The following is a 60948-nucleotide window of genomic DNA, read 5'->3' as shown; positions in this document are numbered from 1 at the left end:
CACACAAGAGGGTTTCAGACCTTGAGAAGCCACACGAGGGGGAGGAAGGCCAGGCCTGTCCCAGGCAGCCTCTTGCATCCGTCACACCACCGCAGGCGGAAAGCTAAGGCCTGTGGCTGCATGTCACCATGCTCTGTGTCCCCAGCGCAGCCCTCGTCCAACCGCAGTCACCTCCCTGTGCACTCAGTGAGTCACAAACAGGCCAGCACCTCCAGCCACAACCCAGACCTGCAGAGCCTGCTGGCCTGCGAAGCCTCAGCTGGTTGGTCTCCCAGCAGCGCCCAGGGACCCTCACTGTCTGTGAGCTGCAGGCCAGTGGACCTGTCCTACACTCTGGGGCAGTGAACCGTCCTCCTAGAGTCTCATGATCCAGCTTTCACAGGGTCTCTTCATCTTAGTCTCATCCATCCCATCAGTCACACCAAGTACATTACCATCTAAGCCTGGAGAAGCCCCTCCACCCCCATGGAGAAACTGCACTCACCCCGTGCTTGTGTCCAGCTCCCATGCACCACTCCCATCTAACCTCACCCCAAGCACAAACCTAGGCCCCTTCTTCTGGGCTTCCTTTATTACAAGATTTTCCTCCTGATTCTTGGCTGAACATGTTCTCAGCATCTCTCTTCCATCCAGCGAGGGGAAGACAGACCACAACAGCCAACACAACCTTCCTCCCACCCCAGGGGTTCATGTCACACCAAACATCCCACAGGGAGGTAGGTGGGCTCTGCAGATCCCCAATTCGCAGTCCCCGAAACTGTGCCCACAGACCTTTGAGACCCTCCCATTGGGAGCACAGAGAGGAGGAAGAGGCCCAGCATGAGCTGGTAACGGGAAAACCTCCCCATTTTCAAGGTCACACCACATTTCTTATGGTCCTAAGAAAGAACCCCCATCATCAGCCTCCAGCCTGCAGACCTGCTCCCCCTCCCTGGAGTAAGATCCTTCCCTCCCACCCCTGCCAAACTCCCATCAACCCTTCCAGATGCAGCTCAGATGGCCCCTTGGAACCCTGCCCCATCCTGCCCCAGATGAATTAGGCACTCTCTGCACTTCAGCAAGCTGTTGGTCATTTGTGATATAACCAAGCATCAGTGGATCTTGTCCACCCACCCTCTTCTTATGCCCAGGCCTGTGAACAGGAGGGGCAAGCAGGCCCCACTCTCAGTATAATCATTTTCTAGGACTGCCCTAACAATGCACTCAGATTGGGAGGCTTCCCTAGCAGCAGGTATCTTCTCACACAGTTGTGGATTCTGGGAGTCTGAGATGAGGTGTCCGCAGGGTTCATGTCTTCTGAGGACTCTTTCCTTGTCTGGTTGTTGGACTTCTTCTCCATGTGTCTTTCCACAGTCTTCCCACTGTAAATGTCTGTGTCCAATATCTTTTCCCTGTAAGGACATCAGTCATATTGTATTAGGGCCCATTCTTATGACCTCAGTTCACTTCAGTTCAGTTGCTCAGTCATGTCCAACTCTTTGCAACCCCATAGATTGCAACATGCCAGGCTTCCCTGTCCATCAGCAACTCCCAGAGCTTACTCAAACTCATGTCCATTGAGTCGGTGATGCCATCCAACCATCTCATCCTATAGGTTGTCCCCTTCTCCCACCTTCAATCTTTCCCATCATCAGGGTCTTTTCCAATAAGTCAATTCTTCGCATCAGGTGGCCAAAGTATTGGAGTTTCAGCTTCAGCATCAGTCCTTCCAATGAATATTCAGGACTGATCTCCTTTAGTATGGACTGGTTGGACCTCCTCACAGTGCAAGGGACTCTCAAGAGTCTTTTCCAACACCATAGTTCAAAAGCATCAATTCGTCGGCACTCAGCTTTCTTTATAGTCCAGCTCTCACATCCATACCTCATTTTATCTTTTTTTTTTAATTTTAAAATCTTTAATTCTCTGCTGAAGACCCTGTCTCCAAATGCAGTCACATTCTGAGGAACTGGGGCCAGGCGGGGAGTGGAGGGGAGGACTTCAAGTGAACTACAGGAGCAAAGAAGTCAGCCAACTCTCAGGCTGGTGTGAGTCAAAGCTAGCACTGAGAGCAGGTGTCCTGTTGACTCACCCTTGTCCCATCCCTCCTATGAAGATGCTGGGGTGTCACACATGCTCTTAAATAAGACAAGCAGCTTTCAGCTAAGCAGCACATGGCAGCCGTGATGGGTTTCCACTCAGCAAATGTTTGCAGTCCATGTCCACCATCTTGCTTCCAGTGGAGACACAGCTTTTGCATGTTTCATACTCAGTTATTTTCCCTTAGTAACAGTAAAACAAAGACAGGAGAATAGCAACTTCAGTTGTGCAATTCCACTCTAGGAGAATCTACTCTCTTCACAAACTGAAGGCTTAGCGTGAGCTTGAGATGGAAGCTGTAAATCCACGGGTTCCTATGGGTCCAGTGGGTCCTGTGGGTCCATCTCTTGGCTCCCACCTATCTTCCCTGGCAGCAGGGCTGTGCCAGGAACTGTTTAACAGCTGGCTCTTCAGGAAGAGAAGGCCCTGGTCTCTAGCATTTGCCAATCCCGGTGGTGTGGCTACCCATCTCTGTGGCTCATTTCAAACCACCAGCATGTTGATGCTGAGCACAGACTCAGGAAGAGACGCATAAAACCAGCTCTCACAAGCCAGCTCCAGGTGTTTCTAGCACATCACTGTCTGGGGGAATCTAACATTTCAGTTTACAGACACATTTTCAGGCAGCATTGCCTGAAAACACAAACAACTGTTTACCAGGAGGAAAAGGCAGCCTCCCCCAAGACAGGAGACTTCCCAAGGGTGGTCCATGGGTCTGCACTGCAGCAGCATCCTAGGGGTCCACAGAAGAGGTGTCTCGTTTTTTTTAACTTTTAATTTTTTAACACCAAAAACATTTTGTATTGGGGTGTAGCTGCTTAACAATGTTGTGGTAGTTTCAGCAAAGTTTTGTGAGAACAGCCATACACATATATGTATCCATTCTTCCCCAAACCCCCCTTCCATCCAGGCTGGCACATAATATTGAGCAGAGTTCCCTGTGCTATACAATAGGTCTTTGCTAATTATCCATTTATAATATTGCAGTGTGTACTTGACCTTCCCAGAGTCCCTGACTATCCCTTCCCCTTGGCTTACCTATTGCAAACAGTGCTGCAATGAACATTTGGTGCATGTGTCTTTTACAGGAGTGATTTTAACTCTATTTCACTTAACTTTCCCTTCAGTAACCAAAGTGACCTCATGCACCCTTCTTCTTCACTAGACACCCGGGCCCAGGCTCAAGTGGGCTACCCCTCCTCATCACCCTGCCCACCGGGCTGTGTATCCTGAGAGCACAGAACGACTTTATCTTTGGGAGCCCACCCTGCTGGGAGGCAGGACTTTACAGACAGACACACACTGATTCCATTCCTGCTGATACCACAAGCTGGATAATTGTGGGCAGATCCTCAACATCCTTCTCTAGAAAATAAGATAATATCTATTTTCCAGAGTTGGTGGGAGAACTAATTAAATATGGTGAAAAGCACCCAGCACAGGGCAATCCCAACAGACTTCACCACTCCCATCCTCCCAGGGTAGGCAGTCTGAGCCACAGTCAAATAGTATCCCCACCTGATGGCTGATTTCAGAATTGCCCAAAAGGCACACACCTGTTCCTGAATTCGAGGGAAACTGTTTAGAGAAGAGAAGTGGTGGGGGTCTGGTGAGAATCAAGACCATGGTTTCTGAGAGGCCGCAGATACCATGGAAGGACGTGGGACATTGGGGTCAGGTTCAGGTGACAGTTCTGCATGGTATTAGCTGTCATTTGCCTTAGTTTACTCATCTGTAAAATGGACGTGAGTTCTGTGTTATTAAATAAACAAACACACTCAATAAGTGTTGCCCTTCTGCTTGCTCTTGGCCCCTCTTCCCAGCCCCATTTCCCAGAACCTAATATCCAAAAGCAGAGACTTTACTTTGCCGACTAAGGTCTAGTCAAGGCTATGGTTTTTCCTGTGGTCATGTATGGATGTGAGAGTTGGACTGTGAAGAAGGCTGAGTGCCGAAGAATTGATGCTTTTGAACTGTGGTGTTGGAGAAGACTCTTGAGAGTCCCTTGGACTGCAAGGAGATCCAACCAGTCCATTCTGAAGGAGATCAGCCCTGGGATTTCTTTGGAAGGAATGATGCTAAAGCTGAAACTCCAGTATTTTGGCCACTTCATGCAAAGAGTTGACTCATTGAAAAAGACTCTGATGCTGGGAGTGATTGTGGGCAGGAGGAGAAGGGGACGACAGAGGATGAGATGGCTGGATGGCATCACTGACTCGATGGATGTGAGTCTGAGTGAACTCCAGGAGTTGGTGATGGACAGGGAGTCCTGGCATGCTGTGATTCATGAGCTCTCAAAGAGTCGGACATGACTGAGTGACTGAACTGAACTGAATATCATTTCCTGCCTCCCCCATGCCATGCTGCTCTTAGTCACTCAGTCGTGTCTGACTCTTTGGGACCCCACAGAGGGTAGCCCACCAATCTCTTCTGTCCATGGGTTTCTCCATGGCAAGAGTACAGCAGTGGGGTGCCATTTCCTTCTCTAGAGGATCTTCCCAACCCAGGGATCAAACCAGGGTCTCCTGCATTGCAGGTGACTTCTTTGCCATCTGAGCTCCCAGGGAAGCCATCCTGCCTCCACAGGTCCCCTTAGTGGTTCTTTCTTGGCCTCATCTTCTCAATCCTGTTCAGGGTTCTCTTCACTCTGAGAGGAAGGATCTCAAAGTCCACAGTCATCCACAGAACTTCAAGGTCCCAAAGCTCTAAATCTTGACAGTAGTTCAATAATAGGCAGACTCTTGGTAATACATGCTTGCTGACAAAAATATATCAAGGGGGACAAGTAAAGTAAAACCTAAGTAATTTATTTGTTTAAAAAGAAGGAGGAAGAGAAGAAGAAGAGGAAAAAGAAAGAAAAGAAAAAGATTCCCCAGAAAATATTTGAAAAAATGTGACTGACAATAGGTTAATTTTCCAACTATACAAAACCTCATATATCTAAATATTTTTTAAAAATTAAAAATTAAAAAAATGGTCAGAAGACCTAAACTGACATTACTCCAGATAAGACATACAGATGGCCAACAGGTACATGAAAAGATATTCAACACTGCTAATGTTTAGAGAAATGTAAGTCAAAACTTCAATGAGGTATCACATCTCACCAGTCAGAATGACCATCATCAAAATGGCTACAAATAACAAATGCTGCAGAGGAGGTAGAGAAAAGGGAATCATCTTGCACTGTTGGTGGAGATGTAAACTGGTAAAGTCACTACAGAGAATAGTATGGAGGTTTCCCTAAAAACTAAAAATAGAGTTACCATATCATCCAGCAATTCCACTCCTGGGCAGAAAATATTAAAACTCTAATTTGAAAAGAAACATGTGCCCCAGTGTTCACAGCAGCACCATTTACAATATCCAAGATGTGGAAACAGCCCAAATGCCCAGCAAGAGATGATTTAAGAAGATGTTGTAGATATACATGATGAAATATTGCTGCTGCTACTAAGTCACTTCAGTCATGTCCAGCTCTGTGCGACCCCATAGACGGCAGCCCACCAGGCTCCCCAATCCCTGGGATTCTCCAGGCAAGAGCACTGGAGTGGGTTTCCATTTCCTTCTCCAATGCATGAAAGTGAAAAGTGAAAGGGAAGTCACTCAGTCGTGTCCAACTCTTCGCGACCCCATGGACTGCAGCCTTCCAGGCTCCTCCATTACCGGGAGCCAGCGTGAGGAATCCCGCCCAAGGCAAAGATCATGAGGAAGGAAGCCAGACATACGCAAAGGCATGATCTAGCTTCAGGGGTTCCCCCTGGGTTTTCCTGAACATCTACCCCCAAAAACCAGAGTCTGCCTGCCTTATTGTACTGTGCTTTCCACTCTTCTGACATAACAGGGGCCCATCCATGACCACTTTTCTCTGGAAAGAATTAACTCAGAGCTCCAGTTAACAGTCTCCTCCATATAAAAAGAATGTCTTGATTAAACCCCTTTGATGGCTTTCTAACTTACCTGACTGGTCTGCCTGGACTTTTACAACTTGTAATTGTTTACAGCCCCCCAACGGCGAGAGGCACGAAGCTTAAAACATCTTAAAGATACAGAGCCTTTTTTAAAGAGCTAAAAATTATAATGGTGATGGGTTTCACTGTTGAGTCAATGACTGCTGCCAGGCCCCCATATTCTTTATCTTTTAGACACCTGAAGGATATTAATCAATGTAATTGGGATATAGAAAAAGGAACATAGTAGTTTTAATGTTAGCAACACTAGACTTTTGAGTTAATTACTTTTCTCTTTGTTATAAATCACTATACTCCTTTTACTTGTTATAGATTGTTGTGCCCTTGCTATGTAAGAATGTAACTTTATTTAGTGCTTTCTGAGAGTGGCACCAGACTTTGGGAAGAACAACACAAATAAGTTCTCTGGTTGACAGACCCTTATCAGAAAAGGGCCGTAAAATGTTAATTGGCCCTCTGGCCAAAAGACGATGTAAATCACCTAAGACTTGTGTATACATCTAGGTATGCAGAGAGAAAGCCTGGTCTCGATAAGAGTCAGGGCTGCTGACACTGCATAATTTTGTATTATCCATTGATCACTATGAACAAAAAAAAGTATAAAAGGCCTTTCCGGACAATAGAGGAGGGGCCAGTCACTGGAAAGACTGGTTTCCTCCGTGTCTTCTTTACTCTATTTTCTGGCTGAATTCCCATCTGGGGCATGGAGGCTCGCCATGTCTACTTACTTGCCCTGGCTTTTAAGATCCACGTGAGAGGGAGCCCAAGGCGGGGCACCCTCTGCTATTCAAGAGGGCGCCAGTGGCCTAACGTAGATGGTGCAAGTTCCTTGTCTAGGAACTTTATTGGTTTTCCACATAAACCAAGTTATTCAGCCTCTTTTTCTCCACTAAATTTTCCAACTATACTATTTCTTCCTAATCTCTCTTATATTTCTAATTAAATAATTCTTTCTAAGATGCCACACCATCTCCCCTTCGAATTACCCTGGATCCACCAGGGCTGGACCCCGGCACTCCGTCCATGGGATTTTCCAGCCAAGAGTACTGGAGTGGGGTGCCATTGCCTTTTCCGTAATTATCAATAATTGCCATTAATCATCAGTTGGTAATTCGCTGTATACCTGAAACTAACACAACATTGTAAGTCAACTACACTTCAATTGAAAAGATTCCTCAGTCTGGGGAGAGGTATCAAACTAGGAACCCCACACACCCCCTTCCCATTATCAAGCACTCTCCCCAAGGGGGCTTTTGGGGCATAGACTCCACGATGGGCAGTGTGGGGACCATTTCTCCCACACTAGGGAACTTCCTGGAACTTTCTGATCTAAGTGGTAACACCTGGCTGGTGACTCTGATTTCAAGGACACACAGTGACCAGCATTGTTTCAGTGCTGACCGGTGTCCTTGAGGTTATAAATCCTCCCTGATAGGCCAGTGCCACATCTTACTTACTCATTAGGTCTGAATCTCATCTTGTTTACCTGAGTGACTCTGGACAAACATCTGAACTTATCTGAGCCTGCGAGCTGTCAGAGCAGTGGGGATGTGTTCCCACTTCAGGAGTCTCTGGGGTTAGTAAGTGGGGGCTGTGCATGTGTCCAGTGACGCCACAAATGCTCCACAAACACACCTGTTCTCCAGAACCCATTCTCCAGGAGATGCTTCTTTTATGAATGGTTGGCTCTACCATTAGAGCAGGTTTCCAGTAGCGCCCCCTTGTGGCACCATGTTTTCCTAATTTCCTTTTAAAAAGTAAGCAGGTCCTTAGGGATATAAAACAGTTGGGGATAGATACTCACTAATTCATTTACCAATTTATTTCTGGATTTTAAGCTTGAGCCACTTTAGACAGAGGAGTCTGGCAGGCTACAATCCATAGGGTCACACAGAGTCGGACACAACGGAAGCAACTTAGCACGCACAGAAGCTTGTTTACAGTGAAACAAAAATGTGAACATTCATCAATAGTGCATTTGCCTGAAAAAATGCTGGATTCTTCATTCACCAGAAAGAAATGCCATTAAACGTAAGCAAATGCATAAATGAAGTACATTTTATTATGTGGCTAAAGTACAGGAACAACCAGATCACAAAACAAAAAAAGAAATTATTTCACACATGCAACAGGAAAAAACATGAGGTTTATTACTCAGCTCAGACTGCCATTAAAAAATAACCACAGACAGGGCAGTTAAAACAACAACAATCTATTTTCTCTCACTGAGGAGGCCAGAATTTCAAAATAAAGGTACCGTCAGGGTTGGTTTCTGGTAAGTCCTCTCTTCCCAGTTTCTAGATGGACACCTTCTTAATGCGTCCTCACATAACTTCTTCCTCATTCATGCACAGAGCGAGAGGGAGACAGGGACAGAGAGACAGACGGACAGAAACAGTGAGCTCTACTTTTTTTCCCTAGGGGACTCTGTTTCTACTTGAAAATTCAGTAGTTTCTTTCATAGTAAATTTATTTGACTTTTTATGGAGATTCACATGCTCAGTCACTCAGTCATATCCAATTCTCTGCGACCCCTTGGACTGTAGCCTGCCAGGCTCTTTTGTCCATGGGATTCCAAAGGCAAGAATACTGAAGTGGGTTGCCATTTCTTACGTCAGGGGATCTTCCCGACCCAGGGATCGAACTCGTGTCTCCTGTCTCCAGCATTTGTAGACAGATTATTTACCACTGCATCACCTGGGAAGCCCTTTATGGAGGTATAGTTGATGTGTAATATTATATAAGTTTCAGATATACAAAATACTCACAATTCTTAAAAGGTATATTCTATCTATAGTTCTTGTAAAATACTGGCTGGCACTGGTAACCACTAGCTTGTCCTCAATATCTATGAATCTGTTTCATTTGGCTCTTTTGACTTCAGATAACCTGCATTATCTCCCCAAAGGTCCTTGCTCTACATGCAGTTACCCTGAGGATCAAGGCTTCAATATATGAATTTGGGGAAGACTGTTGAACCCATAACATGAGGCAATCAAGAAATGTTTGCCCCTGGGGTTGCTGTCCCTGGGGTAGAATTTTGAGTGTATGCTATCCTCACTAGTGACCTCGCCAACCCAAACAGCAATCAGAGATAAGACCAGTGTAATAATGAGATGGAGGCCACTATATCCTATTGGGAGATTCATTGAGAAAGAGCAGCTCTGTTCTTACCATGACCTTTATTTGAGATACCATCTCCGTCAAGATGCCCACAGGCATCACAGTCCTTGGGACCCCACGAGTGATTCTGATATCTGTTGCCAAACTCTTTATAACTTCCCAGCAAGGGTGGTAGAATAAGCTCTTCCTCCCAGAGATGGCTTTCTCAGGGGCTAAACCTATCCATCTATTTAGATCTGCTTCTGATCCAAATCAAGATCTGAAGTGAGAGCTGGCCTCTGGCCTTTAGAATAATGTAACTATTCCACTGCTTTGTTCACCTTTTCTTTCCCCTGGGGCATCTGCCTGGGGAATTTGTGGAGGAGAGGAGGCAAGTCCACTCCCCATTCTCTGTAGGGTTGGCAGATCAAGGAAAACTAATCAGGATCTGAGCAATACAGCAGTGCCTCCACCCCTACATGGAAAAAATATCTACCACTAACAGCTCTGCCTGGGTGTTGCTATACTTTAGGCCTTGAAATAGTTTTGACCCATTCCTAAAGCTGGCCACACCAAAGGTCAAAATCTGCTGTTATAGTAAAATTTATTTTCAGGTGTCTGAATAGGTCTTTTATACCCTGACATCTGTTCTATGTGTTTTCCCCTAATCCAGGTGCTCCCTGGCATATTTCAGGAAGTTTTGCATTTATTGAGTGCTTGCTATACAGACACTGAGACTAAGCACTTGATACACAATATCTCATTAATCCTCAAACTCCATGAAACAGATATGATCATTATATTCCTTTTGCAGGTGAGAAAAATGAGGCTTAGAGGAGTAGACCCAAGATTGAAGGCTGATCTATAACAAAAGATTCAAATCCACATCAGTCCAACCCCAAAGCATCATTCATAGCCTATATTTCCAGTAAAAACTTGATTTCTTTGATCATCAGACCTTTACAATAACATCTGTGCTGCGATACCTGTTAATGAGCCATCTAGTAACAAAACAACAGACCCTTTATGTTTTCCTTGCCTGATCCTTCAGCTGTTTCATATTTGAGGGGTGGCCAAGTGATACTCCTTTAGTGACCATTATTTTAGCCAATCTCATTCCCTTCCAAAGATGTCAGTGATTCATTTCTGTCACATCTATGTCCTCAAAGTCTACTCGCCTAACAAAACAGGGAAATAATAAGATCTTACAGACATAGGTAAGAGAAGAAATGCCCCTCTGAATCCCCAAAGCTTGAAAAAGTTCTATCACCTCCCATCACAAGAGTCATTCCCCAAGGGAACTAGAGATCCTTGGAGAAAATGTTGGTTCTAGGACTGAAGCAATAAATATACAAGATAAGTCTGAAGTTCTTATAGTGCTACAAAGTAAGGAATTTCTTGGAAAAAAAATAATAGAGGTATGTCAGATGATCACAGGAGCCAACATAAGAGCATTCAATGGTGAAAATAAAGAATAATCTGAGCAACAAAATTATAAAAGTAAATTTGGATTATAACCCAAAGTATAAAGTAAATGTCAGTGATTGTTTGCCGATACAAGTTAACTTGCTATGTAAATAAATCAATGGAGATGAGACAGTCTCCCCTGCAGAAGAATTCTAACAATGTATGTAAATGCTCCACCATAAAGGAATGAAGTATAATCCCCCACTTAAGTGTAAACTGCCCATAATGACCTCCTTCCAGTGAGGATGGTATGGAAAGCAGAGGGAAGAGTAACTTCACAGTGGGTGAGCCTGATAAACAATGCCTTTGTCCAGGTGATGAAACTCAAGCTCAACAGTGGTAAGTCATGTTGACAGTATATACCTTTGATATGTGACTAAAATGGCACTTTATCTCTGTGGTCTTCTTCCCCAAAACCCAGTCTAATCGTGAAAGAAATATCAGCCAAATCTCAATTGAAGTACATTTTACAAAATATCTGGCCACTGTTTAAAATGATCATAAAAAAAAAAAAAAAAGAAATCTGAGACCCTGTCCCAGCCTAGAAGAGTCAAAAGAGACAGAACAACTACAAGTAAGGTTATGTCCTGGGTAAGATCCTGGAACAGAAAGGGCAGATCAAGACAAACTAAGGACATCTGAATAAGTATGAACTATAAATGTGTCAATATTAGTTCATTAATGGTGACAAATGTTAGTTGGTGTAAATGTTGCTAATAGGGGAAGCTATGAGAAAAATATTTGTAAACTCTTCTATTTTATCAATTTTCTGTAAATCTAAAACTGCTGCAAAAAATAAATTTTATTAAAACAAAAAGTGCTAACCTCCCTGAACTCATATCCTTTCTAGTTACAACAGCTCATGAAAGGTATTTAGGCATGAATATCACCATTTCCACAAAGGCCAATAAGATCTGTGTGTGACTCTCTTCCCCTACATACACAGGAACACTTGCTCTCAAATTAAACCCTGTTCCCACTGGCAACCCCATGAAAGCAGACTCGAGAAATGGAGACTGCTGTCAAAATAATGACGGCTTGAGTTGCTCCCTTTGTCTCTCCTCTTCCATCTGCAACCAGTAAAATATCCACAACTCAACAAAGGTGATTCTGCCCAATGCTCCAGGATGCTGGAGATTTCCACAAGTCTGCACACTTGAAGGTGGGTGGACTGAGACACACAGGGGAGGGAGACGAGGGGAACAGAAGAGGGGGTGCCTGCCATCCCAGACCTTCAGTTGTGGCAGATACACCCACAGCCCCAAGAATTCCAGTAGCTTCAAGGGAGGCAGCCCACACAACACAAGCCTCCCAGCTTCAGTGGTGTCCTTGGCCACAGAAACTGGGTAGCAGCAGCAAGACCCTGTGGCCTTGTCCCTCCTGCCACGAAGACACCCAAAATTCAGGCCCCCAACTGCAGCACCCATGAACCTGACAAACCAGCAAGAGCAGAGACACCAGACCCCAGTTACCCCTCTAATGTTCCCCATTCCCCAAAGAGTCATAGCCTGCCATCCGAGAGACCTTGGATGGGGTGAAGGCTCACACCATTCCAGTGACGCAGGCAGCAATGCCAGGGACACCCTCAGCAGCAAAGAACCAAAGACTCCAGAGGCACAAGCAGCAACCACAGGGCAGCAGGCATCACCTCTAAGGGAGGTGGTGGAGGGTGGAAAGTGCCAAATCTCAAATATAACTGGAGTAGGAGAAACCAAAGTAATGCTCAAAATTCTCCAAGCCAAGCTTCAACGCTATGTGAACTGAGAACCTCCAGATGTTCAAGCTGGATTCAGAAAAGGCAGAGGGGCCAGAGATCAAATTGCCAACATCCACTGGATCACAGGAAAAGGAAAAGAGCTCCAGAAAAATATCTACTTCTGCTTCACTGAATACACCAAAGCCTTTGACTGTGTGGATCACAACAAACTGTGAAAAATTCTTCAAGAGATGGGAATACCACAACACCTTACCTGCCTCCTGAGAAATCTGTATGCACGTCAAGAAGCAACAGTTGGAACCAGATACAGAACAACAGACTGGTTTCAAATCAGGAAAAGAGTATGTCAAGAATGTATATTGTCATCCTGCTTATCTAACTATATGGAGAGTAAATAATGAGAAATTCTGGGCTGGATGAAGCACAAACTGGAATCAAGATTGCCAGGAGAAATATCAGTAACCTCAGATATGGAGATGACACCACCCTTATGGCAGAAAGCAAAGAGGAACTAAAGAGCCTCTTGATGAAGGTGAAAGAGGAGAGCAAAAAAGATGGCTTAAAGCTCAACATTCAAAAAAATGAAGATCATGGCATTCAGTGCCATCACTTCATGGCAAATAGATGGGAAACAGTGAAACAGTGAGACACTTTATTTTGGGGGGCTCCAAAATCACTTCAGATGATGGCTGCAGCCATGAAATATAAAAAACGCTTGCTCCTTGGAAGAAAAGCTATGACCAACTTGGACAACATGTTAAAAAGCAGAGACATTACTTTGTCAACAGAGGTCCACATAGTCAAGCTATAGTTCTTCCAGTAGTCATGTATGGATGTGAGAGTTGAACCAGAAAAAAGGCTGAACGCCAAAGAACTGATGCTTTTGAAGTGTGGTGTTGGAGAAGACTCTTGAGAGTCCCTTGGAATGCAAGGAAATCAAACCAGTCAATCCTAAAGGAATTCAATCCTGAATATTCATTGGAAGGACTGATGCTGAAGCTGAACCTCCAATACTTTGGCCACCTAATGCGAACAGCTGACTCATTAGAAAAGACCCTGATGCTAGGAAAGATTGAAGGCAGGAGGAGAAGAGGACGACAGAGGACGAGATGGTTGGATGGCATCACTGACTCAATGAACCTGAGATTGAGCAAACTCTGGAAAATAGTGAAGGACAGGGAAGCCTGGCATGCCTCAGTCCAAAGGGGTGGGGTGGGGGCGGGGGGTAGTCGCAAAGAGTGGGACTGAACAAGGAGAAACCAAAAGCATGCAATAGCACCACCTACTGGGAAGAAAGAGAAAGGCCTCTAGTTACTAACGGTGAATTGAAATAGAAACAAGAGGGGGAAACAATAAAAAGCGTTTCCTAAGGAGGAGAGTTGGAGAAGGAAATGGCAACCCACTCCAGTGTTCTTGCCTGGAGAATCCCAGGGGCGAGAGAACCTGGTGGGCTGACGTCTATGGGGTCACACAGAGTCGGACACAACTGAGGTCACTTAGCAGCAAGGAAGAGAGTGTTCTCCTCTGCTCGTTAAATACACCAGCAGAGGAACAACAGATAAAGCACCGTAAAGAACTACAGTAACACGGTATCACAAAAATAAAATGACAGTTCTCCAGAAACCAAACTTAAAGTTGCAGAATATTAACCTCTCTCATGAAGATACTCAACAAGCTACAAGAAAATTAAGAAAGACAATTAAGCTAAGAAAAAAATGTAAAAAGAAGGTATACTTTATCAAAGAGACTGATATTTTTAAAAAGAATCAAATTCCAGAGCTGAATAACTCAATAGACAAGATAAAGAATTCATTAGAAAGCTCACTGGAAACAGCAAACCATATGGAAGAGAGAATTAACAAGTTCAAAGATATAAAGCATTCAGGTAGAAGAGGAGAGAGGATTATGACCTAAAAACGGGAAGAAACTCTGCAACAACTATCTGACTCTATTAGGAACGGCAACATTAGGATAAAGAGTTTCCCAGAAGGAGAAGAGAGGAAGAAAGGAGCAGAGAACTTATTTGAGGAAATAACCACTGAAAACTTCCCAACCTCGGGAAGGAGCTGGATTTTCAAGTCCATGTGGCTTACTACTGCTGCTAAGTCACCTCAGTTGTGTCCAACTCTGTGCGACCACATAGATGGCAGCCCACCAGGCTCCCCCATCCCTGGGATTCTCCAGGCAAGAACACTGGAGTGGGTTGCCATTTCCTTCTCCAATGCATGAAAGTGAAAAGTGAAAGTGAAGTCGCTCAGTCGAATCTGACTCTTAGCGACCCCATGGACTGCAGCCTACCAGGCTCCTCCATCCAGTGGCTTAGAGAACTTCTTATCACCTCAGTGCAAAAAGACCTTCTCCAAGGCACATGATACTAAATTGTCAAAAGTCGATGACAAAGAAACAATTTTAAAGTCAACCAGGAAAAAAGGATTGTAACCTACAGAGAAACTACAATTAGACTATCAGCAGATTTCTCAGCAGACATTCTATAGGACAGGAGAGAATGAAATAACATACTCAAAATATTGAAAACTAAAAACTCTCAGCCAAGAATAATCTATCCACTATTTATCCTTCGGACATGAAGAAGATATAAAGACTTTACCAGACAAACAAAAGCTGATGGTGCTCACCAATTCTAGACCTCTCTTATAACAAATGTTAAAGGTACTTTTCTACCTTAAATGAAAAAACAAAAGTACACAAAACTTTATGAAGGTTGTAAATAGAAAGACAGAATCAGGAAATCGCCACTCCATGTTAGAATGGATTGTTGTTAAACAATTATAGCATGAAGGTTAAATGAGGATAAGCAGTAAGAATAATTATAGGTACTTAAATTTGGTAACAAACTCACAACATAAAAAAGGATAATTTGAAACAACAAAAAATAAAAGAGGAAGAGGAAAAGAATGAAATCCACACAAGGAAATGAAGCTAAATGATATCATTAGAACAAGGACCAATTTATCTATGAGACATTTCATACAAACCTCATGGTACCCATAAAATATAAATTGCAAGCAGAGACAGGAAACATTAAAAAAGAGGAAACTGAAGAAAGCCTGATATAAAGCACCAAACTAAAGTGGTAGGCAGAGACACCAGTAAAAAAGAAACAATAGAGATAGAGAACAACCAGAAAAGACAAAATGGCAGCGCTAAGTTCTCAGATATCAGTAATAACCCAAACGTAAATGTGCTGAATTGACCAATCAAAGACACAGAGTGGCTGCAATGATTTTTAAAAGAAGACTCAACTCTATGCTGCTACCAGCAAGCTCATCTCAACTCAAGACAAGTGTACACTCAAAGTGAAGATATGAAAAATGATACTCCAGGGGGGGCGGTCCTAAGATGGTGGAGGAATAGGATGGGGAGGCCACTTTCTTCTTCACAAATTCCTCAAAAGAACATTTCAATGCTGAGCAAACTCCACAAAACAACTTCTGAATGCCGGCAGAGGACATCAGGCACCCAGAAAAGCAGATCATTGTCTTCAAAAACAGGTAGGAAAAAATATAAAAGACGAAAAAAGAGACAAAGGAAGTGGGGAGGGAGCTCCGTCCCTGGAAGGGAATCCCGTCCTGGGAAGGGAATCTTAAGAAGAGAGGTTTCCAAACACCAGGAAACACTCTCCCTGCCGTGTCTGTGTCGAGCCTTGGAAGAACAGAGGGCAACATAACAGGAAGGAAAAATAAATAAATAAAACCAACAGATTACAAGCCCAACAGTAACTCCCCCAGCGGAAAAGCAGCGCAGATGCCTGCATCCGCCACTAGCAAGTGGGGGCAGGGCAGGGAGGCGCAGGAGGCTGCAGTGCTTTTTAAGAATCGGGCAGGAACACCCTGCGCGTAACCAGAACGAACTAACCTGGGCTAGCAAACCAGACTGTGGGATAGCTACCACACGAAAAGCTCGAACATAAGACACCGCCAGGACCATGCCCAGAACAAAGGACTGAACGGAAATAGCTGGCTGCAGACCATCCCCTGCCGGGGACAGGCAGGCAGAGCCGTAATGGCTGGAAGGGGGCAATGGCAGCCCCGGAGAGACTTTACCTACCAAACTGCAAGCAGGCTTCTTTGCTAAGACTTCTGGGGGTTCTGGACAGTCACCATCTATCTCACAAGGGGCGCCAGCGGTACACCGAGAAAACTGAGCAGCAGAGACGGGAAAGGTGATAAGTCACAGCAACCGTGCTCGCCAAACACCTGAGCTATTTGGACCTGGGAAGGGCACAAAACGCAGTCCCAACCAAATCTGCACCTCTGAGGGCTACCTGAGCACTGAACCTGAGCGGCTTAGACTGGGGAGGTGCATGCAGCCTAGGGCTGGCCTCAGATGGTTCCCAGCGGAGCAACATAGAGCCTGAGCGGTTTGTGCACCACGAGCAGGGGCAGGCCCAGCGGGGCTGAGACACTGCGTGCACACGACAGTGTTATTTGTTTGCAGCATCTCCCCCTCCCCACAGCGCGACTGAACAAGTGAGCCTAAAAAAAAAAAGTGTCCACCACTGCCCCCCTTGTGTCAGGGCAGAAATCAGACACTGAAGAGACCAGCAAACAGAAGAAGTTAAACAGAGGGAACCGCCTTGGAAGTGACCCCACACTGCCCACAACACCAGAGAAAGGGCCAGATATATCTTTACTATTTTTAAGATCACTTTTTTCTTTCTTTCTTTCTTTTTTTTTTTTTTGATATTGTTGTGTGGTTGTTTTGTCTTCTTTTTTTTTCCCTACCTTTTTAAAATTGTTAAGTCCTCTATTTCTCCTTTAATTTTTATTTCTATAACCTATTATTACTTTTCAAAAAAAAAGACCCTATTTTTTAAAGCAAACGCCATATATAGTGTATGTGTGGTTGTTTTTGTTGTTTTTTAATAATTCTCGTGGCTTTGTTTTTTTTTTTCTTCTTCTTCTTCTTCTTTTCTTTAATATTGTATTTTTGAAAATCCAACCTCTACTCTAGACTTTTAATCTTTGCTTTTTGGTTTTTGTTGTCAATTTTGTACATTTAAAAACCCAATCTTCAGTACCCAATTTTACCTGAGAGTGGAATTACTACCTTGACCACTCTCTCCTCCTTTGGACTCTCCTTTTTCTCCACCAGGTCGCCTCTGTCTCTTCCCTCCCCTTCTCTTCTCTACCCAACTCTGGGAATCTCTGTGTGTTCCAGACGGTGGAGAACACCTAAGGAACTGGTTACTGGCTGGATCTGTCTCTCTCCTTTTCATTTCCCTCTTTTATCCTCCTGGCCACCTCTGTCTAATTCCTCCCTCTCCTCTTCCCTGTATAACTCAGTGAATACCTCTGAGCGGTCCAGACTGTGGAGAGCACACAAGGAAGTGATTACTGGCTAGCTTGCTCTCCTCTTTTGATCCCACCTCATCTCATTCCAGTCACCTCTAACTACCCCCTCCCTCTTCTCTTCTCCATGTAACTCAGTGAACCTCTCTGGGTGTCCCTCAATGTGGAGAAACTTTTCATCTTTAACCTAGATGTTTTATCATCGGTGCTATATAGATGGAGAAGTCTTGAGGCTACTGTAAAAATAAACTGAAAACCAGAAGCAGGAGGCTTAAGTCCAAATCCTGAGAACATCGGAGAACTCCTGAATCCAGGGAACATTAATTGATAGGAGCTCATCAAATGCCTCCATACCTACACTGAAACCAAGCACCACCCAAGGGCCAACAAGTTCCAGAGCAAGACATACCATGCAAATTCTCCAGCAACACAGGAACACACCCCTGAGCTTCAATATACAGGCAGCTCAAAGTTACTCCAAACCATTGATGTCTCATAACCCATTACTGGTCACTCCATTGCACTCCAGAGAGAAGAAATCCAGCTCCACCCACCAGAACTCCAACACAAGCCTCCCTAACCAAGAAACCTTGTCAAGCCACTGATACAACCCCACCCACAGTGAGGAAGCTCCATAATAAAGAGAACTCCACAAATTCCCAGACTATAGAAAGGCCACCCCAAACGCAGTAATATAACCAAGATGAAGAGACAGAGGAATACTCAGCAGGTAAAGGAACAGGAGAAATGCCCACCAAACCAAACAAAAGAGGAAGAGATAGGGAATCTACCTGAAAAAGAATTCTGAATATTGACAGTGAAAATGATCCAAAATCTTGAAATCAAAATGGAATCACAGATAAATAGCCTGGAGACAAGGATTGAGAAGATACAAGAAAGGTTTAACAAAGATCTAGAAAAATAAAAAAGAGTCAATATATAATGAATAACACAATAAATGAGATCAGAAACACTCTGGAGGGAACAAATAGTAGAATAATGGAGGCAGAAGATAGGATTAGTGAAATAGAAGATAGAATGGTAGAAATAAATGAATCAGAGAGGAAAAAAGAAAAAAGAATTAAAAGGGATGAGGACAATCTCAGAGACCTCCAGGACAATATGAAACGCTCCAACATTTGAATTATAGGAGTCCCAGAAGAAGACAGAAAGAAAGACCATGAGAAAATCCTTGAGGAGATAATAGTTGAAAACTTCCCTAAAATGGGGAAGGAAATAATCACCCAAGTCCAAGAAACACAGAGAGTTCCAAATAGGATAAACCCAAGGTGAATCACCCAAGACACATATTAATCAAATTAACAAAGATCAAACACAAAGAACAAATATTAAAAGCAGCAAGGGAAAAACAACAAATAACACACAAGGGGATTCCCATAAGGATAACCGCTGATCTTTCAGTAGAAACTCTTCAGGCCAGGAGGGAATGGCAAGACATACTTAAAGTGATGAAAGAAAATAACCTACAGCCCAGATTACTGTACCCAGCAAGGATCTCATTCAAATATGAAGGAGAAATCAAAAGCTTTCCAGACAAGCAAAAGCTGAGAGAATTCAGCACCACCAAACCAGCTCTCCAACAAATGCTAAAGGATATTCTCTAGACAGGAAACACAAAAAGGGTGTATAAACCCGAACCCAAAACAATAAAGAAAATGGCAACGGGATCATACTTATCAATAATTACCTTAAACGTAAAAGGGTTGAATGCCCCAACCAAAAGGCAAAGACTGGCTGAATGGATACAAAAACAAGTTCCCTATATATGCTGCCTACAAGAGACCCACCTCAAAACAAGGGACACATACAGACTGAAAGTGAAGGGCTGGAAAAAGATATATCACGCAAATAGAGACCAAAAGAAAGCAGGAGTGGCAATACTCATATCCGATAAAATAGACTTTAAAACAAAGGCTGTGAAAAGAGACAAAGAAGGCCACTACATAATGATCACAGGATCAATCCAAGAAGATATAACAATTATAAATATATATGCACCCAACATAGGAGCACCGCAATATGTAAGACAAATGCCAACAAGTATGAAAGGGGAAATTAACAATAACACAATAATAGTGGGAGACTTTAATACCCCACTCACACCTATGGACAGATCAACTAAACAGAAAATTAACAAAGAAACGCAAACTTTAAATGATACAATAGACCAGATAGACCTAATTGATAACTAGAGGACATTTCACTCCAAAACAATGAATTTCACCTTTTTCTGAAGTGCTCACGAAACTTCTCCAGGATAGATCACATCCTGGGCCATAAATCTAACCTTGATAAATTCAAAAAATCGAAATCATTCCAAGCATCTTCTCTGACCATAATGCCTTAAGATTAGATCTCAATTACAGGAGAAAAACTATTAAAAATTCCAACATATGGAGGCTGAACAACACGCTTCTGAATAACCAACAAATCACAGAAGAAATCAAAAAAGAAATCAAAATATGCATAAAAACAAATGAAAATGAAAACACAACAACCCAAAACCTGTGGGACGCTATAAAAGCAGTGCTAAGGGGAAAGTTCATAGCAATTCCGGCTCACCTCAAGAAACAGGGGAAAAGTCAAATAAATAACCTAACTCTACACCTAAAGCAACTAGAAAAGGAAAAAATGGAGAACCCCAGAGTTAGTAGAAGGAAAGAAATCTTAAAAATTAGGGCAGAAATAAATGCAAAAGAAACAAAAGAGACCATAGCAAAAGTAAACAAAGCCAAAAGCTGGTTCTTTGAAAGGATAAATAAAATTGACAAACCATTAGCCAGACTCATCAAGAAACAAAGAGAGAAAAATCAAATAATAAAATTAGAAATGAAAATGGAGAGATCACAACGGACAACACAGAAATACAAAGGATCATAAGAGACTACTATCAGCAATTATATGCCAATAAAATGGACAACGTGAAAGAATGGTGAGTACAATTTATGATGACAGAGAATTAGAGAAATCCATTAATTCATATAAGATATATAAATATTCAGTATGCCCATGAAATGATGTTCAACCTTATTACTCATAAGAGAAATGCAACTCAAAACCACAGTATGATACCACTCTATAAGTAAAGTACTGCTGCTGCTGCTGCTGGTAAGTCACTGCAGTCGTGTCCGACTCTGTGCAACCCCATAGACGGCAGCCCACCAGGCTCCCCCAGCCCTGGGATTCTCCAGGCAAGAACACTGGAGTGGGTTGCCATTTCCTTCTCCAATGCATGAAAGTGAAAAGTGAAAGTGAAGTCGCTTAGTCATGTCCTAGCGAGTACTAGGATGGCTCTAATGAAAAAGTGAACAGTACAAGAGTGGGAGGATGTGGAGGTATATACATTGCTTGGGGGAATGTAACATCAGCTCAGGTGGAGCTGGAAAAGAGGAATAAAAATAAATGAGAAAAGGATGGAATACAAGAAGCTTTATGAAGGATAACCCAGTGGACCATCGTAGCTAATTGGGTGTCTTGCATGAGGGAGAAGAAGGAGTCAAAATGAGTGAAATTATGATCCCTGTAGATCCAAATCATGCTTCCACCACTTATATCTGGGAGAAGTTGAATCACATATTTAACCATCTGTACAATGTGGATTTCTACCTCAGAGTATTTTTAAAAGTCTAAATGAAATGCTTCTGTAAAACCTATTAAATAAATTTATGAATAGTAACACAAAGAGGGAATTAATTTGATGGCAGGATGCTGGTACTTACACATTCCTTTCACAAGAGTAATGAACTCAAATAAGACACAAGAGGGAGAAGCATCTCATCTCTGAATGCCTTGTCTGCACCAGAACACAAGGTTCCTCATTCCCCATCTCCTGACCAATAAGCCCCCATTGTCCACTTAAGAGAAAATTCCTCTTTCAACCAGCAGCTGCTCAAGCTATCATTAGGATGAGCTCATTTTGAGTCGGAGCACCTGAGTCAGAAAACCAGGATCCTTGGCAGAGAAACAAATGGAAGGTTTCTAAATATTCCAGAAATCCAAGGTCTTCAGTGACCACATGCTATACTGTGCTCAGTCATGTCTGACTCTTTGCGACCCCATGGACTGTAGAACACCAGACTTTTCTGTCTATGGAATTTTCCAGGCAAGAACACTGGAGTGGATTGCCATCTTCTGTCTCAGGTTATCTTTCCAACCCAGGGATCGAACCCGCGTCTCTTGCATCTCTTGTATTGGCAGATGGATTCTTTACCACTGAGCCACCTGGGAGGCCCTTTAGTGACTATGGTGAAGGGATAAATATGAATATGGAATTATCCAGTGTTGGATTTAAGGCTTTGCTCTGTCACCAATTAGTTTGGGATGCCAATTACCTGTCCTGCAAAAATGGGGATAATGATACCTACCCTAGAGGATTCATGTAAGAATTAGAAGAAAGTATTTCTAAAGTGCCAGGACAAAACCTGGTCCAATACAGGCTTGGAAGCCCAGTTTCCTTCCCCCTTTTTTTTTTTCTTTGTTCTTTGTTTCCTGCTTCAAGTGAAGTGAGAAGAGACACTGGGTGGTAGAATCTTACCCTGCCTCTGGGCTCATGGGCATTGATGTCCAGCCATGACCAGTCACCAGGGAAGCCAGTGTGAGGATGACATCTCTCACGCCCTCTGCTTTATGCTCAGCCAGTGAGGGAAGATGGAACCTCCTGTTCCTCTCTTACCCAGCCAGCCACCCAACAGTCTCCTGGCACTGATTCATAATGCTCAATCCTCACAGGCACTCTGTCCAGCCCTTTACTGTCTGAGGTCAGAGGTAAGGTGGCTTAACTGAGCTGTGAAGGGAACAAGCCACAGCACCTCATGGCACTAGAGTGAGTCCACCTCTGACGCAAAATCTGAGACCTGAGGCAGGAGCAGGGGCTTCCAAAAGGTAAGGACCCACAAGGAAGGGAAAAGCTCCCATATACCATAGGCAGTCAGGACCTCAGACAATGTGAGGCTGAAGGTGGGGTGGGAAGCCCCCACCTCAGACCTCTAAACCAGGCAAGATCATGGGAGGTCATCTCATCCAGCCTTCCTCCTATGTGCCCTCACCACCAGGAACATTCAGCTGCCTCGGTGCTCTGAGTCTTCAGTCTGTTGAACCCCCAAAGGAGTGGGAGGAAGAGTAGTTCATACCCTGAGTGCTTATCTTCTTGTCCCTGGCTCCCACAGCCCATCAGCCTCCTCAGGGAGCCCCAGGTGAGTCCAGCAGGAAAGACTCATGACCAACCCCGGGCAGACTGTGGCAGGGGATTTAGTTAGGTCCAAGGTGTTTGATAGAGTCAGATGTGGGAGAGACCACTTCCAAACACTTGGGATCCAGACATACTTTGCGAACAAGTAGTAGGATTTCAACAAGCAGGGTTGGAGGCGAGTGACAGGGAGAGAAAGCCATCATTCCAGGAAGAGGGGTGTGAGTGAGTAAAGAGGAGGCTGACCTAGGAACTGGGCCAGCAGGACTGACGGGTCAATGAAAGAGGCAGGTTCAGACCATCTCATAAGCTCCATCTCTCACACGCTTCACACCCCACAATAGGAGGGTGAGAGGACATCACATTTCATTCTAACCTCCAGTGCCCCTGTCCCAGACGGGAAGGCTGAGGCTTCTTTTCTAAGACAATTCGCAACTTTGCCCAACCAAGGTCATTCTCTGGCCTGAAGTAATATCAATTCCTCTACCATTCTGCAGGAAGGTGGTTTGGGGGCCCGTAGGCTGAGGCTAAAGCTGGGGTCCAGGTTATCACAGGTGACCTGGAATAAAGGCCCCTACCCAGTGTACAATGTCCAATAAACTCACACACACGGGCACCCACACATAAACACACAAACACACACACTCACAGACACTGCCCGACGCCTGCAAGGAAGCCCTACCCCTGCAAGGAAGCCCTACCCAATGTACAGTGGAAGCCTCAGCCCAGTCTCTTATGGGTTCCCACCTACCCATGCTTCCTCCATGGACTCCCAGCTCTGCGTCCAGGCCCTGCCTCCCTTCACTGGGTTGTAGTCAACACCTCTACACGATCCCGATACCTGGGCTCGTGTTCTCAGAAAGGCACACATCAGTCACACAGCAGATGCTGTGGGGATTAACACAGTCAGGAAGGGCCCCTTTGGGAAGCTTCAGGAAAAGAAGGGTCAGGAGTTGAGTCAACAGCAGAAAAAGAGTGCTCATCCCTCAGGTGTGAGGATCCTGAGTAGGAGGGCAGCATAGGGAAACTCCCTCTGACTCAGCCACGTGTGTCCAGTGAGTTGAGGGCATGAAGGTCAGAGGAACACAGACCAGGGGCAGCTGGAACTGGGCTAGAGCTGGGAGGGGCAGAGCCAGAAGAGCTGGACCAGAGCTGCAGGCATCAGGAGCAGAGGAGAGGTATCCTGGGGGTGCTGATTCTTCTGCTTCTTCCAGTGATGTTATCTTCATGGCCTGCGTGGCTTACAGACCTCACTGTAGATAGGAGTCAGATGCCCCTTTTCTTTCAGATGTTGCTCACTGATACCCTGGGAATGCAAGACAAAGGAATCCTGGAACAGCTGAGGGACAGAAGGGCCCAGAGTAGCCAGCATAGCCCCAGTGCTGCTGAATACAGCGCTCTCAGTGCTACACTGATCCCAGTTTTATCCTGTCCTAGTTAATACTGTATTTTCCAGAAAGAGAAGCCGTGGGGCCAGAGTTTGACACACCCAAGCCCAGACAGTGAGGGACCCAGGAGAGCACAGGCTGGACACGGCTCCCAGCTCTCACCTCGTACGTGTCCTCTCGAGACTCGGGCTGGCTCGGCATTGCACAGTGGACCTCACAGCCATGGTTCCTGTCATCGTCCTGCAGTCCTGTTCCTGAGTCATTCACAGAGTGAAGCCTGAATCTCAGCCTGGAAAACCTGTACCCTCCCCCACTGCTAGGAACTCCAATGTCATGACGGCACCCATCACCCCCTCTGCAGAGAAATTTATTGAGCAGCAAAATGCAGAAGGAAGGGAAAGGCTCAGTGGGGGAGGGGAGGGATCTGGGCCATGAGCAAAAAGTGCAACCTGCCTCTTCCTGTCTCCATTTTCTCCTTCTTCTCACATGTCTTCCAAACATACAGTCCACCTGGGAGGATCAACAGCATAGCCATGACAGCACCTAGGATGCCTCCCACTGGAGTGATGTACGATCCTGTTTCCATCACACAGAGTGAGTGAAGAACATTAAGGTAAGAGAAAACGGGAGACACCCAATGCCAAGGGGAGACAGAGACCAGGTGGAGAGGTCTGCAGGGTCCTAGTTCAGAAACTAAAGGGGAAGAAGCCTGGCAGTATCATTCATTCAACTCCTGCCTCGTGCAAGGGATACTGAGATGAACAAGACAAGAGAAAGACTAAAAAGCACCAAAGTCTGCCAGCCAGAGCGACTACAGTGCAATGGAGGTTGACACCTTGGACACAGGTCTTCATGAAGGGCATCTCAGAGGAGGTGATGCACAAACTGGGTCTTGAGGGAGGAGTAGGAGTTTGTTGGTTATTCAGGGTGGGCAGAGCGTTCCAGGAAGGAGGAGCATCATGTTCTGGGGATGTCTGTCAGATCATCAGCCCTGGGGGGTTGCCATCACCCCAGTGCTGCAGGCAAGAGAAGGACAGGGCAGGGAGGAAGCAAGCAAGGAGGGGCAGAGGAAGAAAGAGTCTCTTTCCAGAGGGTCTTGTGGGTCATGCTGAGTTGAACTTTATCTGACTCCAGGATGGGGCTAAGTGTAGGCTAACAGGGAGTTTTAAGTGATGCTGACACATCGCCACCCCCTCCCAGCAGCTCATGGAGGATAGGTTAGAGGGACGAGACTGCACACAGGATACCAGGTCATTCATTCATTCAGTGAAATACTGTGAACCAATTTGTCACATGCTCTTCTTGAGACAGGGATTCAAAAGAAAACTCTGCATGGCCCATGCGCAGTTCCAGGCTATGGAGGAGACAACTCTATAAACAGAGCGCTGCTACTCAGTATGTGGTGGCCATGGAACATTCTTTTTAAAAAAAAAGGGAATGCCTGAGAGCAGAGGGGCTTCCCTGGTGGCTCAGACCATAAAGAATCTGCCTGCAATGCAGGAGACCCAAGTACAATCCCTGGGCCGGGAAGATCACCAGGAGAAGGGAATGGCAACCCATTCCAGTATTCTTGCCTGGAGAGTTCTATGGACAGAGACACCTGGAGGGCTGCAGTCCATGGGGTCGAAAAGAGTCAGGCAGGACTGAGTGACCGACACTTTCACTTTCACTTTCACTTTCTGAGAGCAGAACGGTCACACCACCTGCAGGCTCCTGTGAAAATACGGCAAAACCAATACAAAATTGTAAAGTAATTAACCGCCAATTAAAATAAATAAATTTATATTTAAAAAAAAAGAAAATGTGGGGCCTCTGGCTTAAAAATTACTTTAAATTTTATGATGACTACTGCATAGCTTTAAACCAAAGAGGGACACTTCTAAGTCCAAGATCCTAAGTGACAACACAGGTCACAGGCCCAGGAAGTAGCAGTGCCTGAGGAGGATCCTTCAATAGGAATAAATCAGGAGGTGAAGGACAAGGGTAGAAGAGCTAATGGAAGAGGAAACAGCATTTCCAGAGCTCAGAAGCTGGCAATAGCAGGACACGTTCCAGAACTCCAAGCAAACCACTCAGTGTGAAGTGTGTAAGTGAGGCCAGAAACACAGGCAGAGGAGCTTGTGAGCCCTGAATCCTACAGGCAGGCACTGGGTCAGATCGCACATACAACACAGAACAATGACACATTTGATTTCTCTCCCAAAAGACCACTCCAGGCACACGGTAGACGATGCACAGGGCTGAGGAAAAGTACTGGGAGGCTGCTGCCTGGACTAACAGGGGTAACGGGTGGAGAGCATGGGTGAGGGACATCTAAAAGCAGAAGCAAACTGGTTGTGCTTCCCAGGCTCCTGTATGGGGTGACCCAGTGGAAGTAGTGCTAATAACACAGTAGGGGCAAAAGCCCAGAGCCCTCACCCCAGTGCACCTGAGCTCTCAGGCGCCCTTCCCCTCTGGGAGGTGCACTCACCATGGGAACAGACTTCCCCCAGGTCTAAGGTGGCAGTTTTCTGGTCCATCTGGTTGCTGACCACACAGGTGAGGCTGGCATTGGGCTGGCTCAGGGACAGGTTCACAGTCAGGCTCCAGGAGCTGGGGGCTGGTCCTGGTGTCCCACTCCACTCCAGCTCCCTGGGAAGGCCCTCGCTCTCCCAGGTCACCTTTAGACCCTCTGTGTTCCCTGGGGCCCTGCACTCCAGAGTTACATTGCACCAGCCTGGTGTGATGGATGGTGATTCCAGCAGGATGTGGGGAAGGGGCACAGGTTCTGGGACAGGAGGAACAAAGGAATGGAGCTCACATGAGTGGAAAATATTCCAGTTCTCTCTTTCTCATCCATTATGTCATTGAAGTGCTGCAATCTTCCCTGTCAAAATGATGAGTGCATTTTCCAGATAAAACACAGTTTGTTCATACCCCAAATATATAGCAATGACCACAACAAGGAGATCCAACCAGTCCATTCCAAAGGAGATCAGCCCTGGGATTTCTTTGGAAGGACTGATGCTAAAGCTGAAACTCCAGTACTTTGGCCACCTCATGCGAAGAGTTGACTCATTGGAAAAGACTCTGATGCTGGGAGGGATTAGGGGCAGGAGGAGAAGGGGACAACCAAGGATGAGATGGCTGGATGGCATCACTGACTTGATGGACGTGAGTCTGAGTGAACTCCGGGATTTGGTGATGGACAGGGAGGCCTGGCGTGCTGCGATTCATGGGGTCACAAAGAGTCGGACACAACTGAGCCACTGAACTGAACTGAACTGATAGGAAGGAAACCACTGAGGTATGCCCTATGTGACCCTCACCGGACTAAAGAAACCTTAAAAATCTCCCATAAGAAAACTAGGTTCTGGACCTCACCTTCTAGAACCCATTATTTATAGAAACTGGGATGTTTCCTAGAAAGGAAAGGTTTGGGGATAAAAGGTTTGTCCTAGTCCAGGACCATTGCCCTGCTTCTCCTGCTCAGATGATGCCTGGGACTGCACAACCCTTGTGGAGCCCTGACATCTGTGCTGGGATGCCAGAAGTAGAGACATTTCTGAGCGATGAAGTGGTAGTGACCACGAAAGACAGCTCCAGATGTGGTCAGAACATGCCATTAAATTGGAGGTCCACACAGGCAGAGAAGTCACTGATTGACAAGTCAACCTTAGAAATCAAATGAGAGGACCTCCCTGGGGGTCCAGTGGCTAAGTCTCCATACTCTCAATGCAAGGGACCTGGGTTCCATCCCTGGTCTGGAAACTAGACCCCACATGCCGCAACTAAGAGTTCACATACTACAACTAAAGATCTTGCATGCTGCTGCTGCTGCTGCTAAGTCACTTCAATCATGTCTGACTCTGTGTGACCCCATAGACGGCAGCCCACCAGGCTCCCCTGTCCCTGGGATTCTCCAGGCAAGAACACTGGAGTGGGTTGCCAATGAAGATCAAAGATCCTGCACAACAAGCAAGACCCACCACAGCCAAATAAATAAATATCCAAAAAAAAAAAAAAAAAAGAAATTACATGATGACCTAAAGCTGCAAAAGGCACTTTCATAACAGATATTTCCCTATGCAGTAAGAACTTTATGGAAAGAAAGTCTTGATCAACTGAATTTAAGTAAACTTAAATAAGCTTTCTCCTCTATCTATTAAGGCTTTTAGAGGTGGACTTGTGGAGCCTTTGTGGGTGAAGCTGGCCTCAGGCTAGTGTTCGGTAGGAGAGAGGGCAAGAAGCTCTAGGTACACATGAATTTCCAAACTGTGGTCAGCAATTTAGTGTCCTCGCCCTTCTATCATACATCTCAAGATCTGTGAAGACAGGAGAAAGGGAATAAGATAATAGAATTTAGGTTGTTAATGAGCTGACCTTCAAATAGAGATTATTCTGAATTATCTGGATGGGCCCAATGTAATCACAAAAATCCTTAAAAATAGAAGATGGAAAGAGAGTAGTTCGAAGCGATACAATGTGAGAAGAATTGGTCCCACTATTGCCAGCTTTGAGGATGGAGGAAGGTTGTCTCAAGCCAAGGAATGTAGGCAACCACTAGAAAGTGGAAAAAACAAGAAAACATTTCTGCCCTGAAGCCTCCAGGAAGGAACACAGATGTACTAACACCTTGTCTTTAAAAGCTCTGTGAGACTGTGTCCGACTTCTGACCTACAGCCAGGTAAGATAAAACATTTTTGTTATTTTATCCCACTGAAACTGTTAGTCGCTCAGTCGTGTCCAGCTCTTTGTGACCCCATGAGCTGTAGCTTTCCAGGTTCCTCTCTCCATGGGATTTCCCAGGCAAGAATACTGGAGTGGGTTGCCGTTTCCTTCTCCAGGGAATCTTCCCAACCCAGGGATCAAACGGGGCCTCCTGCATTGCAGACAGATTCTTTACCATCTGAGCCACCAGGGAAGCCCTACATTTGTGTTATTTTATGCCACTAGTTTATCGTAATTTATGATAGCAGCAATAGAAAATTAATATACAAATCAAGTAAACTAAGTCCTAACAAAGAATGATAATTGTTATGAAAATTGTTTTCATTCTCCTCTCCCAAGACACTGAAGTGATTTTATCCCTGGTGTGAATCTCAGCTCTGCTCACCATTTGTGGTAAGCCTACTTACCCTAATTCTGAAGAGAAAATAGGATATGAAAGCTGGTATCTGGAAGGGATCCTGAAAAATGGGGCCTATGTGACCCTCCTAGCACAAAAGGAGGAAAGCCATGGTGAGGAGGTGTCACTCACCATAGACAGTGAGGTGGAAAACCTGGTTAAATTCTATTCCTCCAGTGAAGCTGACTCGAGCCCGGTACTGCCCACTGTCCTCTGGGATCAGGTTCTCAATCCTCAGGGACGTCACATTGGGCACATGGACCCTGTGCTGGTACTTGTCCTGGAGGCTGACCCAGGTTGGGGTGTCTGCCCCACGACGTACTCGCAGCAGGACTCTGTAGTTTGACTCAGAGCCAAAGCCCCATGAGACCTCCTCTGGTTCAGCTTCTTGCTTCTTGATCACATGAATCAACACAAAACCTCCTCGGATCCCCTGCAGAGGAATGTGGACTCCAGAACTCTTTGCCACAATGCTGAAGACACCTAGGGCATTTGGAACAGGAAACATGAGTATTTTCAAATCAAGAACAAATGAGAAAGCCACAGAAAGCCATCTTTCTAATGAAATCTACCCAATATTCTCTCTTGATTCTGGGAAATCAATTAGTAAAATGAATTTAAAGCAATTCTGAAATCAAGTCCTGATTCTAGAGAATTGTAAAATTGAACATGTTACTTAAACTTTCTAACCTTCTGTTTCCTTATCTGCTTCATCATAATGGTATGAATTAAATAACAGATCAAATATCACTCAGCACATTTCCAGGCACATACAGTGTATAACCATAAGAGGCAGCTTCTAAAGTCCCTCCTTCCTCGTGTGTACACGCTTGTGTAACCCCCTGCCCTGGACTGTGGGCTGCATCTAGTGACTGGCTTCTAAGGAACAGAGCGCAGCAGACGTGATGATATCACTCATATGGGTTGTCACTTTATAGGTTGTATAAAACTGTGACTTCCATCGCAAGAGTGATAGCATCCGTGAAGAGTTGGTCTTGAGGGTGGCAGTCGAAGTTGTAGAGAAAAGGTCATCCTTAGATAAACCAAAGTGACTATAGAAGAAAGCCCCCTTTCTCTTCACACCTGGCCTCTTCCTTGGGCATCAGATCGCAGACCCTGAACCTTGGACCAGCCCATCTTCCTCAACAACAAACTCCTAAACTGCTCCCCAAGGCTCAGCACAGGCACCATCCACAACTGTACTCACCAAGAAGGCACACTTCTGTGTCTCAAAACGCTAAAGATCTGTTTCTCTTTCTTCTCCTAAAACATGCAAACTACTCACACAACATCTTTGTAACTAAGGGAGAACTCACAAGGAAATCTTTTTTTCGATGACCTTTTTCACAGGTGATTCACAGTTATTTGTGCTAGTTTATTTAAAGATGTATCTGAAAACATGCATTAATTTAAAAAGAAGAAAACACAAATGTTGTCTCTAGCAGGGCACCCTAGCTATATGGGGGTGAGTTTACAGACATATTAACTAGAATCAAGTGTCCCTCAGTCAGGAGGGCAACTTTTCATGGGACAAATGGGGGAAACTTTTGTGCACTGAATTCTGTCCCCCAGAAATGATATATTTAGGTCCTAACCTCCAGAACCTCAGAATGTGATCTTATTTAGAAATAGGGTACTTGTACATAAGGGTTTCCCAGGTGGCTCAGCGATAAAGAATCCATCTGCTATGCAGAAGATGTGGGTTCGACTCTAAGGTAAGGAAGATCCCCTGGAAGGAAATGGCAACCCATTCCAGTTTCTTGCCTGGGAAATTCCCATGGACAGAGGAGTCTGGCAGGCTACAGTCCATAAGGTCGCAAAAGGGTCAGACATGATTTACCAATTAAACAACAACAACAACCTGTACATGTAGTCAAGTTGAGATGGAGTCATTACAGTGGGCCCTTATCTAATATAATTGGCGTCCTTATTTTAAAAAAAGAAAAAAGGAAATCGGGACATAGATACAAACAGTTTTAGAAGGAAGGCAATGTGAAGAGACTTGGGGAAACTGCCACGTGAAGATGGACAACTGCTGTGATATGTCTACAAACCAAGGAATGCCAAAGATTGCCAGCAAACGCTAGAAGCTAGAGGCAGCCAAAAAAAATAGTTCCCTTTGTTATGAACTAAATGTTCGCGTACCCTCCAAATTCATATGTTGAAGCCCTAACCACCAGTGTGACTGTATTTGGAGCTGGAACCTCTAAGGAAATAATTAAGGTTAAATTTGGTTGTAAGAGTGGGGCCCTGATCTGACAGGAAAAATGCATTTATCAGAAGAGACGCCAAAGGGCTGTCTCTCTCCCTCCCTCTGTGTGTGTGTGTGTGTGTGTGTGTGTGTGTGTGTGTGTGTGTCTCCACGCTAAGCAAAGCTCACATCAGCACAGCAAGAAGGCATCTATCTACAAGCTGAAAAGATAGCTCTCATCATAAATCAGACTGGCCAAAAACTTGCTCAAGGACGTCTTAGCCTCCAGAACTGTGAGAAAATACGTTTCTGTTGTTTGTCGCCCAGTGTTTGATATTTTGTTATTGCAGCCCGCCTGGAAAGGTGGCACCCAGGAACTACATGTTGGCACTAGGAGGGCTTCCTGGGAGCCAGGGCTCTGGACCAGCAAATCAGGTGTGAAACAGACCTGGGTTCAAGTCCCAGACCCACCCATTAGTGCTGAGTGATTTTTGCAATTTCCTAAACTATCTAAGCCTTGATTTCCTACATCTGAACAGTGGGGTGAGAATCAAGAGTATTCTTGGAGTTCCCGGGAGGTTAAATAAGATGATACATAAAAAGCACCCAGAAGTTAGTATTTAGTTGTTGTTATCATTACATCAGGATTACTGTTAGATGGATTTTGATGCTTTCACTGCTTGGAACAAGAGATAGCTCATTCCCCCATGAACATGATTCCAGCCGCTACATTTCAGGAGCCCCATCAGGTACTAAGTATCTAGTTATCCACAAGACAACCATCAAAACTGGCAGTTAAAGATGATTATCCCCATTTGAAGGATAAGGAAATTTCATCACAGATACACTGAGTGATTTTTAATTTTCTTTTATTGTAAGCAGATTATAACTTCATATGGTTAGAAAAGGAGGAGATGTCGAGATTGAAAATGAAGTTTCTCCCCCATCTCTGATTCTCACTGCCCAGTTCTCTTTCCCACAGTTTGGCACCATTGCCTATTTTTTGTGTACCATCCAAAGGCAGTCTATGCATTTACAAACACATATGTGTACCTGCTCATACATGAACACACTCAGCACGTGCTGTTCTGCTCCTCACCTTTTCTCATAATAGCACATGCAAGAGCCCACTCTGGGCCTCTACACTTAGAAGCCACTCATTTAAGGGCTGCAGATGTTCTGGACTGCTTCTCATGGATAAAGTTGTTTCTTTCCACTACAAACAGTGCTGCAGTGAACATCCTTGGCTTTGGGTCTTTGCCCACATGGTATGTGTTATTTTGGTGTTACTAATCTTTTAGTTGTTACTACAAGATTTTGGTGTTACTAATAGGTCGAAGCATGTACATCTGAACTTTTGATGGACACTGTTAAATCACCCTCCAAAGAGTGTTCCTATCTACACTTCTGCCAATAATGTTTAGGTCTCCCACCAACAGACAACGTATGATGATGAAACATGTTGCCATTTGCCATTAATAGGGAAAGTTATATGTCATTACAGTTTTAATAAGCATTTCTTATATAAATGGTATAGTTCATTATTTCAGATGTCTAAGTCATTTTATGCCCTTTTCTGTGAGCTGTAATCAGTCTGCTAATGTCCTTTAACCACACTTATTTTTCTTCTATTATTTTGTAGGAGTCAGATATATATTAAGAAAATTAGTTCATTGCTAACATAAATGGTACAATTTTTTTCCAGTTTGTTTTTCAGCTTTTTCTATGGCTATTTGTCATGTGAATTGTTGTTTTCATAAAATCAAATATATCAATCTTTTATGGCTTATTGTTTTAATGTCTTGCATAAAAATATTGCAAAAATTTGTTCTTAATTCTCTTCTTTTCTTCTAGTACTTTTTTGATTCCATATTTATGTTTACATCTTTGATCCACTGGAAATTTACCTGGGTGTGAGACTAGGTGACTAGGATATCAGAGCAGTCAAAGCTTGGACATTAAAGTCATCAAGGCTTGAGTCAAGACCACGCTGTATGGACTTGAACAGAAATATAAGCTATCTGCCTTCAGCTTTCTCATCTGTGAAATGGGAATGGTAACAGCACTTCTGTCATAGAATTATTATTAGAACTTAAGAAGAGGAAAGTTTTTTAATTATAGTTTTGTCCAAGATACATGCACCCCTGTATTCATAGCAGCACTGTTCACAATAGCCTAAACATGGAAACAGCCTAAATGTCCATCAGTAGAGGAACAGATCAAGAATCTGTGGCACATACATACAGTGGAATATTACTCAGCCAGGAAAAGAATGAAGTAATGCCATTTGCAGCTACATGGATGGACATAGAGATTATGTTACTAATTACTTAATTACTAATTAATTACTCAATTGCTAATTAAGTTAGAAAGAGAAAGACAAATACCGTATGATGTCACTTAAAAGTGGAATCTAAAATCTGACACAAATGAACTTGTCTACAAACAGACACAGACACACAGGACACAGAGGGCAGATCTGCGGTTGCTAAGGGGGAGAATGGGGAGAGGCAAAGTGGGAGCTTGGCATTAGCAGATGCAAACCATTATATTGAATGGATATATATATAGAAGTGATGTCTATAGAATGGATAAACAGCAAGGTCCTATTGTATAACACGGGGAACCATATTCAATATCCTGCGATAACCCATAATGGAAAAAAATACAAAAAAGAATGTATATGTGTATATATATATATATGTACTTGAAGTGAAAGTCACTCAGTCGTGTTCAATTTTTTGAGAACCCATGAAATTCTCCAGGGCAGAATACTGGAGTGTGTAGCCTTTTCCTTCTCCAGGGGATCTTCCCAACCCCGGGATCAAAATCGGGTCTCCCACATAGCAGGCAGATTCTTTACCAGCTGAGCCACAAGGGATATGTATTTATAAACCTTAATCACTTTGCTGTACAGCAGAAATTAACACAATGTAAATCAACTGTACTTCAGTTTAAAAAGAAAAGAAAAAGAAAAACAAGAGGAAAGCTTACACCATAGTGTTTGATAATTGCTCCGTACATGTGAGCTGCTCCCTATTATGACGATGACCCCTCAGCAGACACTCCTGGGGTCAGAAGCAGATGTTTCCACTTCCCAGGGTGGACCCTTCCCTCTGCACCAGCTGACCCCCTCAGGGGTCTCCTCCTGGGTACAGGGATGGGCTCCATAGAGTCAGACACCCATGGGTGAGTCCCATTGGAAGCCATAGGGAGACAGAGTCCAGCCAGGGCCTCCTTCTTTACCAAAGCCCAGACTGAAAGGAAATTCATTCTGTGTCCACAGCAGCTGGAATCCACAGCCTCTGTCGACTCCCACGTCACCAAGTACCTCAGTATATCTGCTGCCAGGGACAGTGGGGAAGATGGAGGGAAGGACAGGCTACATGTTACGCCAAGCTTGGGCTGAAAATTTTTATATTATTGACTCTATTTGGTTTGGGCATTATCCCTTTCTTTCCTTTGTAATTATAAAAACTTCATGTGTTCATAAAAACCTATTACATGGGATATGGAGTTGAGTAAAAGTTCTAAGTGTGCCTCTTCCCAAAAGTAAGCACTGTTAATGATATGCATCCTTCCAGGCCTTTATGTTGCCATCAATACTGTAAACCCCTGTGAACACAGGATATCTGTCTTTAAATTCATTTCAGCATTCCTGATGTGATTTTTTATTCTACTCTTCTTTAATAAGAGAAATAGAAGTATTCTTTAATAACAACAGTCAGACAGACATTTAGAATTAATCTCATGTTTAAAATACACAATTTTGTTACAACCATGGGCTCTAACCATAAGTATTCATTTAATCTAGAGCTCAAAGAAACAGTCCTTGTTCCATAAGCATACGTGCATTAGGACATGGATATAGCATTTCAATCTCCAGTGTGCCTCTTTCCTAAGGGATCTTCACCAGTAACTCTAACAAAGCAATGTTCGTCTTACTTCCCCTCATACTTTAAGTGGGAGTCAGCACCAGGGAAACAAGGAGAAAGAAGCTGGTATTTTCTGCTGAACAGACAGGAACGGAAAGAGTCCGGCCAAGACCATTAATTAGCAGTTTCTAAACAGCACAGCTGTAGCTTGCTTTCCTGAGGGTGGCTTGTAGACCAAGTTTTCACACACTGTGAAGGAGGTAATGTCCTTCAGCAAGTGGTCTGAGCGCACTGGGTCCTGAGACACCTCCCAGGAACAGAGGCAGAGAAAACAGAGGGCCAGGCTGGATTCCCAAGAGGTGCTTGAAGAGGAGCACCCCTTCACTCCTTGAAAGGCTGAGAGGTGACCACAGGGCCGCTGGGGGTCTTCTCTTTGAAGGTGCCCTAAACAGGCTCACCTGTTCGCAGTCCCTGTCAGGACGCAGGAATAGGACAAGACAGGATAAAGAGTCAGCGCAGAGGCCTTGAAGTCCCCGCAGGAGAGGCCTGTCGAGGGGAGGCACTGAATCCCAGAACATCACCGTTAGAGGGACCTTAGAAAGGATCTGCCGAGGCTCCCCCTGTCACAGAGGAGGAGGTTCCGCAGGGGGTGAACCTGGCCTGGGTCACACAGGGCAGAGCCACACCTGGCACCGGGGCTCCCCGCTCCCAGCCCAGGGCTTCTCCCCTGCAGGAGCTCCCACCAGCTCCCCACCCTGCCCCTGACCTCCCCAGGGGCTCCCCTCCCAGCACGGCTGTCTCATCACCAGGATCTGAGCAGCTCCTGGAGGCTCATCCTCCAGCTTGCCTCTCCTGAGAAAGGGGAAGTAAGTACTCAGAGGGGTTTAGCAGGGCAGGGACTTCTGGCCAGCTGAGGGTTAAACAGCAGTCCAGCCAGAGAAGGGAACCAGGGAGAGAGGAGGCTCAGTCCTCAGGCTACAGGAAGGAGCCAGAAGCTGATTCTGAGCACCAGTTGTGGTAAAGATGAAAGAAGACTTAGAAAGAGAAGGAAGGCAGCAAGAACTCTGTCATTTACAAAAGATCTAATCCTGCAGAAGGAAATAAAGCCAGAGAGGGTGTGGTTGTAAGTAAGGTGAGTTTAAAAATATGTTTCAATAATATAAAATTTAAACCTCAACAACCAAGATAAAATTGTGTGCATTTTCTCACTCTTCCCACATCATCACACTAAGAAACAATGGTTCCCTCTCAACTAGTGATCAAATCCAACTGCATTTCTGTACCGGCTACTCTGTCTCTGTGTCTCTGTCTACAGCACATGATGTCACGGGCCATTTGTTCTCCAGGTCCCGTCAGCAGACACAGGAACACATTGAGTAAATGCCCCAGTTGCTATGATGAGCGGGTCCCATAGTGCAAGGACTGTCCTAAACAGCAGCTTCGGTATCTCTGGGAAATGACAGTGTGAACTGAACCCACATTGAAGCTTCCTTTCCCATTTCTCCTTCCAAACCTCTGCCCAGGAAAGGGTTAAAGATTTTAAGAATGATAAAGACAAATACTTCACCCGCAGAATCACTCCCTCCCCACACACCCCAACTGATATTGAAATGGAACAGAAGCCTATGGTCCTTGACCCCCTGCCCCCACCACATCCTCTGCCTGCCTTTTGTCTGTGGGAAACTTTAGCCAAAGAATGTTTAATCAGAGAAATGAGAAATGCAGAAACAAAGGAACACAAAGGAGACCAAGTAATAATAATGTAGTCATTAAGCGTAGTCATTAAGCATATTCAAGGATCTTTAGTTCCCTTTCAGGGACTATAGATAATGTTTTAAGCCATATCCTGTGAGCTGTCTTATACTGAAACCCCAGGTGGAGAAGTTAGCTACATGATGCCCAGAGTGTGCCCAGGACATGAGCTGCCACAGTCCTGAGAACTGGCCTCAAAGAAATGGAAACAAACCAACCCTGGAACTGAAGATTGCTGCTGCTGCTGCTGCTAAGTCACTTCAGTCGTGTCCGACTCTATGCGACCCCATAGATGGCAGCCCACCAGGCTCCACCAACCCTGGGATTCTCCAAGCAAGAACACTGGAGTGGGTTGCCATTTCCTTCTCCAGTGCATGAAAGTGAAAAGTGAAAGTGAAGTCTCTCAGTCATGTCCGACTCTTAGCAACCCCGTGGACTGCAGCCTGCCGGGCTCCTCCGTCCATGGGATTTTCCAGGCAAGAGTACTGGAGTGGGGTGCCATACCTAAAACCATCAAGGTGATGGCTGGTCAGACCACTGATGACTGATTTGAAGACAACTGTCAGACCTCACTGTGCTGTTTCTGCATGTAGCCCCCTCCTTCTGTCTATAAAAGCTCTTGCCTCACTGGTGGCCAGGCAGGGTGAGGAGTCAGCCTTTGGACAGATGTCCGCCCCCACCCCAGTTGCCGGTATCTGAAGTAAAGCAAACTTTCCTTTCCACCAACCTGGCCTGTTTTGTTGGCTTTGGGCCAACAAGTGAGCCACCAATCCCCACACACCTTTTGGTAATAATGTGTAAAGCAATTCAGCAAGGACATTCCTTCCAGGGATGCCTCTTCCAGTCCACCCAGGCTGCCCAACCTCCAGTGGGAGGTGTCCATCTCACTAGGTACCAAGAAGGCTGGAGCTAAGGTGGCAACGAATTCCACTCCTCCCCAGATCCTGTGTGACCTTGAGAAAGTCACTTTCCTTCTCTGGGTGCAAATAGTCTCATCTTTAAAATGAGAAATTAAAACTGTTTCTCTCTCTCTTTCTCTCCCTTTGTCTCCCTTTCTGTTTCCCTCTCTTTCTAATTTGTGAATCTTCCAGGGCCTGTGGAGAAAACTGTAATGTTGAATATAAATATTTTTCCAGTTAAATAGCATTGGAGAAGAAAGCTACATTTTATTCATTAAAAGGAATCTAGTCTTTACTACAAGTCTCAGTGTTGAATCAAATAGTTACAAATACTCTCTAATTCATGAAATTTCATTTAATTTCCTGATAGTTCATCTAATGGCAAGAATTAATGAAACAAAGAATTGTAACAATAAAAGCTTTCCAAACTTCCATCAGAATTCTTAATTTACTATGTGTGTGTTAGTCGCTCAGTCATGTCTCTTTGTGACCCCACGGACTGTAGCCCGCCAGGCTCCTCTGTCTATGGGATTCTCCAGGCAAGAGCACTGGAGTGGATTGCCATAACCTTCTCCAGAGGATCTTCCCAACTCAGGGATCAAAACTTGGTCTCCTGCATTGCAGCAGATTCTTGACCATATGAGCTACAGAGAAGTCCTTTAATTTACTATACCTCCTTACTTTCCTTGTTAATTTTTGCTCAATTTCTTTATCTGTTACAAACATACAACTTTTCATAAATTCACAGGCATTTACGCATTCTTTTGGGGAACAGTCTTTGTTTTTGTTTCAGTTCCCTTTTCGCTTAATTCCTCTTGTCTCTAATCTCTATCCTCCACCTCCAACCTTTTTCTCCACTTTGACCCCCTTGGGCAACCTACGATGTTTCCTTCTGCATTTTCTGCACGCTCTCATGAACATGCGGGTGTATCGACACCCTTAAATATTGAGGACTGCTGTTTCCACGGCTAGGATTTTATTAAATACAGCTCTTTGTCTCTTACTGATGTAGATAACGTGCATCTGACCTTAGGGAAATTGGAAATCCCTTCCAACCAATTGGTACATGCATTTTTTAAGGTTTTATAATGCTCCACGGTACAAATACTGTCCATCTTGTTCAGTCATTTGTGAATGATAAGCATGTCCTTTATTTTCAGAGCTTTGTCCTGAAACACTGTTTTACATCTAGAGAGGGCATCTTCCTAGAGTATTTGTTTTTCCTAAAGGTAATTTTTTTTTAAATTTTCATGAAAGCTGACACTGAGGTGGAAGGTAAATTTCATGAGCTCTTTTAAGATAAAAGAGAGACCTTCAAGGACCCTCTACTTTGTGAAGATCTGCTAACCGCTGAGCCCTTAACCTGGGTGGGGAGTGTGTGGTCACCCTCCTTTTTTAATGGAAAAGTCCCAAGAAACTCGGACTAGAATTGCTTCCTCCAGCTCAGACTGGGGGCTCTAGTCAGCCCCCTCCTCCGTAGGACAGCTGCACAGGCTGTCAGTTCCCCTGAGTCCACACCAGGAAGAGCTTTTTCCCTTGCCCTCTGCCCCAAGGAGTCATGCTCTTTATCTCCCTTCCTCACCCCAGGGCCCCAGGGAAGCTCTCCTGACTTCCAGGTTACTGCAACAGGAGCAGCCTCACCTCCTGGGAAATGGTTCCCTGATGCAGTCAAGGCTGCTTGAGCTCAGGGGTCCCAGGCTCATCAGTCTCTCCTGAGACTCTAAACAAAATGCACTGCATTTGCTAAATAATTACAGAGCTCTTTTGTCTTTATGTTCACCTAAGACAAGACGTGTGGAAAGGAGACCCTGCCTCATGCTCCACCCAGAGGCCTTCCCTTCCCAGAGCCCCGACCACTCACTGAGGAAGAGGCTGGTGAATCCCAAGAGCCTGCAGGCCCAGCATAGGTGGGTGTCTTCTGAGCAGAGCCCCATCAGAGGCTGCCTGCCAGCCTGTGCAGTTGCAGAGTAAATATCTAGGAGGAGAAAGAGAGGAAAAGCCCTAGGAGCCCTTTATATAACTCTTCTCACCCCTGGGTGGGGCTTACAAAGTATTTCCTCCTTGACCACTGCTCAGCAGGTTCGTTCTGGGAAGACAGGCCTGTTGGTCTAGAGAGAACCCTTTTATCTTATCCCCAGAACAAACAGTTACACAGTCAATAAATAATTCTAGGATGGATGTATACACATGTGCCTGACAAGGTGCTGTGCAGACCCCACTCCATGGAGTCACAGTCAGTTTGGAGTTCTCACATACCCTTCCTTGCTTCCCTGGAGTAACAACTCAGCCCAGACAGTCCTGCTCATCAATGTCAGCCTATGGTCAAACACAGTCACCCAATGATAGCCAGGGTGGGCTAGGCCTCTCCTGCTTTGGGCACCCCTCTGTCTACACAGTTTAATGAGTCAAATTTCCTTTTGGATTTTCCATAAACTGCCACCCTCAGTGGTATATGAAAGAAGCTCTGAACAAAAGAGCAAAGCTCTTTGGGAGAAGTGCCAACTCTCTACATGCCCAGTGCAAATGTAGGCACTTACCTATTGCTCGCATCCTTATGGCTTTCCTGCCGCCACTAGTGCTGGGCATGCGCCCTACACACAGGACAAAGCCAGACCCCACAGGATCTGATGGGCTCTCGTCTGCATCCCACCCACCATTTCCCCTTAAGCCTCTGCCTGCCCTGCTTCTGCTTTCACAGAGAGACAGGGAGAGATGTCTACATTCCCCTCCTGGGCACAGCCTCAGCTGCCTCAGGCTCACTCCCACTTACTGAGGCTCAGGCTCCGGTTTCTTCTTCCCAGGCTGAATACCCCACAACATCCGAGAACCATCACATCCCACACCCTCGCTGGACTGTAGCCCACCAGGCTCCTCTGTCCATGGAATTCTCCAGGAAAGAATACTGGAGTGGGTTGCCATTCCCTTCTCAGGGGATCTTCCCGACCCAGGGATCGAACCCCAGTCCCCCACATTGCAGACTCTCTACCATCTGAGCCGCCAGGAAAGCCCTAGGGGAGCAGCACCATCTACCTGACTTTCAGACAGTGTCTTCTTCTCCTCCCGTTGAGGCTTCCCCCTTAGCTATTCCGACCCAAACACTGGTTCTGCAGGACTGACTCCAAGACCATACACTCAGTGTAGCCAGGGCACTGCCTATAAAATGCATTTTTCAGATGTGAAGCCTGAATCTAGAGTCAGTCATTAAGTGACCTATAAAGGTCACACAGCCAACCAAGGTCCAGAGTCTGAATTCCTTACGAGCTCTGAAAAAACCTCCCAACACCGCAGCCCCTCTCCCAGGCCACCATGTAGCTTCAAGCAAGGCATCTGGACTCCAGTCTGTGCTCCCTCAAAGCAGACAGCAGCACATGCCAAGTGACAGTCCGCTGGCCCTCACTACCCATTCTTTCCTCCATCCCTCCTCCTCTGCAACCAAACAACTATTTGCTTTTTGAAAAGTGATACTTGTTTGAGAGAAAAAAAAAATTCTGTAAAGCAATTATTCTTCAATTAAAAGTAAATTGTTTTAATTTTTTAAAGTTATATTTACTTTTTACTTAAGCAGATAGAACTAAAGCTTTAGAAAATAATAACAGAATGAAAGGTGGCTTCAGGGGGTCATTCAAGAAGAAGTACGCAAATATTTTAAAACTTTAGCTGTAATTAGGAAATAATTAATAATTCAACATGTACAGTTTGCTCAGCCACTATAGAAAACAGTATGAAGGCACCTCAAAAAAGTTTTTAATTAAAAATTCAGCAACTATATATTACTACTACTACTATATGGTCCAGCAATCCTATTTGCTATCCAAAGGAAATGAAAATCAGATACCAAAAAGGTACCTGTACTCCCGTGTGTATTGCAACATTATTCACAGTACCAAGATATGGAAACAACTTGAGTATCCATGAATAGGTGAATAAGTAAAGATGTGACTTATACATACACAGTGAAATATTACTCAGCCATGAGAAAAAGAAATTTTTTTCTGCCTTTTGTGACATGGGTGGACCTTTATACTTAGTAAAATAAGCCCACAGAGAAAGACAAATATTGTATGATATCATTTATATCACTTATATGTGGAATCTAAAAAAGTCAAACTCATAGAAACAGATAGTGGGTGATTATCAGAGGCTGGGGTCAGGGGGAGAATATTGTTAATAGGTATGAAATTCCAACTGAATCGCAGATTAATAAATTCTGGAGATCTAATGCACAGCATAGTGATTATAGTCAGTAATGTTGCATTATATACTTGAAAAATGCTGAGACTAGATCTTGCATAGTCTCACCATAAAAAAGAAATGATTAAAACTCAACATTCAGAAAACTAAGATGATAGCATCTAGTCCCATCTCTTCATGGCAAATAGATGGGGAAACAATGGAAACAGTGAGAGACTTTATTTTTCTGGGCTCCAAAATCACTGCAGATGGTGACTGCAGCCATGAAATTAAAAGATGCTTGCTCCTTGGGAGAAAAGCTATGACCAACCTAGCGAGCATATTAAAAAGCAGAGACGTTACTTTGCCAACAAAGGTCCATCCATGTGGAAAAAAATATTCATGTATGGATGTGAGAGTTGAAATAGAAAGAAAGCTGAACGCTGAAGAATTGATGCTTTTAAACTGTGGTGTTGGAAAATACTCTTGAGAGTCCCTTGGACTGCAAGGAGATCAAACCAGTCCATTCTAAAGGAAATCAGTCTTTAATATTCATTGGAAGAACTGATGCTGAAGCTGAAACTCCAATACTGTGGCCACCTGATGCAAAGAACTGACTCACTGGAAAAGACCCTGATGCTGGGAAAGATTGAAGGCAGAAGGATAAGGGGACAACAGAGGATGAGATGGTTGGATGGCATCACCGACTCAATGGACATGAGTTTGAGTAAGCTCCAGGAGTTGCTGATGGACAGGGAAGCCTGGCGTGCTGCAGTCCATGGGGTTGCAAAGAGTCGGACACGACTGAGCAACTGAACTGAACTGAGAGCTCTTAGATAAAGTGACAGTGTAGTTATATCATAATATATAAATGTATCAAATCTACGTGTTTTACATCTATACAATGTTGTATGTCAGTTTTATCTGTTTTTTGGAATTGTTTTAAAAATGTGACGTGGGAGACCTGGGTTCGATCCCCAGTTGGGAAGATCCCCTGGAGAAGGGAAAGGCTAACCCACTCCAGTATTCTGGCCTGAAGAATTCCATGGACTATATAGTCCGTGGGGTCACAAAGAGTTGGAATCAACTGAGCGACTTTCCCTTTCATTTTCAAAAAATATGTAGAAAATATCAGAGTACAGACGACGTTCTTTCCCCATAAAAATAATGAGAAAACTAACTTTTTAGAGAACTTTTCAGAATGTTGGAAATTACCAATGGTTTGCTGAAACCTGAGAAAAAATTCAATTCAAGAAAACTTGCTGAATCTTGATAGAAACAGTATTGGGTACTGAATGTTTGTGTTCCCCTAAAATCAGATGTTGAAGTCCTAACTTCCAAAGTGATGATCTTTGGAGATGGGACTTTAGGAAGGTAGTTAGGATTGAATGAGGTCAAGAGAGTGGGCCTTCATCGTGAGATTGTTGCCCTTAAAGGAAGAAATACTAGAGAGCTGTATCTCTGCCTCTGCCATAGGAGATTACAATAAGAAGGTGGCAGCTGCTGTATTTGCACTCACTGCCTCACCACTTACTTTTACATTGGGAAGGTCGACTCTAGCCTTAAACCAATGAAACCAGCTATGGCTGGCATTAAAAATGTACCCTCAGGCTCTTCGCTGTATTTCTTCTTCAAGTCTTCATAAAGACTTTTACCTTTCCTTCAATTCAGCATTAAGCTGAGAAAGACTTGACGCTGATGTTGATCCTGCATCCACACCCTGGAAAGTTTCTCCACCTCCTCCATTACTTTTCCATGCTTCAATACCATTGTCAACAGCATCATCACAACAGACTCCATGCTCCATGATCTTGTCCTTGCTCTACTTTTTTTTATTGAAGGATCATTTTTTTCACAGAATTTTGCTGTTTTCTGGCAAATCTCAACATGAATCAGCCATAGGTATACCTCTGTCCCCTCCCTCTCCCTCCCATCTCCTTCCCCACCCCACCCCTCTAGGTTGATATAGAGCTCCTGTTTGAGTTTCCTGAGCCATACAGCAAATTCCCATTGGCTACCTATTTTACATATGTAACGTAAGTTTCCATGTTAGTCTTTTCATACATCTCACCCTCTCCCCAAGTCCGTAAGTCTGTTCTGCATGTTTATTTCTCCATTGCTGCCCTGTAAATAAATTCTTCAGTACCATTTTTCTAGATTTCCATATATGTGTGTTAGAATACAATATTTATCTTTCTCTCTCTGACTCATTCACTCTGTATAATAGGTTCTAGGTTCATCCACCTCATTAGAACTGACTCAAATGCATTCCTTTTTATGGCTGAGTAATATTCCAATCCTGAAAGATGATGCTGTGAAAGTGCTGCACTCAATATGCCAACAAATTTGGAAAACTCAGCAGTGGCCATGGGACTGGAAAAGGTCAGTTTTCATTCTAGTCCCAAAGAAAGGCAATGCCAAACAATGCTCAAACTACCGCCCAATTGCACTCATCTCACACACTAGTAAAGTAATGCTCAAAATTCTCCAAGCCAGGCTTCAGCAATATGTGAACGGTGAACTTCCTGATGTTCAAGCTGGTTTTAGAAAAGGCAGAGGAACCAGAGATCAAATTGTTAACATCCGCTGGATCATGGAAAAAGCAAGAGAGTTCCAGAAAAACATCTATTTCTGCTTTATTGACTATGCCAAAGCCTTTGACTGTATGGATCACAAGAAACTGTGGAAAATCCTGAAAGAGATGGGATTACCAGACCACCTGACCTGCCTCTTGAGAAATCTGTATGCAGGTCAGGAAGCAACAGTTAGAACTGGACATGGAACAACAGACTGGTTCCAAATAGGAAAAGGAGTGCGTCAAGGCTGTATATTGTCACCCTACTTATTTAACTTCTATGCAGAGTACATCATGAGAAACACTGGACTGGAAGAAACACAAGCTGGAATCAAGATTGCTGGGAGAAATCTCAATCACCTCAGATATGCAGATGACACCACCCTTATGGCAGAAAGTGAAGAGAAATTAAAAAGCCTCTTGATGAAAGTGAAAGAGGAGAGTGAAAAAGTTGGCTTAAAGCTCAACATTCAGAAAACGAAAATCATGGCATCTGGTCCCATCACTTCATGGGAAATAGATGGGGAAACAGTGGAAACAGTGTCAGACTTTATTTTTTGGGGCCCCAAAATCACTGCAGATGTTGAGTGCAGCCATGAAATTAAAAGACGCTTACTCCTGGGAAGAAAAGTTATGACCAACCTAGACAGCATATTCAAAAGCAGAGACATTACCTTGCCAACAAAGGTCCATCTAGTCAAGGCTATGGTTTTTCCTGTGGTCATGTATGGATGTGTGAAGAAGGCTGAGCACCAAATCATTGATGCTTTTGAACTGTGGTGTTGGAGAAGACTCTTGAGAGTCCCTTGGACTGCAAGGAGATACAACCAGTCCAATCTGAAGGAGATCAGCCCTGGGATTTCTTTGGAAGGAATGATGCTGAAGCTGATAAACATATACAACCATAAGCAAAATCAAAACAGTCCAACAAAAGTAAAGTACAATAGACTGACCTGGTGAACAAAGGAAATCAAAATTATATCTACCAGAACAAAACTGAGTAAAGCACAAACTAGAAAGCAAAACTAAAGCAAGATGCCAATTGCCAAGAAAGCAATGAAAATAAAACTAACAAATATATTGAGAGGAAAGGAGAGAAAGAAAAGAAAGAAAGAATAGATATGCAAAGTTAAATAGAGGTAAATAAAGAAGATTTATATACATTTAAGATTAACTGCAAGGGGAAAAGAACAATAGGAAAAGCAAACAAAGGAATAAATGCAGAAAAATAATAATAGGTTTTAAAAATTAAAGGAAAGGCGGGGGGTGGGGGGGGGAGGAAAACTCCACACAACTACAAAAGCCCAATGTAGAGGCACGAGTTTAACAACAATGAAAAATGTGACTGAGAAAACAAAAGCTGAAAAGCTTAATTGGATTTCTTAGTGCCAATAAAATCAACAACTACAACTGAAGGGGGTAAAAAGGAAAACAGAAAAAAAAATTTTCAAAAGAATCTACAGAACAAGTCAAAAAATAAGAATAATAAATGTTTGCCTTGATTCACTGCCGTCAGAGTCCTTTCCTTCTCTGTGAGTCACAGTCCGCCTTACCTCCCCAGGATGTCCTCTAACATTGTGCTGATCTCTGGACCTGCTGTGGGGGCAACTCAGATTCTAATCTGGTCCTACTCCTGTGTGTTCTTGCCTCCAATGTCCGCCGCTATCAGAACTAGTGTGTTTTCTTTTATGGGAGCTCTTAGGGCCTTTTATATATTCCAGAGACACAGAGACTGCATAGTTGATCATGTGGATTTAATTTGCAGCTTGTACAGCTGGTGGGAAGGTTTTGGGTCTTCTTCCTTGGCCACACTTCCCCCGGGTTTCAATTGTGGTTTTATTTCCACCTCTACATGTGGGTCGTCCACTGGGGTTTGCTCCTGAGGCTGTCCTGGAGGACTTGGGTTTGCCCCTGTGAGGGCCAGGTGTGGAGGTGGTGCAGCTGCTTGGGTCACAGGGGTTCTGGCAGCACCAGGTACTCAGGGGAGTTGGCAGCTAGGGCAGCAGGAAATACAGTGCTCTAGAAGGGTAGGGCAACCAGCATTGGCCAATATGCTCCAGTATTCTTGCCTGGAGAACCCTCCTCCCTGACAGAGAAGCCTGGCAGGCCACAGTCTACAGGGTTGCAGAGAGTCAGACACTACCGAAGCAAACCTGCACACATAGACGTAAGACTTTTTTTGCCTGTGGCAGCTCTGCCCCAGTGAGAGTTGATCATGAAGGTGGCACAGCTGCTTGGCTTGCGGGGACCCTGATGGTGCCAAGTGTTCAGGGACACAGAATGCCTCAGCCACAGGAGTTATGGCCCTATCAGAGTCTTTTTCCAAGCCTCTTGTAGCTGGCAATCAGAAGGTCTCTTTGGCCAGCTTTCTCCATACCTCTGCCATTCAGGTACAGAGAAGGGCCTCCTGGCTGAAGTCCTACTCTGTAGATCATCACGTCAGACACTTAAAGGGGCACCCTGGGTGGGGTCCTACCCTGTAGTTCAGTGCATCAGGCGCTTGATAGGCCAGCTTCTCTATTGTTCAGCTGCCAGTGCTGAGGTATGGGGAGAGAGAGGCTATGGTGATGGCTCCTCCCCCTACACATGACTCAGCAGTATCGCCTTGCTCCCATGGCTGCCTGGCTTTCCTCCACCAGCATTTCCCACCACAATCTCCTCCCTCACATCCCCTCAATCCATCTCTCCGCAGTCAACAGCCCTTGCCCTGGGATTGCTCCACAATCCCTAAACTCCAGCTCCCAGCTGCTGTGCCTTCCAGGGGAGGAGCATTCCTGTCCAGGGTATGTATGGCTGTGGCAAGAACTGTCTGATTCTCATTCCATTTAGGCTGCCACAGATCAGCTGTTTCACTTTCAGTCTTACATGTTTTTCCTCTGACTCAGACAAATGTCCTGATGTGGGGATTGGACCCCTGCTTCTGTTCCCCGACCAGTCAAGGGCAGGCCCAGTCCTACTAACACTCCTGTTTTTCCCCCTACTTCCTTCATCCTACCGAGCTTTGCATGGTTCTATATATTCTTTTCCACTGGTCAGGTACTCTTGTCCACTCTCAGTTGGTGTTCTGCATGCACTTCTGTGTCTGAAGGTATATTCCTAATGTATCTGTGAAGAGAGGTGTACCCCATGTCCACCGACTCCTCCGCCATCTTGTTCTCCCATCCTTGTTCTTTAGAATCACACCAATGGTTATAAGAATGTGAGGTCTACCATCTTTTCTCCTCACTCCACTCTTTCAAATATTTTCACTTTTGTTTCCATCATTATTGCTTGGTGCTTCTTAGCATTGCCAGCTACATCACCACTGCTTTTACACTCGCTTCCAGAAATTCTGGGCTTGAAATAGAGATATCGTACTACTGTACTCTATACAGTACTGTATGATAAAGTACACAGAAGCACAACCATTTGTAGAGGATGCATGCACACAGCAATATATGCCAGACACGTTAATTAACTTACATGATCAGACACGTGAACACACGTGCATGTCTTTGAAGTTTCATATGTAGAAGACTTATATATTTAAATATCTTCAAAAGCTAAAGCAAACCAAGTATGAAGAACAAAAGGAAAGCATAAGATCAATGTATCACCAAATAGCAAACATCAATTAAAGAATTACATTATAAATAATTATTATAATTTTATATCATAAAAGAATGAAGTACAAATTCTGAAGTTGAAAAATACAATAACTTAGATAAAAAGATCACTACAGGAACTCTATAGGATATGTAAGCAAGCAGAAAAAATAAGAACCAAGTCAAAGATATGTCTATTTAGATAATCCAGTCTGTGGAATGGAAAGAAATTGTAATAAACAGAGTTTTAGAAAACTGTGGGACACCATCAATCGCACTAACATACACATAATGGATTCCCAGAAAGAGAAAAGAGCAAGACAATATTCAAAGAAATAATGCCAGTACATTTCCTTACCTGGATTTTTAAAGAAAAACCTAATCTAGAGTCAAGAAGCTCAAGAAATTCCCGATACAATGATCTCAAAGAGATTCACACCTACGCTTATCATAATCAAAGTATTATTTAAAAGACAAATAGAAAATCTTGAAAGCAGAAATAGGTGACTCATCACATAAAAGAGATTCCCAGTAAGATTTATAGCTTATCTCAGAAGCCATGGCAGTCAGAAGACCCAGGTGACAAATTCCAAGTGCTACAGGAAAAGCTTATCAACCAGGAATTAGATAACAGCAAAGTCATTTTTCAAATATAAATTAAGACATACTCAGATAAACAAAAACTGACCTTTGTCTCTTGCAGATCTGCCCTATGAGAAATACTAAAAAGAGTCATTCGACTGAAATATTTATGTGGTAAATAAAACCATACAAAAAATAAAGACCAACAAATGTAACTAAATATATAAATGTAAAGGACAATTTGAACATTTTGTTGTTTATAACAGTTTTTTCTCCTACCTGATTTTATATAACTAGAACAAGGCTATAATGACAAATCTGTGTCAATGGGCGCACTAAATATAAAATGAAATTTGTATAACAATAACAGCACAATGGTAGGGGGAATGTAGCTATATAAGATCAAAGACTCTGTATACTATTGAAATTATACTGGTATTAATACAAATAAGATTATATAAATTAAGGTGTTAATTATAATGCCTAGCAAGAGAAAGGATTACGAATGAATACTGTGAACAACTGTGCAACAAAAATTAGGTAACAAATCATGCCACAGCCCTGCACATCCCAACCTGAGACATGTGTCCACTGGTGTGCATGAATGCTGGGTGCTGGAACATGGGGTTTGGAGAGCAGACCCAGGGAAAGGACTAGTGTTGTCCGTGAGTAGACAGCCCGAGGTGATGGAGTGAGGAGCTTCATAACCGAGAATGCTTGTTGAGGAAGGGCAGATTGCCACAGAAGCGAAGAACCCCTATTGAATGGCACACGAAGGGTGGGCCCCCACTGCAGCCTCTCTCCTCGTGTTTTGGCTCCTGCTTCCCTGAGCACTAGGGAGGGCTCCCACAGGCTCGTGCTCCCCCCCATCCTCGTCCCTGCCTCTTTTACCTCCTCCCCACCTAGAGGGCCCACTTGCCCCATCCTGCCTCAGCCCCCTCCCACCTGATGATCTTGCACATCTCAGTTGCCACCACAGCACCTGCACTCCTGGGTGGCCAGCTTACCCTGAGCATTGCACCCCCCTCCCAGCTGGATGGACTTGTGTGTTCCAGCAGCCTCCAGAGCAGAAAGCTGATGGTCAACCCCATGCAGAGGTGGGGCTGAAACCACAGCTGGGGCCTTGTGACCAAAGAAGAGCTGAAATCTCTCTTCAAGGCTGTGTGAACCATGGATTATACCTCCACTGATGGCTTTGTAAATTTAGTACCTATAGAACATCCAAACAGACAAATGCACCCACACACACACACAAAAAAATGGTAAACTAGATGATGGACAAACTTCTAGAAAGACACAAACTGTCAAAATTGACTCTAAATCTTCGTCTGTGACCCAGTTTGGGAAGCCACCCCCAGCACTGTCAGCTGCAGAGCCATCCCACAGGTGCTAGACGCATACTGGCAAAAAAAAATCAGTACCAAACCCCTTGTCTCCCGATACTATGGATGCAGAGCGCACACAGTGTTCCTGCAGAAACCGTGTTGCTGCAGAAAATCCAGTGACTCTGTGACTGGCCTTCACACAGAAAAAGCAGAAAACACAAAGACAACTTCTGTCTAACTTTCATCCTCCAACCCTACTTCTGATAAGCAAACTTAAATCACATTCAGAACCCAATTTTGCAGAAAGCCTGGATAATATGGGGTTCTCTTTTCTACCTCTGCAATACGAGAGTCTCGTTGAGTGCCTGCTCCCCATATCCACCACAATTCCTTCACTATCATGCTGAAACCATGCGTCGCTCATCAAAAACTCCAGTCTCCTAAAAGCCTTTGTTTCACTGTTACTCAGTTACACTTACTTAGTGAGTCATAAACCTTTGTTGTTGTTCAGTCGCTCAGTTGTGTCCAGCTCTTTGTGACCCCATGGACTGCAGCACACCAGGCTTGCCCTGTGCTTCACCATTTCCCAGAGTTTGCTCAAACTCATGTCCATTGAGTTGGTGATGCCATCCAACCATCTCATCCTCTGCCACCCCCTTCTCCTCCTGCCCTCAATCTTTCCCAGGATCAGGGTCTTTTCCAGTGATTCAGCTCTTCTCATCGGGTGGCCAAAGTGTCAGAGCTTCAGCTTAAATCATCAGTCCTTCCAATGAATATCAGGGTTGATTTCATTTAGGACTGCCTGGTTTGATTTCCTTGCTGTCCAAGGAACCCTCAAGAGTCTTCAGCACCACAATTCTAAAGCATCAGTTCTTCGACACTCAACCTTTTTTATGTCCAGCTCTCACATCTGTACATGACTACTGGAAAAACCATAGCTTTGACTCTAATCACAAACCTTGGATTGATCCAACTGTCCTCCACCTCTGCACATAACTCATACTACCTGACAAAATCATCAGCCTCTCAAACAAATTCATTATAAATTCACACTACCTAACCTCAACCAGTCTTTAAAACCACGCAGCAATCAATCGTCTGGATAATATCTACCGAGTACTTGCTGCATGTCCTGCATTGTTCCAAGTATTTTGCATGTTTTAATTCAGTCATCAAAAACAGTCCATGAGATATGTATCATTATCCCCGTTTTACAGACTAGAAAACAAAGACATAATAAACACTAAGCCATTTGCTCAAAGCCACACTGGGATTATCAGAACCAGGATTCAAAACCAGGAAGTTTGGCTCCAGAGTCCACCTTTTCATGATTCTCACATGCTCCCAATGCTCCATCCACCCCATCATTCTGAAAAATGACAAGACGTATTTCTCTGGGAAAAATAGAAATCAGAAAGAGATGCCTTCAAGTTCCCACAAGAAAAAATTTTAGCTGTCCTGGATTGATTTATATTCCTCCTAACTTTCTCTTGTCCCACAGAAGAAACTGTTCTTCTACTGTGGAAAGTCAGCACCTTCACCTGTGCTTCCAGTCCAGTTTGCTCTCACCTCTTCTGGAATACTGCTCTCTTTTAGAGTTCCTCTTTCTCTGGGATCTGCAACTGATCCCTTCTTGTCACTTCTCTCCTGAAGCCCTTGAGAGTTCTCAGCACACTCACTTCTTGACTTCACCCTTAACCACATACCTGATCTATTGTCCTAATTCTTCCCCTCCCTCATCACAGTCACACTTGTACACTTGCTTTAAGACACTCGCTCCTCAGCTTTCCTTCATCAGGATTCCCTCAACCTCAAAAAGTGCCCGCTAACTGCTCTAGTATTTGAGACTATTGACTTGTCTTTCCTTCTTAAAATCTGTTTTCTCTCAGTATCTTTAATATGAACACCCTAGATCCCCTCTTTCCCATTTGCCGTCTTTTTCAGGTTTCTTTGCTAGCTCCTCTTTCTCTACCTCTGTTCTTCCCTCAAATGTTGGTGTTTCCAAAGGTTTTGGGACGGCCCCCATTTAATCTCAGTTTTCATTCTCTCATTGGGACATCTATTGCATGGGCTTCTATTATCATTCACATGCTGCTAATTCCAGACTTTCTTCCCCACCACACACCCTCTACTAAGCATCAGACTCTGCATTCAACTCTTTTAGTAGACATCTCCAATGGGGCTCGATTCAATGTGTCTGATGTTGCATTCATTATCTTCCGCTTCTAACCTATTTCTATGTTCCTACTCTCAGTCAATGGCCCATCCAGAAACCTAGACCTTTTCTTCAGGTCCTTTCTTTTCCCCCGCCACCTAGGGCAGTTAATCAAGTGCAAATAACATGTCAGGTCCTGGGCTAAGCATCTCACATGCAATAATTTTATTGTTACAATCTTAAGTGAGAAGAAGAAAAAGTGAAACTTCAGTTCTTCCTAATACTTATTATGTCTTCTTTGTGGTTCAAACGGTAAAGAATCTGCCTACAATGCAGGAAACCAGATTTGATCCCCAGGTTGAGAAGATACCATGCAGAAAGGCATGGCTACCCACTCCAGTATTCTTGCCTGGAGAATTCTATGGACCGAGGAGCCTTGCGAGCTACAGACCTTGGGATTGCAGAGTCAGACACTGCTAAGCGACTAACACTTTTTCTTTCTTTCAATGCTTATCATGGAGAAGGAAATGGCAACACACTCCAGTATTCTTGCCTGGGAAATCCCATGGACAGAGGAGCCTGATGAGCTACAGTCCATGGGGTCACAAAGAGTCGGACACAACTGAGCTTGCATGCATCATCGTCAGTACTTGTTGTTGTTATTGTTCTGTCACCGAGTCGTGTCCAGCTCTTTGTGACCCCATGGACTGCAGCATGCCAGGCTTCCCTGTCCTTCCCTGTCTCCTGGAGTTTGCTCAGATTTGTGTCTATTGAGTCGGCAACGCTATCTAACCATGTCATCCTCTGTTGCACACTTCTCCTCCTGCCTTCAATCTTTCCCAGCATCAGGGTCTTTTTCAATGAGTCAGCTCTTCGCATCAGGTGGCCAAAGTATTGGAGCTTCAGCTTCAACATCAGTTCTTCCAATGAATATTCAGGGTTGATTTCTTTTAGGATTGACTTATTTGATCTCTTTGTTGTCCAAGGAACTCTCAAGAGTCTTCTCCAGCACCACAGCTCAAAAATACCAAGTCTTCAGCACTCAGCCTCCTTTATGGTCCAGCCCTCATACCTGTGCATGACTACTGGAGAAAGCTAAGATTGACCAGGCGGACCTTGTCAGCAAAGTGATGTCTCTGCTTTTTAATACACTGTCGAGGTTTGTCATAGCTTTTCTTCCAAGGACCAAGAATCTTTTAATTCATGGCTGCAGTCACTGTCGACAGTGATTTTGGAGCCCAAGAAAAGAAAAATGGCCACTGTTTCCATTTATTAGGAAATATTATTAGGGAAGAAATTTAACAGAGTTCCCTAAGTCATCACACTTTTTCTCAGCTTTCCTTCCACCTTTTGTAACTATCTGAAACAGGTTCCTATGCCCACCCTTCTCTGTGGCCCCTGATCAGTGGAGGTGCACCTCTCTACATCCCTCTCATCACACTATATTGCAGTATTCCAGTACTCTTTTTGTAATGTATGGAACTTGGTGAAAAACAGGATGGATTATTCTTCTCCCACAGGAAAGGAGTGCAGAAGCAGCTATAGCATGTGTAATCAAGCAACGGATGTACTCTTTGTTTAGTGAGAGAGGTTAGAGTGTATTAACTGATTTACCTGTTTCTAACAAAAAAGTTGAAAATTTTCCCCTACACAATTTCACTCTCCTTCATGTCTCCACAAGCATCATTATCCCCTGCACAGACAAAGAAGCCTGCTATTTGTTCAATCTTCTAATTCAAAAAAGGCAAGCTCTGTCTCTTCTATCTCTTCCCTTCAATCTCCCCAGCTCAGCCAGCAAGTTCCATCTGCATCAGTTAGACTCCCAAAGATCAGAGGGAACCAGGAAAATCTATCAGGCCTAATCCTTAATCTCTGCAAATACACCCGCACACACAAATACACACAGCCACACACAGAGACACGTACACGTATGAATACAAGTTGAGAATTGTCCCAACTTGAATTTTAAAATGATTCAAATTTTCAGTTTTGGCTGATTGGTAAGGAGGATGGATCCGAAACTTAAGGCAAGTACTCAAAGCCAGGATAACACCTACGGAAACTAACAAGGCTCTGTGCCACCTGTGCCCTGCCCTGTGTTTCAGTGCATTTTGTAGAACCTGACTAAATTAATCTCCATTTCTGTAAATTACTTCAAGAACCTCAATGTTCTTCAGACAGTGTAGAATCCAAACATTTTAATCTGAAGTTCATGTCCTCCACTGGTACATAAAAGTATTTTATAAAAGAAACGCTTGGCCTTTTTTCTTATAATCTTGCTAAACTCACTTAGTAGATCTAGGTTTTCTACAGAGACAAGCTTGTTATCTACAGATGATGATTGGTTGCCCTCTGCCTTTCCAATCTGTATCCCCTGATTTCTTTTTCTTAGAAGACATAGGGGGGAATTATAGGGGGGGGTTGCGTAAAACCCTGAAAAGAGGGCAAAGCAAGTTCAGGCAGTTCTTTGAAGACAAGACTGGCAAATACCAAGAACTAGCTCATCCAAAACCCATTACACCCCTGATCTAGACTACCTTCCTAAACTGCAATGGCAAAGAGCACAAAACTACATTTTTGAGACTCCTTGTGACTAAGTTTCCTCCAAGACATACGCAAGACATTTATTCTTACATACACAATATATTTGTTTGAAAGCGAGTTTTATTGGGGTCTAGGCAAGGTTTTTCTGGCATGGATGCTGGCAGAGATACTAAGGCTGTAACCCAGCAGCTACTGATCTTGCTGATTCTTGTTAGTGGCAGAGGCAACAGCCCTCTTAGCAGCCCAGTTCTGCCATGCGATTCCTGATGTCATTTCTGGGATCCCTGGCTTGAGCTTGCTTCTTCAGTCCTCCCAAAAAAACCATTGAACTAAGATATATTTAGTAAACTTTTTTTTCCTGAAACTTGCTATAGAGAATACCATACTGAACAACTAAAAACCTTAAATTATAATAAGCTATATCAAAGATAGTTGAAGGTGAAAGAAAGAAGCTAAAGGAAAATAAAGAATGGAATTTCTGTCTGAGCCAGATGGTTTTGAAGGCCATTAGGTGCTGATATATTTTATTTAAATATTTGCTAGAGTACCAAAAGTGAAAATAAAAACAGCTACACCATTCTCTGTGAGGCAATTGGAGAGTAACTCTGTTTTGTGAGGTTGGGACAAAGAGAAACCACAGTAGAAGAGAAGGACCCCCAAAGATGGGCAATGGGGGTTTCCTGTCCTCAAATCACTGAACTGGGCCCCGTGTCTATGAAAATGAAATGGGAGCCCTGCCCACGGCCAAATTCTGAAGGACTACGGATGGGAGAAGTTAGATCCATAGCAAATCTGGGGCACGGCTTCATCTGTTCTTCCTGAAATTACATAACAGACATTGGCCGTAGTCTTCAGTCAGTCGGTGCCAGGCAGGCAACTAAACCACATCATCATCTCCCACTTGTCTGGCACTTTCCACTTTACAAAGCACTTTATTGTACTAGAGCCACATAGCTGTCATTATGATTATCTTCCCATTTTTCAGGTGAGGAAACTGAGGACCTAAAGAGATTAATTAATACACTGAAAGTTTGAAAACTAAGTGTGTGGCAGAGCCAGGCCTAGGGCAGGCCCTAGCCTCCAACCACTGGTCTTTCAAGATCCAGGTCCCTCTCAGTGCAGTGAATCTCCCCATGAAATGGTTTCAGACCTTGTGAAGCCGCATGAGGAAGAGAGAGGCCAGGCTTTTCCCAAGGCAGCCTCTCACCTCCCTCACACACTGCAGGTGGAGGAACTAAGGCCTACGGCTGCATCTCAGCAATGCCTGAGCCCCACCATGGCCCTTATCCAACCACAGAGGACCCCTATCCACTCAGCGTGTCAGGCCCGCACCTTCAGCCTAGCCCAGACTTGCAAAGACTTAAGGAGAAGCCTCACTGGTCTTCCAGCAGGGCCTGGGGACCCCCACTGTCTGTGAGCTGCAGGCTGGTGGACCCTCCCTCCTTCCTGGGGCAGTGAATATCCTCCTAGGGAGTCTCATGGTCCTGCTTTCGCAGGATCTTTTCATCTTAGTCTTAACATCCATCCCATTAGTCACACCAACTGCATTACCTTTTAAACCTGGAGAAGCCCCCCGGTAGAGGGACTCCTGGGAGGGTCTCCAGGACCTAAGAGGGTCCCTACCCAGCCTCAGTTTGTAGGTGACACTCACTCTGAACATAGTTAGTCGGGCCTCTTTCTACTGGGCTTCCTTTATCACAAGGTTTCCCTTGCGGTTCTCGGCTGGACAGGTTCTCAGCATCTCTCTTCCGTCCAGTGAGGGAGGATAGACCACAACACCCAGCACAATCTTCTGTGCACCCCAGGGGCTCAGACCACACTGTTCCACTCCACGTGCCTATAGAACCTTGAGACCCTCCCATCGGGGGCACAGAAGGGAGGAAGAGCCCCACTGGAAGCAGATAACTGGGAAATACTTCCCCATTTAAGATGGCAAATCCCATCCTTTATGGACCTAAGAAAAGGTAATATATAAAGCAGAATGCCAAGTTATTCATTTATGATAAAGGACCCTCCAGTCTGGGGATGAATGTCAAACCAAGGACTCAAGACACCCTCTTGCTATTAATAAAGTCTCTTCCCAACACAAAGGGGCTTTCTGGGCACAAACCTGTGATGGTCAATGTGGGGGCTATTTCTCCAACACTCAGGAACAGCCTGAAACTTCCTGAACCCACTGGGAACACCTCTCAGGTGCAGGTTGCTGGTGAACCTATCCTGGGGAAATGCTGATCAGTGCTGCTTCTGTGCCGACCAGTGCCCTTCAGGCTATAAACCCTCTCTAGATGTCTGCTGTTGTGGGAAAGCCTGGTCTGTAAAACTAGACAGAATTAAGTCTGAGTCTCGTCTCTTTCACTCTGAGTGGCCCTGGACAAGTTGCTGAACTTATCTGAGCCTGGGAGTTATCACAGCATTGGTCTTCCTTCTGGAGTCTGTGAGTTTCATAAGCAGGGCCCTGTGCGTACACTCAGTGAGGTTCACTGGCAGATCTTAAACAAAAACACCAATTTTAAATTGAATCCCTTATCTGTGAGGTACTTCCTCTTTCCCTGGTGGCTCAGACGGTAAAGCGTCTGTCTACGATGTGGGACACCCGGATTCGATCCCTGGGTCAGAAAGATCCCCTGGAGAAGGAAATGGCAATCCACTCCAGTACTATTGCCTGGAAAATCCCATGGACAGCGGAGCCTGGTAAGCTGCAGTCCATGGGGTCGCAAAGAGTCGGACCTGACTGAGCGACTTCACTTTCACTTTCTTCCACTATAAATGTGGTGGTTTTACTATTAACACAACCAAAGTTTTAGGGGCGCCCCCTTGTGGCATTATAGGTTCTTATTTTCTTTAAAAAATAAAATTGTCTCTGATGGTGCTGAACTGGAGAAGGAAATGACAACCCACTCCAGTATTCTTGCTTGGACAATTCCATGGACAGAGGAGCCAGGCGGGCTACAGTCCATGGGGTCACAAACAGTCGGACATGACTGAGTGACTAACACTGATGGGGCTGAATAACTGATGATGGACACCCACTACTTTCTTCAACCAACTCATTTCTGCACTTTAAAATATGAGCTATTGAAACCTTTTACAATTAAAGAAAAATGTGAAGGTACTTCTAAGCACATTTACCCACACATACAGCAGATTCTTTACTCACCAGAAAAAAAAAAAATCTTAAGCAAATGGATTTTATATATATATATATATATATAGCCATAGGATAGGAACAAAACACTCAGTTACTCTCATATGAAGTAGAAGAAAACATGGGATAATTGAATAAGTGTTTTCCTTAGGTTTACAGTCTCTGGAGTGGAGTTTTGATTGCATGCCATGCTCCCAAGTGGACTTAAAAACTGGAAAAGGATCCCTTTATCATAATATGAGCAATACAGCAGGCTTCCCAGGTGACTCAGCGGGTAAAGAATCCTTCTGCAATGCAGGAGATGCAGGAAACATGGCTTTGATCTCTGGATCAGGAAGATCCCCTGGAGGAGGGCATGGCAACCCACTCCAGTATTCTTGCCTGGAGAATCCCATGGACAAAGGAGCCTGGTGTGCTACAGTCCATAGGGCTGCAAAGAGCCGAACACGACTGAAGCAACTGAGCATGCCCAAGCAGTACAGCAGCATCCCCACTCGAACCTGGGAAAAATAGCTGGTACTACTTGCTCCACCTGTCACTGTATCTTGAGCCTTGAAACAGTTTTGATCCATATCCTAAAGCAATCCACACTATAAGCTAAAATCTGTTGTTCTAACAAAATTTAATTGCAGGAGTCCAATAGGCCTTGCAGACCTCAGCCATCTGCTCCGCATTTTCTCCCCAGCCAGGTGCTTCCTGGCATCTTTCATGCGGTTGACACTGAATGCTTACTCTTTGCTAAGACTGAGATTCAGCACTTGAGATGCATTATCTTATTAATCCTAAAACAACACTATGAGATAGCTATGATTATTCTATCCACTTTACAGATGAGAAATTGAGGGATAGAAAAGCAAAATGACTTGTCCAAAATCCAAGGCTGAAATAACCGATTAAAGGACTTAAACCCAAGTCAGTCTGGTACAGGGGCCCTTTATAAGTGGAAATTAATCCAAGAGTCAATTCCCTTCAGTTTCACTGTGCATGAGCTAATTAAGAATACCTAATATGGTTTCTTCCATCTCAGTTGGAGATAGTCCATTAAATTGTGTCTTTTTCACTATGCATAAATCCCCTGATTGCAGTTCATGGGGCACTTGATCTTCATCCAAAGATTGATTACTGAGATAAGCTTCAGAAACAAACTTAGAATGTCCTTATAATAATTAATCTTTACATTAATATTGCATAATGTAACAATAAGGAACTATCTGGGAAGTGAGTCTTAGTAAATAACAGACTTCCATTAACAGAAGTGGGATTTAACATTCATTGAAACATAATCTTTTTTCCTCTAAAATTACCCTAATTTCTATTCAATATAAACAAATTAAGACTAATTTGTTTGCAAAATAAGGTCTAATGACTTCCTCCGTTTACAAGGTCCCCCAAATACTGTGAGCTTTCTGTACCGGTTAGTGAGTGGCCTTCCTAATTTATCTGATAAAGCTGCTGGAACCTAAGAATTACCAGCCTCTGGAGGGAACAGATAGAAAAGATAAATGTTTCAATTCTGCTTACAGAGGTATAATTTACCATAAAATTATAACCATATTCACCAGTTCACCAGTCCTATGTAACTAATACTTCCTGTTAAACAGTTTTATGAAGCCATATTCAGTTCAGTTCAGTTCAGTAGCTCAGTTGTGTCCGACTCTTTGCGACCCCATGAATCGCAGCACGCAAGGCCTCCCTGTCCATCACCAACTCCCAGAGTTCACTCAGACTCATGTCCATCAAGTCAGTGATGCCATTCAGCCATCTCATCCTCGGTCGTCCCCTTCTTCTCCTGCCCCCAATCACTCCCAGCATCAAAGTCTTTTCCAATGAGTCAACTCTTCGCATGAGGTGGCCAAAGTACTGGAGTTTCAGCTTTAACATCATTCCTTCTAAAGAAATCCCAGGGTTGATCTCCTTCAGAATGGACTGGTTGGATCTCCTTGCAGTCCAAGGGATATTAGAATCCTTTAATTTCTTACTCAACTCAGCATTATGGTCCCCAAACCAGAAATTTATATTTATCCAAAAGTCTTTTCTGTAAATTTTTGAAGAAGAAGCAGTTTTGCAAAGGCTTCAGGATAAAACCATAACCATTTATAATGACAGAAGACTTAAAGCACATTTAAAATTTGATTATCACGCAATTGACAAAGGAGTTAGTTACTGCTGTGACATACAATGCTTGTAGATAATAGCTAGAATTATAACTGATAACATTTTACCAGGACATATCAGATTTTTAGGAATTCCATATAATTTCTAGAATATCTATATTAATAACACCTACCATATGATATAAGAAGATTTTTTTACTGATTCAATAATGTTTCCCATGTAGTTTAACATATCAAATAAACCTAATTAGTTTAATTAGTTTCAGGAGCCCATTGAAGCATCCCAAAAATACCTAGAGGTCAAAGGGACTTCATTAGAATTATATTCATTTATCTAGGAAGTTTTATAAAAAAAAAATATCAAAAGGATTTAGAACACTCAGATAGGCTCATAGGTGACCATGAAATAATAGTTATTTACTTAGCCTAAGTGACAATAAAATATTTCAAAGACAAATATAGAATAGATTACTTAAAACGTAAAGAACTTAAAACCTGCTATCAAAGGCAGTTTAATATTTTAAGAAAATTTGTCCTCTTAACAGAGAAAAAAGCCAAATTCAATTTTTCCACCAGCTTACTTTTAAATTCATTCTAAATTTAGCATTCCTGACCATGCATAGAAGTCTTTTCTCAGGGTCCACTTCCCACAAACCTTCCATGACTTTCTGTATCCATCACTTTATTT

General features: G+C 44.0%; 1 long non-coding RNA gene across 2 annotated transcripts; it reads right to left on the bottom strand.

The window, feature by feature from the left end:
• Nucleotides 1-8087: 8087 nt before the first annotated feature.
• Nucleotides 8088-40035, bottom strand: LOC121820608 (uncharacterized). 2 transcript variants are annotated; one of them, XR_009597535.1, is made up of 5 exons: nt 39928-40035; nt 29482-29832; nt 26713-27009; nt 24405-25955; nt 8088-24160 (listed from the first exon to the last, which is right to left on the bottom strand). It is a non-coding gene; the product is annotated as an uncharacterized LOC121820608 (long non-coding RNA). The 2 variants fall into 2 exon arrangements; XR_009597533.1 differs by having other exon boundaries at nt 24405-24818.
• Nucleotides 40036-60948: the final 20913 nt, after the last annotated feature.

The sequence above is a fragment of the Ovis aries genome, chromosome 1 (genome assembly GCF_016772045.2).
Source record: "Ovis aries strain OAR_USU_Benz2616 breed Rambouillet chromosome 1, ARS-UI_Ramb_v3.0, whole genome shotgun sequence".
Classification (NCBI taxonomy): Eukaryota; Metazoa; Chordata; class Mammalia; order Artiodactyla; family Bovidae; genus Ovis; species Ovis aries.
This window is presented reverse-complemented; position numbering and strand designations above follow the sequence as displayed.